The following is a 71,399-nucleotide window of genomic DNA, read 5'->3' on the forward strand; positions in this document are numbered from 1 at the left end:
GAAAAAGTCTACTCATCTTTCGAAGTTCAGATCAAATGTCAACTCTCAGATACTTTCTTTCATGCCACATCCCATCTGGGAGAAGAAATTCCTTCTTTAGTCCTTTATGCATGTGCTGTTACAGCATTTAGCACATTGCATTCCAATTGCTTGACTATCAAACAACAGATTAGCAAAGTGGTTACAAGTATAAACTTTGGTTTACCCCAATCTCTGTATACTTTAGTTTCTTCATCGATAAAGTGGAAATAAAGTAGTACCAACAATCTGAATTTATAGCGAGGACCCAGTATATGTAAGACTCTTAGAAGTGTCTGGTATGTAGTAGCCACTTGAAAAAAAGAGAAGGCAGGTATTTCCATTCTTCGTGGTATTGTTGCTATCTGATGCCTGTCTTGTGGAAAGATGAAATGTTTCTGGAGGACAGGGAGGTTACCATATGCCACTTTACATCCCCTCTAATATTATGTGGAACAGAGCAGGGATCTATAGGTATTTATTGGAGTGTTCATTACCTTATATTTGTTGAGTGCTCTCTAATCATAGATACATCTATTCATTCAAAGGTTGGCAACAATATTGCCCATTTCAACCTCATTACAACCTAGTGAGGTCTTATTACTCCCATTTTAAAGATGAGAGGAGTGAGAAGCAGACATTAAGTGAATTGTCCAGTGTCCACACAGCTGGCAAGTAGCGGTCTCTAACTCCAAGGTCAGTGTGAAGAAAGGGCAGGGATGCCAGGAGTTCAGGAAAGCTTTCTTTTCTGATCTAGGCACCGCCCTTCCTCCCTCCACTTTTTTCTTCTTACCTTCCAGAACATGGGCGTTCTGGACTGCTAAGGCTGCACGCAAAGGGAGGTCCCCGTTCACACTGCAGAACTGACTCAGGAAAAGGTGTAAGCAGCAGAGGGCCATCAGTATAGGATATCCTCAGCCGTGACCGTGGCCTCTTCAATTTTGGTCTTAATCTCCGGGAGCGGAATTTGACTGATTGCCACCACTACCAAGTTGGCAGCGTGGGCAGAGGCACTGGCCACGCAGATCCAAAAGCACTCTTCATATTGTTCCTCCACCACCACGAAGCGGAACAGCTTCTCCTGGAAGTTGGCGATGCGCTCAGTCAGGTCGTGAAATTTCACGGCGGCCATGAAGCTGGTGATGGCCAAGGCCACGACTCCACCTGCAACCCAAACATCACCCTCATTCGGTGCGCAACTCGGTACAACTGTACTGACCATAGGTGACATTTCTGTAGCACAGGCAACACACTTGCTTTGGGTTGAAAAAATATTTAGGGGGACACAATGGTTTTTTTATTTTCTTAAGTAAACTCTACCCCCAAGGTGAGACTCTAACTCAAGACTCCAACGTGAAGAGTCACACACACACATACTCTATTGACTGAGCCAGCTAGGTGCTGGGGGTGACACACATTTTAATGTGCTTTTATTTAAAAAAAATTTTTTTTAAAGATTTTATTTATTTGAGAGAGTGAGCAAGAGAGAGAGCACAAGCAGGGGGTAGAGGGAGAAGTAGGCTCCCCATTGAACTGGGAGCCTGATGTGGGGCTCGATACCAGGACAGATGCCTAACTGACCGAGCCACCCAGGTAACCTGAAGGTTGTGAGGTTTATTTATTTTTTTTATCCTTTAAAGATTTTATTTATTTATTCATGAGAGACACAGAGAAGCAGAGACATAGGCAGAGGGAGAAGTAGGCTCCCCAGGGAGTCTGATGTGGGACTCGATCCCAGGATCCAGGGATCAACCTGAGCCGAAGGCAGATGCTCAATTGGTGAGCCACCCAGGCGTCCCAGGTTGTGAGGTTTAAATGAAAAGAAGCCGATCAAAGAGGCCAGGTGCCTCATCTCCTGTTATTTGGAAGGTTCCCTCCCACCCTCACAGCAGTGCTCTACCTCTTCCCCTCCTCCCACAGTGCCCTCTCTTCCTCCCTCCACCCCCCTTCTCTTTTCTTCTCATACCCCACTTCTCCTCTTTGCTCTAAGTCCTCATCCACTCACTCATGCCACCAATTTGGCTCTTTAATGTGACAGAAATTCTGCAACTTTCAGCAAAGAGGACACTCATATCCATGAGGAAGTTTGTAGACTAGGGAAGGCTGCGGTAGGCACCTACCTACTTGGAACTCAGTCTAGTGGTGGCAGTAGATGTGGATTTCTCTCCCTGTGGGCCTTCCTTACCTGCAAGGACATTCCATAGGCAGATGCCCCCGGGGCCGTTGACTGCCCTATATGGAACCTGGATCATGTTGAGAATGGCAAAGCCCATGCTGACCAGAGCCAGGGCCAAGGCCAAGAAGAGGAGCAGCAGAATTGTCACGTGGAGGCCTCCATTGAGTTCCTTCACCAGGTGGGGGAAGACTGGGGGAGAGAAGACACAGCCAAGATTTCAGTGTCAGAGCTGAACTCAAGTTCCTACAGTCCAGGCTTGCTTACCACAGAGGCTTTAATAGAGGGGAATGAGGGCAAGGCAGCAAGGGCTGGGTTCTCAAAAAGGAGGAGACTTACTGAGATGAATTCATGCACCCCAGATTTGCCACTGGTCAGCTGGCCAACAATCCTCTCTTTCTTGCAGTGGATGCAAAATCTAAATGTATCCCAGCTGGCAATTTAAGTTGCATTGACTTCAAAGCCCTAGGATCTGGTGTGAGCTAATAGACGCCAGCCCCAGATAGTGTCTCTTTAGCAAAGGAGGTTGGCAAGAGAGTCAGCCAAGGAGGGCTGATTGAAAAGCTTTGATCTGGGTCAGAGAGTTGCCTTCATTAAATCAGAGAGGTAGAAGAGGTTTCAGGTACATCTGCGAAGAGTGTAGAAGGGTGAAGCAGAGTGAAGCCTAGACCTGGCATTTAAAGATCTGAATTCAAATCCGTTTTGCTCATTTGCCGTAAGTATAAAATTAGATCCTTTAAATCCTGCCTCCCCTATCCATCTTTCCAGATTATTGAGTGAATCAAGTGAAGTGCATAGAAATAATAATTGCACTTAGTGAGTATTAATAGGAAGCTAGGAGCATCATCTTGGATCCCTCAAAATGACTTGGCAAGGTAGTCATTTTTCCTCTTGTATGAAGGACACTCATGTATGTAGTAGTCTATTATAATATCAATTTTCCATATTTATGTGGCAGATAATTTAGTGACTTATTAATTTGTATCTGTTTTCTCTATATTGGCCACCACATAGTAGCTATGAACAGTAAATGATACAGTATGGCAGATATTGCCTGGGAAAGACTGAACTCTCAAAAAGGCAGCTGTGGCTGTTGCTGTTCTATTGTTTCTCTCTAACTTAGGAAAAGTGAGTGATTCCTCAGAGTCTCAGTTTTCTCATCAGTATAATGGAGTAGAAATAGCTGTGTATGTACCGAGGGAATCAACATTTACTGAGCAGTCACATAAAGAGCCAAATGCTTTACATCATTATTTTACTCACTGCTTGTGACAAGGATATAAGGTAGATTTTATTTTTATTTTTTTAAAGGTTTTATTTATTTATTCATGAGAGACACACAGAGAGAGGCAGAGACATAGGCAGAGGTAGAAGCAGGCTCCATGCGGGGAGCCTGATGCAGGACTCGATCCCAGGACCCCGGGATCACAACCTGAGCCAAAGGCAGACACTCAACCACTGACCAACCCAGGTGCCCCTGGGTAAATTTTATTAAACCCATTTCTGCCTAGGCTTGGACATTATGTCCCTTATCTTTGGGCAAGGTGACTCTGAATTCTATATAGGATTATAGTCCCAGATGCCACATGATACATGGAGTTTAGATCACTGTTTTCAGTAGTTACACATGAATTAAATTGACAGAAGCTAAAGAACACCCAAGCATTATCCCCCTCCTCTGCAGCTAATCCAGGGTTTCTACTGAGCACCTCGTGGTCAAATCAGGGTCCATCTTGTGAGTCTGAACTCCCTGCTTCATCATTTGGTGTCATCATTTGATGATCAGCCCCTCCTTGTCCCCACTGGGGAGCTGGGACTCAAAGTTTTCCTGGTTCCCCTTATTCCCCTAGTTCTTTGCTGGCTCAACTGCCTCCCTGTATTCACAGAAGATTGGTGTCTCTCCCAAGCTTGAGATTTAGAATATTTGTTCTTCTCCCTTTAAAACCCTTTCCAAAAAAAAAAAAAAAACCTTTCCACTGAAGTTTCCAGATGCCTCACATTTACATCCTAGTTCTAATCTAACTTTCTTTCTAGTTCTGTATTTCCATGTGTATTAATCTGCAGGTGGTTATCTTGTTAGCGTCAGAAACTTTACCTGAAGCTTCTTCCCAAGGGATTTTTATTTGCAAGGCTTCTCTCCTTTCCTGATGTGCCCTCGTTTTTTGTTTTTGTTTTTTTTTTTCTTTTCAAACCTTCAGCCCTGTCCAAGAGAACGTTGTGATAGGTGCAAGTCTGTCCCTGACCTGCAGTGGCGCAAAATCGGCCAACACAGGAGGAGCCTGGCCCAGCTCCAGTGAAAGTCTTCAAAGAAAATCACAGCCAAGGTGTTGCTGCAAATGGAAGTTTATATAACCTCCCTTGGGACACCCAGAGGCAGCCGGGAACAAAACTGTCTTGAACATTGCCCTCCTCAGAGCTGATATTCAAACATCCTTTATGATTCTCACACGGTTCTGGTGCTTCAGAGAGCAGATCGGGTTAGATGAACCCTGGGTGCTGTCTCTGTACATCCCTCTGGGAAGGAAGCAGAGGAGGGAATGGGACATTTATGGAGTTCCTCCAGTGGGCAAAGTGCTCAATTGCTCTGGCTTCTGACGAAGGTGGTTTACTTTCTGTGAGCTGGGATGGAAGGGGTTTAATTGGCTGCTGCCGAGGAAGGGCTCAGTCTTTATCTCCTCTCCTTGGGCCATCTTCTACTGCAAAGCTGGTGTCTGCTTCATCTCCTTCTCCAGAAACAGTGCTTATGCTTAGGGATTCCTGAATTATGCTAAACCTACTAGCTGCCACCTCACAGTTTCTAATACCAGTTGAATTGTGCCCTGGCTACCATTCCCCACAAAAAAAAGATGGGTTGAAGTCCCAATCTTCAGTACTTCAGAATATGACCTTATTTGGAAATAGGGTCTTTACAGAGCTAGTCAAGTTAAGATGAGGTTGTTAAGATGGGCTCAAATCCAATGTGGTTTGGTGTCTTTATAAAAGGGGAAATTTGCACACAGAAACCTACAAAGGGAAGACCATGTGAAGAGACACAGGGAGGATGCCTTGGGAGACAGTGCCACAAGCCAAGGAATGCCCCTGGGATACCAGAAGCTGGAAGAAGCTAGGAAGGCTCCTTTCCCCACAGGTTTCAGAGGGCGCATGGCTCTGTTGACTTGCTGATTTCTTGAGTTCTAGCCTACAGAACTGTGGGAATAAATTTCTATTGTTTAAGTCACCCAATTTATGGTAGTACTTTGTTATGGGAGCTCTAGGGAACTAATACACCCTCCATTTGTTGGGGTGACCACTTAGTCATTTTTTTTTTTAAGATTTTATTTATTTATTCATGACACACAGAGAGGCAGAGACATAGGCAGAGGGAAACACAGGCTCCCCTTAGGGAGCCTTATGTGGGACTCGATCCCAGGACCCTGGAATCATGCCCTGAGTTGAAGGCAGACATTCAACCACTGAACCACCTGGGCATCCCCACTTAGTCATTTTTAATGGGATCTGTCCACCCTGGATCCTTCCACCCCTGAGAATCCCCATTCATCTACCACCTCCCTTTGCTGAATTCTGGAAAAACAATAAGGATGACTAGGATGATGCCTTGCTTTGGGAAAGTTGCCAGTCACAAATTCCAGAAGGAGCAACATGATGAAAAGTAGAACTTTGGGGTCAGGCTAACCTGGGTTGGGGTCTGGCTCCAGCATTCAAGGCTCTGTGACCTTCAGCAAGTTGTTTAACCTCTCTGAGCCTTAGTTTTCTCCTAATTGGCAGAACTGTGGAGGATTAGTGTAGCACAGATCACAAGTTTGGTATCTTGCATGGGAACATTCAGTATAAATTAATTTAAAAGCACTTTATTGTTACTCATTCAACCAATGTTCTTGAGAGCCAGTGTTCTGATGCACTCTTTTGGGGGCTTGAGATCATCAATGAATAAAACAAGATCCTTGCCCTTGTGGCACTACATACTAAAGGAGTGGAGACAGATAATAAATAATAAACATACCAGAAAAATTATCTAGAATGTAAGAAGGCAGTTGTCATGGTAACATGATATATCATGATATATAATTACCAAGGGCTATTTTTATTATATCCCCTAAGTACTATCTTACTCATTAAAGTCTCTGGAATCATGCTGCTATTGACTGTCACTCCCTTGTTCAAGCTTTGGAACTTCCTTCATAAGGTTCTTTAATCTCAATTAACTATATTTAAAAATTGAGCCTTTTCTCCCCCAATTGTATTTGTGTGTGTATAGTTTTAAAAGAATCCCAAACTTCAGAAAATTGTAAGAATGGTACAAAGGAATTTGTTTTTTTCTTCTGAACTGTTTGCAGGTAAATTTCCCCTGCACCCCTGAGTATTTTAGGGTCTATTTCATTCAAAAAGAGATTCTCTTGGGGCACCTGGGTGGCTCAGTGGTTGAAGGTCTGCCTTTGGCTCAGGTCGTGATCCCAGGATCCTGGGATCAAGTCCCCTGCATCAGGCTCCCTGCGTGGTGCCTCCTTCTCCCTCTGCCTATGTCTCTGCCTCTCTCTGTGTGTCTCTCATGAATAAATAAATAAAATCTTTAAAAAAAAAAAAGAGATGGATTCTTTTACAGAACCACAATACCAAAATCAGTGAGTTAATGCTGGTACATGACTTCCACTTAGTCCCACACCCTATTCAAGTTCCACCAACTGTCTCACCAAGTGATGTCTTTTATAGCAAAAAGACCCAATTCAGAACCACCTACTGTGTATAGTTGCTATGGTCTCCTTTTGATGTCTTTTATTTTTACTTCTTCATGTGTGTGTTTTTTCTGTTTTGTGTGTGTGTGTGTGTGATTGAGTAATGTTTTTAACAGCTATCTTTCCAATATCTCTGGTCCAATTTCATTGTTGGGTAAATATAAATATTCCCAGAGCTTTTTGCCCCTGATTATCCATAACAAATATACATTTCCTTCACATATATAAGGGATGCCAATTCCTATTATTATATTTATCAATGGCTTTAGCTTTGTCTTTATGCATTTAATAAGATACTTAACCCCAAGGAAGATTCTAAAAACTATGATTCTGAAATATAGAAACCGATTGAGTAAAATTCCTTGTCCCCTTGCATCGCATTATGTTGATTAATAATGGTTGTGGAGGACACTGTTCTCACGAGCAATTTAATGGATTCTAAAGATTTGCAGAATATTGCCTTTTTTGCTTTGTTTTTAATTCTCAGAAGATCCCTTATAAGCTGGGCTTGGATTTCTGCTCTGTTTACACCCAGAGCAGCTCTGACGTAAGACTGGATGTCAGCCACTGACCGTGCCTGCTCATGTTAACGGAGAGCTTCCAGTACCTTGCCCTAGGTCTTCCCTCCAGGATCACCCAACTTGGGCTTTTTCTTTCTTTTTCTTTCTTTTCTTTTTCTTTTTCTTTCTTTTCTTTTTCTTTCTTTTCTCCTTCCTTCCTTCCTTCCTTCCTTCCTTCCTTCCTTCCTTCCTTCCTTCCTTCCTTCCTTCCTTTTTCCTTTCCTTTCCTTTCCTTTCCTTTTCTTTCCTTTCCTTTCCTTTCTTTTTTTTTTTTTCCAATTTGGTCTTTCAAACAAAGTAGGCTTACTGCAGAGTCCAGCATACAGCAGCCCCTTTGCCTGTTCTGAGACTCTGGAGCTTTTATATAAATAGAAGTGGAAGCGTGCTGGGCTGGCTGAGAATGCCCCCGACACGTGGCATGGGTCTGAAGTCTGCTGTTTCCGGGCTGGGGGACCTCAGGCAAGTTATATAACCACTCCAAGTCTCAGTGTAGTCCTCTGCAAAATGGGAATGTTAAGAATTCCTTCTTCATAAATTTGTTATAAGGCTTAAAAGAGAGAAGCCATGTAAACCATTTAGCAGAATGTCTGATACATGTAAGTGCTCAATATTTTAATAGTTATTTCAAAGAGAGGTAAACTACAGAAGTATACAAATCCCTATTTTTTATGTCTCTATAAACTTCTGCAGAAAAAAAAAGTTCTTGATGCTGAATAGGAATGTCATCATGCCTGAGATTGAGGCAGAAGTCAAATCCCATAGTTAGGCATAAGCACCCTTGTAAATTAAAAAAAAAAAAAAAGGAAAGAAAAAAAGGAAAGAAAGAAAGAGAAAGAGGAAGGAAGGAAGGAAGGAAGGAAGGAAGGAAGGAAGGAAGGAAGGAAGGAAGGAAAGTGTTCTACAGCAGCTTGCATGCCCTGAGTATACTCACTCGTGAACTGGGACTGGCGGCCCCCAAGCCCGCACTGTCGCACTTTACATCCTCGGAAGAGCCCATAGTAAATATCCCCAATGAACTTGACCAGCTCTGGATCGGTGGCGTTGACCAGGTCCACTCCAGTCTGACAAAGGATTTTCCCACTCAGCCAGTGGGGCACTGTCAGGGCGACGATGATCAGGATAAAGGAGGAGAAGCTGAGTAAAGATGCCAGCCCATACCACGCCTTTTTGAACCATCCAGGCATCCTAGTGGGTGCAGGTCATCCCACAGGTTTCCAGGCAGCAGCGAGAGTCGCTGACATTCTCTGGACACTCTGCAATTGCCTGGTCCAGGGTCAGCTCTTCCAAACACACCATTTCGGGATCTCGAGTGCACCTCCTGGTCCCCCCTCAGTGCCTGCCTCCACAGCCCATGTTTACTACAAGCACATCCGGAAGTCTCTACCTAGACCGCCTTCACCTGACTCAAGTGTAGAGGAGTGAGTTACCCAAGGAAGTAATCCTATAGCTCCCACTAGGCTACAGTTTCAGCAGAGGGTTTAATTGTTCCACGTTTCAGGTATTTAAATAACCCTGGCGTGGACCTCTTGATGGCCAGGAAGTCATTAGCAGGCAAAACTAGGTGGATCTGACTATAAAGAGACACTAACTACTCTCAAAAAAATGCATACAATAGAAGGAAAAGGAGCATGTGATGATTAGCACTAGAATGCTGCCTGCAATGCGTGGTGTCAAATGTCTAGCTCCTGGCTGCGTGCCTGGGCATTTCTTTCTCTAAAATGTCACTGCTGTCAGAACCAGAACTGTTATTAATACCATGCTATGACCTCTGTTCTCAAGGCTTTTAATTGAAATGTGTAAACAAGGCTATATGATGCTTGGATTTATCACTGGGTGAATCTGCCACGGGTAAAACTGCAGCAGGCATCAGTCTGTGGCTGCTGGAGCAGCCTGGACCCCAACACTCAACACTCCTCTTCTCCAGCAGTATCCTCCCCCATCACCAACTTTGTGTCATCTGAAGTGGGAAAGAAAAACATTTCTCTATTGTGTTAGCAGATAGTCCTACCATGGGGGGGGGGGGGGGCAGGACGGGGGGGGGGGGCTTTACTTCTAATACAGAAGATTTGTTTCTTTTTCTTTTAATCTGTAGCTACTAAGAATGAAATCTTCCCTACTTTCTGCCCCCCCTCCACTTTCTATCTTATACTGTGGCTTTTCGATTTTGACTTTTAATCTATTATGTCAAGTTAATGTCATGTGAGACCGGTAACAGCAACTCTCAATAGTTTTGGGGAGTCAAATTCGGGAGAAGTGGCACAGTGAAAGTTTTATTTGGTCACAGAGGTCTGGAGGTCACATGGGTCTGGGTTCAGGAATTTCCACTGTTAGCCAGCAAGAGTTCCAGAATCCTCACTTGGAGAGCAGCAAGGAGCCTGAGGAACATGTCAGTTTCCTTCCCTATAGTGGGGTTCACTTCTGTGGTCTCTCCACAATGAAAATAAACGAGAGTGTCTCTGAAGCTTGTGTAGAGCTTTCCTTAGTACAAAGAGCTTTTGCCATATGTTTGCTCTCCCCTGATGCAGCAGAAACCCTTTCTGGTAGGCAAGAGACATACTATTCTTTTTTTTTTTTTAATTTTTATTTATTTATGATAGTCACAGAGAGAGAGAGAGAGAGAGGCAGAGACACAGGCAGAGGGAGAAGCAGGCTCCATGCAACGGGAGCCTGACGTGGGATTCGATCCCGGGTCTCCAGAATCGTGCCCTGGGCCAAAGGCAGGCGCTAAACCACTGCGCCACCCAGGGATCCCGGGACATACTATTCTAATGACCTCTCTCATGAGAACTCTGGATGTCAGGGCTGAGGCTGGAGTTCAGGTCTTTGAAATACAACAGCTCATCTTCATCACAGTATCCTGAAATAGCAAATGTTTTTCTGGAGGTGAATGGATACAAAAGGCTGAGAAGAAGGGTTTCATGTTAATACATGACCAATAATGTTATTTATTCTTATAGTAATGAAAGTCTGCTTTGGATCTGTGTAATACCTTTGCATTGTATTTCTGCCTCAGATGATGGACCTATGTCAACTTTTGGTATTTTAGAGATTGAGCAACTATTTTTAGAATAATTACTTTAGAAAAATATGGGAAACAGATGATTCCCAACAAGCTCTGGCAATGCTGAATGGAAGTGTGGTTAAGTAGGGCTCTGTTAAAGATCTGGGTTAAAATTCCTATTTCTCTGGGCAAGTGCTTGAGACTCTCATGCTCAGTTTCCTAATCTGTCATGGGATTGATGGCATCCAGAGGGCACCAAATAAATGGTGTTAACCTTCTCATCGGGTCTTCTAGCAATTCTGTTCCTGATAATGAAGCTTCTGATAATAGATGGTGTTGTGGGCTGCATCCTGTTCCCTAAGAACATATTTTTGTGTGCCTTATCTGGCACAAGTGTATTGAGCAAACATCTGTGTGTCTGCTTTGTACAACACTGTATGGTGGGAGGGTGACACAAAACATGTATAATATTGCCAAAACAGTGATACAAAAATTGTAGCATACTATACTTTAAATGTTTAACACTTCACAAATCAGTGCTTTTGAAACAACAACAATAAGACCACGAAAATTATTACAAGAGTTCTAAAAAATTTGACTACACGTGGGACAGCAGGCCTTTGGTCTGGTAGAGACAGTTTAAGATGCAGGTCCTATAATAGTGTCCTTGGACCTCTGTGACTGTATATAAGACTCCATTTGACAAGAATGTTGAAGGCCCACAGTTAAGCCCCACCAAATGGTACCAACTGCCCCCACTAAAACAGCCTGGCATTTTCTTTCTCCCAAACTCACAATCTCTAAGAAGTGCAGTGATGTAACAGAAGTAGTGGCAAAAATAATAGTATTAATAATGCTCAATCGGCATTTATTGAACTCCTACTACTAGCCACACACTGTTTTTAGTATCATTTTGAAAAATCCTTTCCAAAATCCTAGGAGGACAGACCATTAGCGTTCCCATTTTACCGAGAGGCGACTGTGGCACAGAGCCGCCGAGTAAGTTGCGTAGGGACACACAGCTATTAGACAGGGAGTCGAGCTTCAGAGCTTGCACTCTTATTTATTTATTTAATTTATTTTTTAAAAAAATATTTTATTCATTTATTCATGAGAGACACACACAGAGACAGGCATAGACATAGGCAGGGGGAGAAGCAGGCTCCTCTCAGGGAGAGGATCCCCCGATGGGGGATTTGATCCCAGCACCCCGCCCTCTGCCCCGGGATCACGCCCAGAGCTAAAGGCCGACGCTCAACCGCTGAGCCACCCAGGCGTCCCTTGCACTCTTATTTGAAGGTAAAATATATGCGTGGTTTGTGCCGTCGGCCCGACGGACTCTCGGCATCGTGAGCGCACACCTGCTCTCCACCCTCCCCGGGGGCCCTTAGCTCCGCGCCCTGCAAGCCCCAGGTGCCGGGCACCCACAGGCGGGCGGCGGGGCTCGTCCGGCGGGACCGCGCGCTAGGCGGCAGCCGCGGGCCCCGCGCAGGCTTGGCGGCCGCGCGATCCCTCTTGGCCGGTGGGCGGGGCCGGGGCGGGGCCGGGCGATCCGGGGCGGGGCCGGGGCGGGGCCGGGCGACCCCGGGCGCCGCGCTCCGGCTCCGGGCGTTGGGCCTTCGGCGAGCCGGGCGGGAGCAGCGGGATGGCGGCGGCGGCGGGCGAGGCGCGCCGGGTGCTGGTGTACGGCGGCAGGGGCGCGCTGGGCTCCCGATGCGTGCAGGCGTTCCGGGCCCGCAGCTGGGTAATTGGGCCGGGTCTCCCGCGGCTGGGGCGAGCGGCACGTTGGTGTTGGGTGGCAGGTGTGCGCGCTGGTGATCGGGGAGCATCGGGGCCTGCCCGGGCAGCCCGCGAGGGCGCTGGACCGCGCTGGGGCCCGTGTGCGCACCGGCCCGAGTGCTTGCGCGTGCATCGCAGGTGTGCCTGGCTGCTGGCTGGCTCCGCGTGTGTGCCCACGCTGCGCCCGCGGTGCCCGGCCCTTGCTGTGCAAGGAGGCGGGGGATGGGGCTGCTCGCTCGGGCTCGGCCAGGCCCCGAGAGAATTCCAGAGCGCGATGGAGAGGAGCGGGCTTGAGAGTCGGGGAGAGACAACGAGGCGGCGGCTCTGGGATCTCACTGCCAGGCGCGGGCCGCTGTTGCGTCACGCCCTCGAATCTCACTTTCCTCATCCGTAAAATGGAGGTAACGTTAGTGTTTACCCCTTAGGGCATTGTGCGCCTTGAATGAGATCACTGGTGTGGTTGTAAAGCACCTGACTCGTGGTAAAAACTCTTTAAATGTCAGCCATGAGTATTACCATAACTACCCGGTTCCTGCGGTCCACTCTGGACCTGGTATTTTGAAGGCGGAGCCCCGCAAATGCTGGTGGCTTCTTGTTTTGCGAAGACTGTTTCGACTACTTTGCATCGTCAGGTGTTGCTCCCCGTAGGGTGCAAGTAGGGGTGGCGCTGACCTCTGGCCCGAGACCCTCTCTGCGATCCTGGTGGAGACTCCGCCCTGTCTCTCCTCGCCGCAGCTGTCACTTGCACAAAATGTGCTGGAGATCTGGGGAGCTTTGCCTCGGGGGTTTAGTTAGTAGCGGCAGGAACCAGGGAGACAGGGTCCCAGGGTTTCCTTCCAGCTCAGAACCTGATATAGGACTTCTAAGGGATTCTCAGCACACCACCGCCTTCCTGCTCTCAACAGGCGCCTTCCAGGGTCTGAGGGGTGACAGTGGGGAACTTGTAAGGAGTGTTGGCCAGGGGCGAGGCACCGTGTTCCTACATACTCTTAATTTCATTTACTCTTCTCCAAATTTGGATATAGCAGATCCTGTTGGTATCCATGTGTTACAGATATGAGGGCTGTGAGTTCCCCTGGTGGGGGCACTTGGTAAAATCTGGCAAGCTGATTTACCTCTGACTGTCTCCCCTCCCTACCCCTTCATTTCTAGCAGCTCTGGGAGGGGCTACAACCTGGTGTATGTGTCTGTGTCCCCTGTGGCTGGTGACATGGAAGTAGTGAGTGTTCTTGAATGGAATCTGTGTTCTTCAAAGCTTGTGGTAGAGATACTTATCTCCAGGGCCTGTGGACCTTGGGGCCCTGGGAACTTTCTGAGAAAGAATTGGGTGTCACTTGTGCTTGGAGCTTTTTCAGTTAATTTTCACACTAGCCTTGTTAATTGTTAACCCCCATGAGAAAGCCACAATACTGCAGGATGAGGACCCAGAGCCATCCCTCTGTGCTCTGGGGCAGGGGTCTGAAAACTAGTCCTCCAAAGGCTGAACCTGGCCTGCCAGTACAGCTCAAGAACTAAGAATGGTTTCACATTTTTAAATGGGAGAAAAAAAAAAAAAAAAAGAATACTATTTTGTGATATGTGAAAATTACACGAAATTCACATTTCTGGAGTTTTATTGGAATATAGCCACACCCATTCATGTATCTGTATTGTCTGTGGTTGCTCTGGGGTTCCAATAGCAGATCTGAGTTTTTGCAACACAGACCGTAAAGCTAGCAGAATATTTGGCCCTTTACACCAAAGATTTTTGCAGACCCCTGGTCTAAGGGTCTCTAGAAGTGCAGGGTTTGTCTTCAGAGGTGAGAGTGGAGGAGGAAGGTGAGGTGTTTGGAGGCAGATGAGATGGGCTGGGCTGGGGCTGGGTAAGGGGTAGGCCGGCTGAAGCCAGATGTCCCTGTAAGGATCCCAAGAGGTCAGTAGTGAGATCCTTTCTCTAGCGGGTTTTCTTTTAAGCTTCTTATCTGTCTCCACTGCCCCCATTTCTGGATGTGGATCTTTAATGGAATGACAACTTATTGTCTCTTGACCAAAGCTGTTTTCTCTTTCACGCCAGTGGGTTGCCAGCATTGATGTGGTGGAGAATGAAGAGGCCAGTGCTAGCGTGGTGGTTAAAATGACAGACTCATTTACCGAGCAGGCTGACCAGGTAATTCCAGAAAGAGACCCCCCCACACACACCCAAGCACTGTAGTAGGGAGACCCTAGGAGGGGAGTGGTTTCCACTGGTGGTGTGTTCTTTTTTTTTCCAACTAGTATTTTCTGTGAAAGCCATTTGTGCTCATGGAGGGAAATTTGGAAAAAGTAAAAAAACAAAACAAAAAAGAAGATAAATTACTTGTAATCCATTTCTAGATAGCTCAATGTTCACGTTTTGGCCCATTTTCTTGTCTTTTCTATGCATGCTATATGTTTTTAGTTTTATAAGTTGAGATAATCTTGTATTTTATATTTTATGGTCAGCTTTTTTTAACTTAATTTAAATACTGCAGACCACTTAAAAAAACTCCTGTGTGTCAGCGTGTGATTTTTAATTTCCTTAGTTTCCACTTCCTGCACATGTGTTTTGCAGTTTTTCTTTTTTACCATTATCAAGAATCCTGTGGTGAACATCTTTGTTTCCATCTCTGATTATTTAGGATGCATTCTAAAAAGTGGAGCTTCCTGGTTCAAAGCATGGATACTAACAAAACAGGTTATTTTTAATTATCAAATGATATGCTAATTGTAAAACGAGAAGTCAAATAAATATTAAGTAAACTGTGAAATACCCCGTTTCTCCCCATGATAGTGTCACTGTTGATGGGCGTCTTGGTATAAATATCAGGGATGCTCTTAAGTGGGCTGATCTTTCTGGAAGAGCCATTCCCACAAGCTGGTTGGGGGACTGTACTCTGGTTCTCTTGCCAGCACTGCAGCCCGCATTTCCAAGGAAATCTCCACATCATGCTTTATGCCATGTGCCATACTTTTGTAAACACTCAATGAAGCAGGTGAGCAGGTGGTGATAGTCCCATTTTATGGCTTGGGAGACCGAGTTTCAGACACTTAAGTGACATGGCCAGCAGGCTAGCGGGTGGTGGAGTAGGGAGCATGGATTTTCTAATAAGAGATTTCCTGGGGTGCCTGGGTGGCTTAGCCGGTTGACCATCCCTCCAACTCTTGATTTCGGCTCAGGTCACGATCTCAGGGTCTTGGGATTGAGCCCTTCGTTAGACTCCATGCTCAGCTTGGATCCTCAAGGAAATCTGCTTGAGTATTCTCTCTCCCTCTCTAAAATAAATTTAAGAATCTTTAAGAGAAAAAAAAGTCAAAAGAAATTTATTAACAACTTTCATAAGCTCAGGGTCTGCTCTTTGTTTAGTTATGCTTTCTCTAATAATCTGAACACTGTTGGGACTCTGATGTTTGATGGTCCTTAGCGGAGTTTTAACAAATATTTCAGATTTTAAAAATGATGCATGTATGATGTAGAAAATTCAGTAAAGCAAAAAGAAGGGGGGGAATCATTTTTAGTCCCACTATGTAAGTAATGTTTTGTATTTCCTTCCAATCCATTTCTCCAAACGTATACATGTGTTCAGTCTAAAAATTAAAAAAACAAAAACAACCCAAACTGAGCATACTGTCCTGCTCATTTGCTCTTTCTAAAGCATCAGTCTGACAGAGGTTAGTATATATAAAGCCAGCTGACTTCTCCTAGAATATAGATTTTTGTTCTTTTTTTGACATGATCCTGGTGTTTTCTATACCTGTTGATTACCTTTTGGCCTTAATGATAAAACCCAACCTGTTGTTAAGTGTCAGGCACCTGTTCTGAGTGCTTTATTCACATTGATTTGCTTAATCTCTGTAACATTCACAGACCAAAGTTTCTGATTGATTTCTCTTTCAGAAATGGGGAATTTGAAGCAGGGAAAGGCTCTGGTATTTGTTCAAGGTCAAACAGGTGGGAGGTGTCAGAGCTGGGATTTGAACCTAGGCAATGGGGTTTGATATCTGCCCTCTTGGCAGCATGGGCTGCCTCCTAGCAACATGGCTCCATGTGAACAAAGCAATAATAGCTAAAATAAATGCAAGGAAGCACCCAGGCTTGGGTATTTGCAGCCCTTCTGGATGTGGTTCTCTGTAGTGTTTCTGTGTTTACTGTCTCTTCGATTCCTGTTAATTGTAAGTTTCTGATGTCACATGCATTTTTGAAATTGTCCTCATCTGAGACTTGACTTGATAGTGCATTTTATTTTAAAAGATTATTTATTTATTTATTCATGAGAGACAGAGACATAGGCAGAGGGAGAAGCAGGCTCCATGCAGGGACCCTGATGTGGGACTCCATCCCAAACTCATATCATGCCCTGAGCCAAAGACAAATGCCCAACCGCTGAGCCACCCAGGCGTCCCTTGATAGGCATCTCTCCATCTTTGTCTTTATAATGCACTTAGTTATTACAAGCTCAGATTTTTAAAACCTTTTACGCTCCCTAACCCCCCACTCACCCAACTAAGAGTTTCTGGACAAACCATGACATCTTTTTGTTTTTAAGGCTTCAGAAAAGGAAATTCAATCCTAACACATGGAAAATTGACCCCCAAGGCAGGAAATTCACTAGAGAGAGTGAGGAGATAAGATGTGAGAAAGACATTAAATCTTTTTTTTGGAGGGAAGAGGGAGAGAGAGAATCTTAGGCAGCCTCCACCCCCAGCATGGAGCCCTTAATGGGGCTTGATCTCAGGACTTTGAGATCACGTCTTGATTGAAACCCCCCCCCCCCCCCCGCCGACCTGAAAGTCATTCATTAAGTCTAATGAAAAACTACTATTAGAAAACTATTGGGCAGAGAACAAAATTGGAGGAGGAGGAATTTAAAAATGCATAAATGTGAAAAAAAAAAAGTCAAACAGGTGCGTTGTTTCTGCAAGCTCTGTACTTCCCTGAAAAGTAGAACATGCACAGGGTTGTGTGTGCATACGGACGTTGGGAGAGATCCAACTTCCAGCAGCTGTGATCTGGCCTCTTGGTAACAGGACTTGGTTTAAGAACAAGAGATGGGGGCAGCCTGGCAACCAGGGTAATAGGAGAAAGGTCAACAAATGTAAGGCAGGGTTAGATGGGATGATCATGAGTAGAGGCCATGGGGAATTCCAGAATTTCTTACAAGGAAAGATGTAGGTATAGGGTGTAGGGAGAGGAAGGAAAGATTGGTTTCCATTGCCAGAGCATTCTCTTTGAGAGAGTGATTGGGGGCCTCAGAAATTGCTGGAGAAGGCAAGAGGACAGATCATGTTGTCGCTGGCAAAGATACACGGTCCCAGGTTAAGTCACCTCAGCCATGCTGGAGAAATGTGAAAGGGCCGTGGTCGGTGGCCAGAATTGCCTGTCTTGCCAGATTTTTGTTTTAATAAATTATAACAGAAGGACATGTATATATTTTCAATACTTTAAAAATTTCAGACAGAAGTAAAGAGATAAATGAACACCCGGCACTTAGTATTTACTAACATTTTACCATGGACTGTGTTTTTTTTAATTGAAGTATAGTTGACTTTTTTTATTGGTCTTAAAAATATTTCTCATTGGCATTTTGATTTGGGGTTGCAAGTGATTTGGGGTTGCAAGTGGGATTTTTGTATTGAGGGGACAAGAGAATTGATTATCTCACGTTATGATTCTGTGATGCCTGAAGAAAGTCTGGAAAGAAATATACCAGCAGGTTAGCTTTGGGTATCGATGCTCTGTGAATTTTTTAAAGCCTTCTCCTACTTTTCTTTATTCATTTTTTTAATTAAGGATTTTATTTATTTATTTGACAGAGAAGGAGACAACACAGGTGGGGGAAGAGGTAGTGGGAGAGGGAGAAGCAGGCTCACTGAACAGGGAGTAGGTAGGATGTGGGGCTTGATCCCAGGGCCCTTTGATCGATCATGACCTGATCCAAAGGCAGACCTCCAACTGACTGAGCCATCCAGGCAGCCCCATCTTTATTAGTTGTTTTATTCCAGGCACACTTATGTCTCACCCTTTTAGAATGTTCACAAGAAGACACTAGACTGCTTTATAAAAATCACATTGAAATGTAGTTGGGGTTCACCATCTGACATGCTTATTAGAGATTGGTCCTGCATCTACATTTTCAAAGTGTTATTCACCTGTTTAGGTTTACCTGATGGTTTATGCACCTTTCCCCCCCTTTCGTTTAAGGTGACTGCTGAGGTCGGAAAGCTCTTGGGTGAAGAGAAGGTGGATGCGATCCTTTGTGTGGCCGGAGGCTGGGCTGGGGGCAACGCCAAATCCAAGTGTGAGTCCTTTTTTGCATTAACCATTCATTCTTGTCTGCTCTTTGTCCAGCTGGCACAGATTGGGGCCATCCTATTTGCCAGGGCTGATGTTTTTCTATATTTCTCCCAGAATCTTTGCAGTAGCTCTGTGACGTAGGGATTAACCTCCCATGGGACAGATGAAGGAAAAGCTTCCCATAAATGGGGTTAGGGGAGGGGGGATGTTGAGTTTGAAGTTTAAAATAGAAGCAGAGGGTGTAGCTCAATCAGTTGAGCATTTGCCTTGGGCTCAGGTCCTGATCCAGGGGCCCTGGGATCGAATCTTGTGTCGGGCTTCCTGCTTTTTGGGGAGCCTGCTTATCCCTCTCCCTCTGCCTCTCTCCGTCTCTCATGAATAAATAAATTTAAAAATCTTAAAAAAACAAAACAAAACATAGAAGCAGAATGAAATTATCATTGTTTCTACCCTAAGCTTTCAGGGCCTACAAGGACTCAACATTGAATATGTATTAACGCTGAGTACATTTTTCAACTTCTTACGAAAATTTCCAAATACACAGAGAAGTTGGAAGAACAGTTCCTTGAATACCACGTGCCCTCTATCTAGATTCAGTAATTACCATTTGCCGTCCTTGCACATTCTTGCCTCCTGGTGTGGGTGTATCCTGCATGTGTGATTTTTTATTAAGCATTTGAAAGTATGTTGACATTTGCCCATCCTTCGACATGTATCTTCAGGGAGCAAACCCATTCTCCTATGTTCTAATAATACCATTTCCATACCTAAGAAAGTTAATAATAATTCTATAAGACTAATAATATTCAGCCTGGATTCAAATTCCTCAGTGTGTTCCAAATCTTGTATCATTATTTGTTTGTTTGTTTTTACCCCATCTAAATATTCCAGTCAGGGTTTGTGCATTGCATTCTGTTGTTATTTTTAGTCTGTTAATTTAGATTTTATTTTCCTGTGATCAACTTGGTGAGTTTGGGCCATTTTTGCCATAGAATGTCCCAGAGGCCCCCGTCAAAGCTGTTTTAAAAAGGAATTGATTTGGGGGCATCTCTGTGGTTCAGAGGTTGAGTGTCTGCCTTTGGCTCAAGTCATGATCCCAGGGTCCCAGGCTCCCTGCAAGGAGTCTGCTTCTCCCTCTGCCTGTGTCTCTGCCTCTCTCTCTCTGTCTCTCATGAATAAATAAATAAAATCTTAAAAAAAAAAAAAATAAAGGAATCGATTTTCTGTGAAATCAGTTAAATGTAAAATTGGTATTTTGTGGGGTGATCAGGTTGGTGAAACATGCTTGATGGCCTTTTGTGTGTTTTGGGAACAAGATACTTTTTTGTCTAGTCCTTTATAGCCAAGAAATGCAGTCAGCATCTTGGTTATCACCTCCTGAAGACCCCTCCTCCTGTATCAGGAGGGCTTTCTTTCTAGATTATGGGTGTCTTGCCTGGCTGGTGATGTGATATACGTTACCACTTAATCCCTGCTACGTCTCAGGCAAGGCCAGAGGGTTAAAATAAGTGTGAAATGGTTGTTATATCAGTTTTCTTTTAAAGAGCCTTTAAAGCCAGTATTAAACTTCCAGCCATAAAAAATGTGGCTCTATAAAAAATCCTCTTGATGCCCATGCAGTACTCAGCTGTCAGATTTTTATCACAGGTAAAACCTGACTTAGACCTACGGCTTCTTATTACACATCTAATGCCTTTCATCGTCCCCTTCCTTTAAGATGTTCTATAGGGTAGAATGATTTTTGAGGTGAAGCCAGTCCAGCATATTCGTTAACAGTCCTCATTGACTGGCTAAAATTTTACCAGCGGACAGATGAGGGAGCTGAGACGTGGGTAATCACACAGTCTGGGTTTGAACCTAAGTTTCTGACCACAGGCCCTGTTCTGTCTGGACTGGACCTTGCAGTCAGGGACCGGGAGAGCAGGAGAGGCTCTCTGCACTTCCTTGTTAGATGCCGTGAGCAGAGCTCACCTTCCACTTTCTTCACTGCGAATGCTGAGCTCATGTGTTGTTCTTTCTTTGCTCAGCTCTCTTTAAAAACTGTGACCTGATGTGGAAGCAGAGCATGTGGACATCAACCATCTCCAGCCACTTGGCCACCAAGCACCTCAAGGAAGGAGGCATCCTAACCTTGGCTGGTGCCAAGGCTGCCCTGGATGGGACTCCTGGTAAGCCTTCATTTCCTGGTCTGTGAAATGGGAGCGAGTGCTCGCTTCGGCAGCACATGTACTAAAATTGTGAAATGGGAGCGCTTACTCTTGCCCACTGGGTTGCTGGGCACTCTGCTGAGGTGAGGGGCCTGGGAGCCTTTTACCCTCCAAGATGCTTCACAGATAGGTGGAGTTTGCTTCCTTCAGGCCTGGATCTCTTTAGGGGAAGGACTCTTGACCCTTCTGCTTGCATTGTCTTCCTGTTGGTGGTGGATACAGGGTCCTGTAATCTGGCATGCCCACCCGCTTCATTTATCTGGGATCCACCCAGGGAGTGGTGCTGAGCTAGATTTTAATCAGTTAATAAACAAGTTTTATCATCATCATATCACACTGTGTCCGTAGGTCCCTGGGAAGCAGCCCAGCCTCTGAAAACGGTGGAGGCCGTTAGAGTAAGAGAAGCTAGCTGCGAATTCCTCACTTGAGCTGGGTGGCTTCAAACAGATTATTTGATATCTTTGACCAAATCCTGCTGTAGTTTCTTTAATTGTCAAGTGAGAGTAACGCCTCCCCAAAGTGTAGCTATGAGGCATTTGAGGCATGGATGTGTATGCAGTGCCCAGTATGCCCCGAGCCTTCTTACAGCCACTCTTTTCCTTTCGTGTATATTTTCATTTAATCCCAAGGTGGTCGGTAATTACCTTTTTCGTTCACAGGGAAGCTAACTAACTAGAACTTAGAGAGGTGAAGTGACTGATTGTTATATAAGTGACCTGCAAATTTACTTTGAACCAAAACCCTGATCATTTCTAAATGGTGTGCTTGTTCTCCAGTATCACATGGATGGATGCTTTCCTTTTATATTTTTACACCCAGTGTGACAATGGACCATGCCCCTGGTGGGGCTTTAAATAGCAATTTATTTCCTCACAGTTCCTGGAGGCTGGAAAGTCTAAGATGAAGGTGCTGGCAGGGTTGGTGTCTTCTGAGGCCTGTCTCCTTGGCTTGCAGGCTGCGTCTTCTCCCCGGGTCCCCTCTTTGTATGTCTGTGTCCTGACCTCCTCTTGTAAGGAGACCCATCAGATTGCATTAGAGCCGCCACAAAAGACCTCATTTTAGCTTTATGACACCTTTAAAGACCTTGTCTCCAAATACAACCACTTTCTGAGGTGCTGCAGGTTAGGACTTCAACACATGATTTTTGGATATATAATTCAACCCATAACACTCCCTTTGGGATAAGGCTAATGAAACTTGAGTGGTATGGGGCTTACAGCACAGGGGGGCAGAAAGTGTCTACCTCTACTATCTAGGCAAGCTCATCTCTTGAGAAAAGGAGAGGAGGGTTTTTTTTTGGGGGGGGTAGCCTTTTTAGTAAGTGGTAGAGAACTTGAATGCCTTTTTCAATTTTAATCTAAGTCACTGAAGTGTGAGGCTCTTACAAATTAACGATTTCTTGTCACTCATTTTTATTCGATGTCTTGGAGCATATGATCTTACAAGTCCACAGCGCTTGCAGTAATTAATGCTGTGTAAATGTTAGATGTTAGTTTGGTGGAGATTGGATTTTTCTTAAAGGTGACATACAGCAGGGGCACTGGAAAGTGAGTCGAGATATGAGTGAATAGCTTGACATTTAAAAAAGAAAACCCGGGATCCCTGGGTGGCTCAGCGGTTTAGCACCTGCCTTTGGCCCGGGGCAGGATCCTGGAGTCCCGGGACCGAGTCCCATGTCTGGCTATCACGTCGGGCTCCCAGCATGGAGCCTGCTTCTCCCTCCTCCTGTGTCTCTGCCTCTCTCTCTCTCTCTCTCTCTGTCTATCATAAATAAATAAATATTAAAAATAAATAAATAAAATAAATAAATAAATAAAATAAAATAAAAAAGAAAACCCTACGACCAAACGACTAATTTTTCTAAAAGACCGAACAGTCTCTTTATGTTGGTTTTTAAATATCTTTTTTATTTATTTATAGTTTCAGATACTGGTTAAGACTGCAGGTTCTGGAACCGCACCGGTTGGTCTTTGGTTGTGGTTTGGCCACTTACTATGCAACATTTGGCAAGTTACTTAACCTCTCTGGGCCTCAGTTTTATCATCTATAAAATGGGGGTAAAATACCTCCTCTATATGGTGATTGTGACTTATAAATGTCTTAATGGACATAAATGGCTCAGAAAGATATTATAGGGGCAGTAGTCAATGTGAAAATTATTTATTACTATTTATTATTATTATTTCTTATTACTTATTCCAGACTGACTTTAAAAGCCCAGCGATTTCTGCTTCATATATCAATAAGCTTATTCATTTTTAAGTTCTTAGTTAGGTGTTGTTAAATTTATTTGAGTCATGGAGTCTTTAAACTTTGATTTGGAACCCGGGGAAATCTGTGTATAATCTAAAAGTAAATGACAAACAGCCTTAGTGGTCCTTCAGATACAAGAAAGGTTGTTCAAAACTGGAAAGTTTTCTCTTAGAAAAGCGCTCAGAAAACCCCACTCTCCTACATCCCAGCTTGTATTTACAGACTATCTCCTGGTGGATAAACTATCAGAATGAGGGTGACCACTCTTTTACCACTTAGGGATCTGTGCTGTGTTTGGAAATCAGTCTTTAGGGACAGCACCAATCCTTTTAATAATTGGGAGGAAGGTATTTATCTTCTTCACGAATGCACGAATTTTTTTTTTTTTTTTTGCATCTTGCAAATGATCTCCTTACCCACATTGTATAGAATCCTGTGGAATTAAATCGTTAGGGTCTGGTAGCTTGTTGGTGGTTGCTTGTTTCTTTCTTCATTGTGTCATTTGAATGGAATGAGGAGGGGGCCCTGGATGTCTGTTGGGGCCTGGGGCTGCATGCATAAGATTCGTGTACTGGTTTATTTTAATTGTGCAGAGTTCGGGGCGCCTGGGTGGCTCAGTGGTTGAGTGTCTGCCTTTGGCTCAGGTCGTGATCCTGGGATCCTGGAATGGAGTCCTGCATAGGGCTCCCCACAGGGAGTCTGCTTCTCCCTCTGCCTGTGTTTCTGCCTCTCTCTCTCTCTCTTTCTCTCTCTCTGTCTTATGAATAAATAAATAAAATCTTAAAAAAATTAATCATGCAGAGTTCGTCAGGTCTTTGTGTCCCTGTTGGCTTCCTTCCCCCGATTAGACATAGAAGCCAGAGATGGTGAAATCTTCTCGTGCTTCTAAATAACTCTTTGAGACCTTGACCCTTTTTTGCAATCCAGGGTTGCTGTTGGAACGCTTAGTGATTGGTTCCTCAGCAGGGCTGTGATCCCCACCTCCCCTGGACATTGGGTGCCTCCTGGACTGTTATACTCTGAACAGCGTGAGTGCTAGCGTTTTCTAAGGAGGCTGCTGATCTGGAGGAGAGGCATTTACAGCGACTAAACCTTGCTTCTCTGTTGTTGGTTGATGAGAATCCACAGTTGGGTGCTATGGGGGAGAGAGACTGGGTTCATGCCACCCATCCGTGGGACAAATGGAAACCTGTCCTAGTAAAAGGCCTGCCTTGCTTCAGTCTGCAAACATTCACTGACCGGCGGCAGGAAAGGAAAGTTGTAGGTGGCATGTGTACTTAGGTGATAATTGTTCCACTTCTATATTTGGTAAACAGCGAGTGGGACTCCAGGGCACGTTACTTCTGTTCACTTGACAGGAAACGTTTATTGAGTGCCCACCCTGTGCTGAGCCCACAGGTAAGTACATTATCCCCATTTACCAGGTAGGGGTAACGGGGTTAGAAAGGTTTTGAGAACTTACCCGGATCTCTTCAGTGGTGAGTGGAAGAGCTGGGATTTAAACTCCGGCAGCCTGCACTCCAGATGACACTCCGTCGTGCCCACAAGCATTTTTCCATCCGAGGGAGTTGCATGACCTTTAACCTTGGTGCAAGTCTGTGTATGAGTCTGGGCACCTGACACACCCTGTCTGCACCTCAGCAGTACAAATAACATCAACTTTGTGGTTTTTATGATAAATGCTAAGTGCTGGGTGAATAACAAGTGCACTTGAGGGGATCCCTGGGTGGCTCAGTGGTTTGGCACCTGCCGTTGGTCCAGGGCATGATCCTGAAGTCCTGGGATCAAATCCCACGTCGGGCTCCCTGCATGGAGCCTGCTTCTCCCTCTGCCTGTGTCTCTGCCTCTTTCTCTCTCTCTGTGTTTCTCATGAATAAATAAAATCTTAAAAAAAAAGTGCACTTGAATATTAGGTTCCTTTCACTTTTCTCTGCAGGTGTCCATCCTTCTCTTCCTCCCCAACTGGCATGGTATTCTGCAGACACACTCGTGGTGGCCACTGGTCACTGACCTGTCTTCCCCCCCTTCCACAGGGATGATCGGCTACGGCATGGCCAAGGGTGCTGTTCATCAGCTCTGCCAGAGCCTCGCCGGGAAGAACAGCGGCATGCCTTCTGGCTCTGCGGCCATCGCCGTACTCCCGTAAGTGGTGGGGGCTCCCCGTCCGCTACCCACCTCTGCCCACTGCCAGGAGTCCACATGTGAGCAGCTTTCCACCAGGGACTTGGCTTCTAAAATTTGCTAGAGGCCCTGAAGATACTTCTTCGGATGTTGGGAGTATCCCGGGCTGTCCACAGTAGCTGATTGGCTGATGGGTGGGTCTGTCTGTCTGTCTTTACTCTGTCTTTCTGTTTGTTTTTTTTTCTTTCCTCCATCATCCCTCTGCCTCTCCTTATTAAAAGTAATCTACACGTTTTATTTTAATATTTGTAGTTCTTTCAAGTCATTATAAGGCCAGTGGAAGAGAGATTGTATTTAGTGTTTGTGTTTGTTATTGTGTGTGTGGTGGGGGACATGTCTGAGGGACAATACGGGACACTGGGAGATGATCTTGTGACCAGGAGGAAGGTCCTCGCTAGCCAGCTGTCCCAGGCAAGGCAGCTGCTTTGGACATAGGGTTCCTTTCTGCTGGAATGATTCTAGCACCAACTGGCTTGCCTCTTACCTGCAGTTCTTTTTTTTTTTTTTTTTTCCCCCCAAGATTTTATTTATTTATTCATGAGAGACACAGAGAGAGAGGCAGAGACACAGGCAGAGGGAGAAGCAGGCTCCCTGTGGGAAGCCCAATGCAGGACTCAATCCTGGGACCCGGGATCACTCCTGGGCCGAAGGCAGACGCTCAGCTGCTGAGCCTCCCGGGCGTCCCTTGCCTGCAGTTCTATAAAGTACATGTTGGGACTGCGAGGGCCCTGGGCTTTCTGGGTCCCTTTCATTTGTGAGCTTCTGTGACCTGCTCTGCCAGCTACTTTGAATTATTCCTCAGGCCTCACTGTTCTTGGGAAGAGTCCTACCTGCCTGAATCCTGTCTTTTCATAAGATTTTGTAGAAAACATGTTTGCCGCAAAAATGAAGGATGAAACAGTCTTTTTCCCCTTATTTAAAGGAATATTATTCTTATTAGCCTTAAAAAGCCCTGAGAAGAGTCTGCTGCATTTTAGGGAGTGAATAAAGATGTAAACAGCGAAGCAGTTTACTTAATAAAGACTATAGGTAAGAACAGGCTGTGTTTAAAGAGGCTCTTTCGTTTGGTTCTGTCTGCCTGAGGGGTGAGTCCCAAAGCCCCTCACTGAATGATGCTTGGACGTGGTCTCTGTAATGTGGGGCTTCCGGGCTCCTCTCCGATTGTCCTTGTGTGGTCTCCCCATGTAAACACGGCCACCTTGGTGCCAGAGACTCAGGGCACGTTTTCCTGGCCGCGGAGGTCGGGGCAGCAGTGGGGAGGCACACATGACAGGGCTGTGTCTGTGCACCGCAGGGTTACCCTGGACACCCCGATGAACAGGAAATCCATGCCCGAGGCCGACTTCAGTTCCTGGACCCCCTTGGAGTTCCTGGTTGAGTGAGTATTGACATGCCATAATGTGGGCAGCTTCCTGCCTGGGTTCCTGCCTTTTACAGACCAGGGGCCATGCCAGGTTCTCTCCTCTAACCAGTCCAGGTGGCTCTGGGAGGTTACCAGGCCCCTGAGGGTGTGTCACACACATATCAGTGTGGATCTCAGGGAGCTGGGGTGAGAGTGCTGATGTGAATCTCGAGCTGACCAGCCTGAGTGCATTGTCGACTGCTCCAGGCCCCAGTTTTCCTGTCCATATAATGGGTCCGTAGTAATTATTAAGGGGACTACATGTGGTAGCGCTTGGCATAGTGTCTGACCCACACAGTGGGTGCTTGGTAAGCCTCCACTCCTGTTAATGGCATCGTCTCTGCTACTGAGGAGCAGTGAGCACTGTGGGAGTAAGATGCTGATCTAGATGCATAACTGGGCTCTCGGGCCTAAATTAGTGCAGAGCCACAGACCTACAAAAATTATCTTCTTTCCCGAAATCACATTTCCATGTTTGTGAAGATGGGTGGCATTTGAAGATCAGGAAAGAGTGAATTCCTCATTTCTTTCATGTGTGTGTGTGCCTAGATCTCAATTCCCCAAACCCTCTGTGCAGTAAGCACGTATTCTCCAAGCACCCACTGTGGGCCAGGTGCTGTGCTGGGCCCTGGGTGGGGACGTAAATAAGGTGCAGTCCCTGCCCTCACCGAGCTGGGGACAACCTTACCCTGCAGTGCCAGCATGTGAGCCCTTCGATAGCTGTTATGCAAGATGTTTGCAAAGTTTGAGATGTGCTTCTGGCCTGAGGTTACATCCCATTTTAATTAAATTGAGGGATATCAGGGACTTTTATTTGATGTTTGGAGCTAGTTTTATGTAGGCCTTGTTATATGCCAGGTACCACTTTAAGCACTTAAAACTATTATTTAATGTTCACAGCAAGTCAGTGGGGGAAGTTTGAGGACTTGGAGGCGTGGGGGCAGGGGAGGTAAGTATCGTGCCTCAGATCACGTAGCAGAGCCCAGATCTGAGCTGGGCAGTGTGGCTACAGAGCTTGTGGTCTCAACAAGGCCCACAGTTCTTTCTGCCAGCCACAGTTTGAATTGTGTTTTGCATTTAAAAACATGTTTTTTTTTTTTTTTTTTTTTTTAAAGCCAGCACTTCCAGCAACATCTCTGACCTAGACGCTAGATGGAACATCTGGGGTCAGGTGTCTGAATTAGTGCCACGCCATAGGTCCACAGAGGGTGGCTGGGGCAGCCATCCTTTGTTCCAGAAATCATGACCCCATTTGTGAGATTTGAAAACACACAGGGGACACCTGGGTGGCCTAGTGGTTGAGTGTCTGCCTTTGGCTAAGGGTGTGATCCTGGAGTCCTAGGATCAAGTCCCACACTGGGCTCCCCACGTGGAGCCTGCTTCTCCCTCTGCCCATGTCTCTGCCTCTGTGTGTGTGTGTCTCATGAATAAATAAATAAAACCTTAAAAAAAAAAAAGAAAAAGGAAATGTATAAAGCTTATCTTCTTTGTTCTAGAACCTTCCATGACTGGATCACAGGGAAGAACCGGCCGAGTTCAGGAAGCCTAATCCAGGTGGTAACCACGGAGGGGAAGACGGAGCTTACCCCCGCATATTTTTAAGCTTCATCTCAGTGCCTGTTAGGGACCTGCCAGAAGAGTCGTTTATCTCAGTGTGACTGTGTCTGGTCCTGTGTTTCCTGTAATCTTGTTTGTGGTACGAGATAGTGAATCCTGTTTTTCCTCTCTCCTCATGTGCATTTGTTCTCCTCGGACAGTGTAAAATGTTTATGGTAAATAAAAATGTGTGAGGGTGGAGGCCCGCGGAGAGCACCATTGGTCTGTGTTAGCTGTGTAAGTTTGGGAGGTCTTGAATGGGCCCCTCTTGTATCTGTCATCTCGAATTGCATTTGAGACAGGGATTCTCTGTTCCTGACAGTGCCTGTTGTCTAATTCAGAGATTTGTTGATGATTGGGGATGTCTGGGGGTCTGAGTTATTGAATGTTATGTTTATGTCACGGACCTAGTTTTTGGAGCCTCGAATGGAACTGCCTTAAAAGTGGTATTTTGTGGTATAAGCAAAATCCTGTGGACTCCGTGAAGATATCTTTTCCTGTGCAGTTGCCAAAAGTGCAACAGAACTACTTGTGATTACTTAGTTTATCTTCCTAATAAACACACTTAATTTATTGTGTTGTCTTCTTTAATCAACTGTATCTTAAACATAGTCATAGATTAATGTACCACAGTCACGGGAAGGGGGCAGACTCAAAGCCGGAGATACGATTTTTTTTTTTAAGATTTTATTTTTGATGAGAGACACAGAGAGGCAGAGACATAGGCAGAGGGAGAAGCAGGCTCCCTGCAAGGAGCCCCATGCGGGACCTGGTCCCAGGACCCTGGGATCACGACCTGAGCTGAAGGCAGACACTCCAATCACTGAGCCACCTAGGTGCCCCTAAAACAATTTTTTTTATGTTTTTTTATTTTTTATTTTTTTATTTATTCATAGAGACGCAGAGAGAGAGAGGCAGAGACACAGGCAGAGGGAGAAGCAGGCACCATGCAGAGAGAGCCTGATGCGGGACTCGATCCAGGGTCTCCAGGATCACGCCCTGGGCTGCAGGCGGCACTAAACCGCTGCGCCACCAGGGCTGTCCCTAAAACAATTTTTATAGAGGTAAAATTCAAATAACAAAATGAAGCATTTATAAGTGAAAAATTCAATAGCATTTACTGTGTTCACAGTGCTCTTTCACCACCACGGTGCTGTCTAGTTCTTTTTTTTTTTTTTTTTTTTTTTAAGATTTTTTTATTCATGAGAGTCAGAGAGAGAGAGAGGCAGAGACACAGGCAGAGGGAGAAGCATGCTCCCAATGCGGGACTTGATCCCGGGACTCCAGGGTCACGCCCTGGGCCGAAGGCAGGCACCAAACCGCTGAGCCCCCAGGGATCCCCATGTCTAGTTCTAAAGTACACTCATCATCATTGCTTCTCGGCCTTTTGGCTAAGATCAAGTGTAAAATACACTCATCACGCAAAATTAAACCCCAGACCCACTCAACAGTTAGTCCCCGTTCCCCACGCCCCCAGGCCCTGGCAACTGCTAATCCCCTTTCAATCTCCATGAAATGACCTATTCTGAATAAATCATGTAAATGGAATCTGGCAACCTGCAGATTTTGGTGCGTGACTTCTCTTACTCAGCGTGTTTTCCAGGCTCAGCCATGTAGCCGATGTCAGTGATGTAGGAATGAGTTAGGGGCAGATAGGGCTAGGCAGGGAAAGATAAGGGAAAGGCCCAGAGTCCGGCTCCCAGAAATTTCTGGGCTCCCATAAACCCCAAGGACACCGAAAGGCCCAGAGTCAGGCCTACCCATCCCAAGAAACTACATTAGACAGGAAAAACAGGAAAATAATAAACCTGGCTCCCTAGCTCCAAAATGTTAGGGAATATCTCCCTTTGATGGTTACTAAGTAATCAGAGAAACTCACCAGACCACAAAGAAATAAGTCATTAAGGTGTTATCAATAGTCCCTGCTCAAACCAAGACTGCGCAAGAATCTTAAGGCCATGGGCTCCCTAGGCTCTCAATAAAGGGTCAGCCAAAAAGCCCTCCATGGCAACCCTGTGGGGTCCCTCTCACTTCTGAGAGCTTTCTCTGTATCTCTGCTTAATAAGCTTCTATCGCTTTGTTCACTCTCTTGTCTTCGAGACAAGAACCAAGCTCTCCAGTAGCATCGGGACTTTGCTCTCTCTTGTGGCCACACAGTATTCCATTGTTTGCGTCTATGACAAGTAGCTCATCCACTGGTGCGTCGGTAGATCTTTAGATGGGTTCTGCCGTGAATAGTGCGGCTGTGAGCATTCAGGTGCTACTGGTTTCCGCTTCTTGCGGATAGAGTGGGATTGCTCGGGATTGCTTGGTCATTTGGCAATTTTGCGTTTCACTGGGGAGACTTTCCTGATCCTTACGCTCTACTTTGTAGGGGCCAAGGGCAGGCCATCCCGAGATGGGCCGCTTCAGCATGAGGAATACTGTGAGCTGAAGGCAGTGAAGACCCCGGGAGCTCAAAAGAAACATGCCCCTCCCTCAATTATGTAGGAAAATCTACATTGGGGGCCTTTCCCAGAATTAGGGTGATTAGCAGAGATGAACTTTATCTGAGTGACCGTCTGTAGGACAGGACAAACAGCTAATTACCAAACATCTGCTCTTCTACCGCCTGTGAATGACGCACCTTCCCTTCCAAGACCCGGACCCCTGCCTTCGGGAGGGAAATAGTTCGGGATGACCTAGTACCTCATTTTGCCTGTCTTCGGAATTTCCATGTCTTTGTGGATTCCCCACACGTATATTATTACATTTGATACTTTTCATGTGTCTCATGTCAATTTGCTTCTTAGTCCACCTTGAAGGACCTTTGAAGTGGGGGGGGGGGGGGCAGGAGACTCTGGTTCCTTGACACTGCCAAAGGGATATTATCCAAGTTTTACAGGAAAGTGGGGGCTTAGGAAGGTAGAACTGATTTGTTCAAAGTCACCCAGTGTTATGGTCTGGGTGTGTCCTTCCCATCTGACTTCCAAATTTATATGTCTTTTTTTTTTAAAGATTATTTATTTATTTATTCACGAAAGACACAGAGGAGAGAGAGAGGCAGAGACACATGCAGGGGAGAAGCAGGCTCCATGCAGGGAGCCCGACGCGGGACTCGATCCTGGGACTCCAGGATCACGCCCGGGGCCAAAGGCAGGCACCAAACCACTAAGCCACCCAGGGATTCCCCAAAATTTATATGTTGAAATCCCAAAGCCCAATGTGATAGTATTAGGAGGTGGACCTTTGGAGGGGGGTGGGGGAGGTGGGGGGTGTGCACTGACCCTTATGTATAAGATTAGCGTAGTGCCCTTATAAAAGTGGCTCCTGTGAGCTCCCTAGCCCCTCCGGCACTGAGATCCAAGTCTGTGACCTGGAAGAGGGCCCTTACCCCCAACCATGTTGGCACCCTGATCTCAGACTTCCAGCCTCCAGAACTGTGAGCAATAAATTTCAGCTTACAAGCCACCCAGTCTTTGGTGTTTTGTTGTGGTGCCTGAATGAGGACACCCAGGCAGAGGGCAGTAGAGCTGGAACTGCCTCACAAGTGTGCCTGTTGACAGCACACATATCATAGGGCATTGCATGTCTGTTCTGGTGATACCTAAGACAGATGGTTTCCGTTCTTCAGGTGAAGAAACAGTCCTGTATGTTAAGTGGCTTTCTAGTGGTATAGTTAGTTTCAGGAGAGCTGATTTCATTCCACTTGGCAACTAGACCTTATGATTGATTATTTAGCATGTTTCTTTTGCTTTCCTTAGTGATGTGCAAAGAGGATAAAAGGAGCAAGGGGGTGAGGGGATGTGTTCTCTCATGCATTAGCTACTCATTCAAGTATTTTTTTTTTTTAAAGATCTTATTTATTCATGAGAGGCAGAGACAGACAGGAAGAAGCAGGCTCCCTGTAGGGGAGGGATTTTTTTTTTTTTTTTGTGGAGAAAAACTTTTTATACATACTTAATGGATAGGAAAACAAAGTGTTCAGAAATGTTTAAATTACCAAGAATTAATTCTCCTAACTCTCCAGAAAAAGCCCTTTATAACAATTTGATAGGGCCGCCTGGGTGGCTCAGTCAGTCGGGCACCTGACTCTTGGTTTCTGCTTGGGTTGTGGGATCAAGCCCCATGTCAAGGCTCCATGCTCAATGGGGGAGTCTGGTTCCCCTCTCCCTCTACCTCTGCCCTTCTGCAGCTCTAAAATAAATAAATCTTTTTAAACATTAAAAAAAAAACTTGATATATCTTTCCAGATATGACCCATACAAATGCACATGCACACATAGGGAAGGGGACTCGGTTCCAGAACCCCAGCATCATGACCTGAGCCAAAGGCAGACGTTCAACCACTGAGCCACCCAGGTGTCCCTAAACAAGTAATTTTTGAGTGCCTACTATGTAGTAGGCTCTGATCTGTGACACACAGGTACTAAGTAGACAAAGACCTCTGCCCACATTGTTTCATTCTATACATTAAACAGTGTACTAGGGGATCCCTGGGTGGCGCAGCGGTTTGGCGCCTGCCTCTGGCCCAGGGCGTGATCCTGGAGACCCGGGATCGAATCCCACATCGGGCTCCTGGTGCATGGAGCCTGCTTCTCCCTCTGCCTGCGTCTCTGCCTCTCTCTCTCTCTCTCTCTCTGTGTGTGACTATCATAAATAAATTTAAAAAAAAAAAAAAAAAAAACAGTGTACTAGAACTTGAATATGTTTAGAGCATGTGAAAAAGGTAGAGCCTGCTAAAAAAAAGAGCAAGGTTAGAGGGTAAAGGAATGTTGGGGCGGGAGGGGCTTACAGTTTCAGGTAGGGTGGTTGTTACGGACTGGATGTGTGTCCTCCCCAAAATTCCTGTGTTGGAGCCCTAACCCCTCAATGTGGCTGTAATTGGAGATGGCCTCTAAAGACGTAATTCAGGTTAACCGAGATAACAAAGCGGGGGGGGGGGGGGGGGGGGGGGGGGGGTGCCCAGATCCCATATGATCAGTGTCCTTAGGAGAAGAGACACCAGAGAGCTCTCTCTCTTGAAGAAAGGCCATGTTAAGCATTTGGGAAGAAGGCTTGCCATAAGACACAATCAAATTGACATGAGACAGATTAAAAAGAGAAAATCAAATTTAAGGGGCGTAAATCAGAGAATCTACACAGGCAGCACATTCTAAAGGCAAGGAGACAGCAGGAAACTTAACTGAGCTTAGGGGAGGGATGGGGCCTGAGGGTACAGAGGGCAGAAGCTCATTGGCAGAGAGGTAGGGGGAGATCTTTGGAAAAACAAGGTTGCCCTATTATGCAGATAAGTTCCTTAAGTAGAGGGGAATCTCGGTTATAGGCTAAATTTCCAATGTAAATTTAGACAGTTGTAGGGGAGGCAGAGCTTTTCCTGAATCTGCTGGGTTTTGATTACTTGTAACTCAAAATAATCTTCATGCCAAAGCGCAGACTTGGGGCAATCTGCCTTGTGTCCCTACAGTCGACACAGCAAGAAGGTGGCTGTCTGCGAGCTAGAAAGAGTCCTGAGCAGAATCCTAATCAGCTGGCATCTTGATCTTGGACTTCAAGACTTCTGAAAGTAAGCTGTTTGGGCCACCTGGTCAGTGGTATTTTGTTACAGCCGCCGGAGTTGAGTAAGGCAGAGAGTGAGCAAGGACCTCATGTTAGGAGGTGACATTTAAGCAAGTCTTAAAGGAGGTGCAGAAGCTAGCCACTCTTTGGTGGCGGAGTGGAGTGGTGGGGGTCAGCCATAGATGAGATCAGAGACAGTGACTATGTGGGGCCCAGGTTCCCAAATCTTCTCGGTTCATGGTGCCCTTTTTGTCTTAGTAATTTTTCATGATGCCTTACATCAAAGGAAATACTGAACAAGGTCTTATGAGTTGTTAGATTCTAACAATTCAATAGTCAAGTCTGACAGATGTTGCTGTGTTAAGCTCAGAAATGGAAGCCATCCTCTGTGCCCCTGTGAACATACGGTGCTGTCCTGGGGTGCCTCGGTGGACAGTTTGAAACTGGCAAATGTAGAGTGGTCCATTTTAAGGACTTTGGCTTGGACTTTTGGCAGCCACGGCTTTGACTTTGAGCTAAGGAGTGACAAGGTACATTTTAAAAGATTGCCTTGACTGTTTGTTGATAATCTTGAAGCTAATTGCAACAATCCAGGCAAGAGATGATATAGCAACTAGGTGGGGAGTGATGGGTGTGGTGAGAAGACAGTTACATTATAGCATGTATTTTAAAGATTTAATGTGAGGGTGAGAGAGAAAGAGAGAAGAGTCAGTGATGACTCCCAAGGTCTTTGACGGTGAGCAGAAGAGGATATCGAGTTGTTTATAAATGTGGGGGAGGAGGCTGCGGATAGGGCAAGCTGTGCTGGGGATATTGGGAGTGTAGTTTGGACAAACAGATTTGCTCTATGAATATCCTGGTGCACGTATTGGTGGGTAGATGTATCTTGAGTCTGGAGTTTAAGAGAGAGAGAGATCTGGAGGTTGTGGGCATAGAGTTGGCATTTGATGCTATAGATTAGATGGATAAGATCCCCCAGGGAGTATGTCAGTCATGATCTAGGAGCTAAGAACCACACAACGATGTGAAGAGGGCAAGTTTAAGATAAAGAATGATTGAATAGCAAAGGATTAAGTATTAAGGGCTAAAGAGAACTTCGAACCTTGCACTAGGGGAGGAGTACTCAAAGAAGGACAAATTTTGAAGGCAGACCCCTCTCCAAGGCTGACATCTAGACCTCTTTGGAAAAGGTTTGGTTGGGCCCATTGGATGGCACAGAAGTTTGCTGGGTTTCCTGGCCAGTGCTGGCCTGTGATCACTGGGGAAGCAGGAAAGGTCCTGCCAAGGTACAGGTAGACTGAAGTTGGGAAGCACTCCCACTGGGATAGCTTTGAAATTCACTGGAGGTTCTGCTCTTTGGGAGTTGCTGAAACTCAACGGGAAGCCATCCATGAGAGTGTGGCTGGATGTCCCTTGCATGTGCAAGGTAGTCATGAGGCAGGAGCAATACAGAAATGAGCCAAAACCGGGAAGAGAAGCTGCTTCCTCTTGAGGGTCCCTCTAGCACTCTCTATTGGCAAACTTCACATCATGTCAACTGTGCAGGAGTAATGCTTCCAAGGTTCATCTCCATTAGAGCAGAATAGGCAATGAAATGTGACTTTGGAACAGAGACAATACACCGGTAACTGGCTGCTATGGACTAGATATTTGTGTCTCCCCCCAAATTCGTATTTTGAGACTTACCCTTGCCTACCTCTCCTCCCTTTCCCCCTCACAATGTGATGATGTTAGGAAGTAAGGCCTTTGGGAGATAATTAGGATGAGATGAGGTCATCAGAGAGTAGGGCCTGCACAATTAGTGCCCTTAGAGTCATGAAAGAGCTGGCTTCTCTGTTCTGCTTGCTGCAGATGTGAGGATAAAAGCATTCTGAGTGCAGAAGTCAAGGTTCTGCACTCAAAAGTGGGCTCTCACCAAAACCTGAGCATACTGGCACCCCAGTCTCAGACTTCCAACCTCCACAACTGTGAGAAATACATTGCTGTTGTTTATAAGCCAGTCAGTCCGTGCTGGTTTGATACAGCAGCCCAAACTATGACACTAGCAATCCATTAAGTGCGTGCAGAGTAGTGAAGACCAAGGACCGATCGCTCTAAAACTGAGAGGTTGAGAAGAGGAACTCAACCAGGGACACTGAGAAGGAACAACCGACAAGGTAGGAGGAAAACTAAGAATGTGGTGTCCCTAGGAATAAAGTGAAGAAAGCATATTGAGAAGGATAGTGCTGTCAAGCACTGTTGAGAAGGCAGGTAAGATGAAGGACTTTGTTGCTGGCGGCCACCCATAATGATGCTGGCCAGTTTCAGGAGAGCAGTGGGGGCAAGAGAGCAGGGGAGGAGAGGAGTTGGGGTGCAGACAGCTTTGACTCAATGTACATACTTTGTTGGAGTCTTCTAAACTTTGTTCCTGATCAGAATCTAGAAAAATCTAGCAGGCTTTGAGGTCTGCTTGTTCTCAGACATAGACTCTGTTGCTGACATCTTTTCCCAGGGGGCTGATCTGATATATAAAATTTGCAGCCTGGCTTCTTGAATTTTCAGGTTTCCTTAACCTGAGTTCGCTGAAAAGTGCTTGTCCCCAGTGCTCATTTCCTGCCATGCTCCCGACTGAAGCTTCTCCTCCCTCCAGATGGGGTCTCAGCAGCTTGGAGGTCAGCCAGTCCATTCCCAAGGTGTACACAGCTTCTGGTAGTAGTCAGAGCTGCATGTCACAGGGCTGCCGAGCACTGGGAAGGAGCCCCTTGCAGTCTGTTCATTACATAGATGTGGCTTTTCTTGGGAACTTACAGCTAGAATGTGACCAGAAGAATGCCCAGAAGCTGTAGAGAGTTAATGATTAAGTATAAGGACTCTGGATTCAGAATGCCTGCATTTGAACAGGGTGCTTCCTTTTACTTGCTGTAGAAACCTTGAGCATATCCTTTAATCTCTCTCGGTGTCTCAACTGAATGAGAAATGGGAGCATACTGCATCACTGGCCATCAGGGAAATACAAATCAAAACCACGATGAGATACCACCTCACACCAGTGAGAATGGGGAAAATTAACAAGGCAGGAAACAACAAATGTTGGAGAGGATGTGGAGAAAAGGGAACCCTCATACACTGTTGGTGGGAATGTGAACTGGTGCAGCCACTCTGGAAAACTGTGTGGAGGTTCCTCAAACAGTTAAAAATATACCTGCCCTACGACCCAGCAATTGCACTATTGGGGATTTACCCCAAAGATACAAATGCAATGAAACGCCGGGACACCTGCACCCCGATGTTTCTAGCAGCAATGGCCACGATAGCCAAACTGTGGAAGGAGCCTCGGTGTCCAACGAAAGATGAGTGGATAAAGAAGATGTGGTTTATGTATACAATGGAATATTACTCAGCTATTAGAAATGACAAATACCCACCATTTGCTTCAACGTGGATGGAACTGGAGGGTATTATGCTGAGTGAAGTAAGCCAGTCGGAGAAGGACAAACATTATATGTTCTCATTCATTTGGGGAATATAAATAATAGTGAAAGGGAATATAAGGGAAGGGGGAAGAAATGTGTGGGAAATATCAGAAAGGGAGACAGAACGTAAAGACTGTTAACTCTGGGAAACGAACTAGGGGTGGTGGAAGGGGAGGAGGGCGGGGGGTGGGAGTGAATGGGTGACGGGCACTGGGGGTTATTCTGTATGTTAGTAAATTGAACACCAATAAAAAAAAAAAAAAAAAGAAATGGGAGCATAATGGCAACAATCTCCAAGGAGTAAGCAGATTAATTCATGCAAAGGGACTGAGCAAAGTGCTCAGGAAATATTAGTTAAGCAGCACCTGGGTAGCTCAGTTGGTTGGGCATCTGCCTTCGACTCAGACTCAGGTCGTGATCCTGGGGTTCTAGGATTGAGTCCTTCATTAGGCTCCCTGCTGAGTGGGGAGCCTGCTTCTCCTTCTCCCTCCACTCCTCCCCCTGCTCATGTGCTCTTTCTCTCTCTCTCAAATAAATAAAATCTTAAAAAAAGAAAGTTTTAGTTAAATAAACTAGTTTCTGATTTATGTTGAAATATGATGGAAAACAGTCATGTTAGTTTTTAAGAGCTACATCATTTAGTAGTTCAATCAGCTATTAAATACCTTCTCAGGGTCAGGTTAAAAACATGCACTTAATTGGCAAATATTTACTGACCCACTCTGATTTGCAAAATGCTGTGCATATTACAAAGGTGAATAAGAGAGATCTGCCTAAGAAGCACTTAAAGTCTTTTGGAGAGAGAAGTAGGAACACAAAGAGTTATCATTTATTGTTTATTGGGTGCCAGGAACTTGGAATATGTTCTCATTTGATTTTCAAAATAACCCTCGGTGTGTGTGTCGGTTTATGCGCTCCCCAGATACACTTGCACAGCTTTATGCCTAGAGCAGCCCTATATAACTTGTGGTTCCTCTAGTTCTGGGCCTAGCCCCTGCTGCTGTTGCTGCTGCTACCCTCTGTCTGCACCGTCTGCCAGAGATGCCATCTTGCACACTGGCTGGTGGGACCTACAGGGGCTGGACTTCCCCAGTGGTGACCTGGAAGGGCCAGGTGATCACTCTAAAGGGGACAAGTTGCCATCCTGTTGTGGGGTGGGGGAGGAGCTTGGAGGGAGCCTCTTGCTCCCTCAGCAGGACTTCTCTGAGATGCAATAATTCATTCAGCCCCAGATGAGCACTGGGTGTTATACTATATGTTGGTAAATAGAACCTAAATAAAAACAAATGTAATAAAATAAAATTTATTCAGCCCCTCTGTAGACATGTCTCAAGACCAAGCAGCCAGCTGCACTTGTTACCAAGCTGTGATCAGTCCAGGAATGCGCTGCCTGGGATTTGTTCCTTTTCTTTTCCTGCCTCACTGTCTTTCCTCTTCATTCCTGCTTCCTGAGATTGCATCCACCCCAAAAGAAAGTGCTAGCACATAAACTTTTATTCTTTAGGGAGCTCCCATTATTATGGGATTTTTACATATCTATCTATCCATCCATCCATGGACAAAAATGATATCAAACATGTTAATTCCTGCATCATTAATTACTGAAATCCTTGAAACAACTCAAGAGACCGACAGCAGAGTATTTGTTAATCACTACTGCTAACATTTATTGAGTGCTTTCTATACTGTGTAGGTACTGCTTAATAAGCATTAACCAATCTTTACAACTCTAATGAGAAACTCCTACCCTGATGTCCCTTTTACAGTGAGAAATGTGAGGCAGAAGGAGAACTACTTGCCCAAAGTCACTTAGGAGGCAGTGAGAGCCAGGATTTGAACAGGCATTCAGTCTATAGAGTTTGCTCTCAGCCACCCTACTATACCAGCCCACAAATAAGCCAGAGATTTAGCATCATTTAGTTGTGCTAATAACAGATGTAATTTATTATTATTGCTCTTATTAAAGATCACGTTTTCAAATAATGCTTAGTGATATGAGAAATTTTTAAAAAAGATTTTATTTATTCATGAGAGACACAGAGAGAGAGAGAGGCAGAGACACAGGCAGAGGGAGAAGCAGCCTCCATGCAGGGAGCCTGATATGGGACTCGGTCCTGGGACTCCAGGATCATGCCCTGGGTTGAAGACAGATGCTCAACCGCTGAGCCACTCAGGCGTGCCGATGTGAGAAATTTTTCATGGTATAATACCAAGCAAAAGGCAGGATGCATGATATATGTTATTATATAATACCACGTGACCCCAGCTAAACACATTGTGCCATATTTTGTCAATGTGAAGACACTCTGTGTACTTGTATATTTCACTGTTGCTGAAACCAGTAGCATCTTACAACTGATGATGTGTCATAGCTTAATTGGTAGTGTTCCTAATGCCCATAAAGTAATGGTGTCTCTTAAAACCAACAGTGTTTTAGATTCAGTAAAATATTGTATACAAGTAGGTGGGGAAAAGTGGGAGGAAATAGACCAAAAGGAGCAATAATGAGGGGTTTCTGGGTCATGAGTGATGACTTAAGTTTATACAAATGAGCTGAATCTTGACCACTGGACTCTGCCTCTGCCAGAGAAGGATGGTTGTTTCTTCTTGTTATCAGTTGGTTAATAATTTGTCCTCATTTATTTACTCTCTATCTTGCCTCCTGCATGATAACAAACAAAAGGCAGAGTCTGTTTACCGGGTAAACACTGCGTCCCACACTATTCAGTTAGGGAGTGATCTAGCTAAGTACATATAACGCCTGTGCGTGCTGGTTCCTTGACTGACTCAGGCTCTTCGCTCCTGGATCTGCGGGGATGATGACAATATATGGTGCCTACTACATGCCAGGCGCCATGCCCGTTCCTCATCTGTTTCAGCCTCAGAATAGCCCTATTAGTCACGATTGTTTTTCCATTTTACAGATTAGAAAACTGAGGCAAAGAGAGGGACAACCGCTTGTCCGGCCCACAGCTCTGGGTGATGGAACTGGGACTTGGGAGGACGATTCCACACTCTGAGCTCTCCATCAGCCTTTCAGTTTTGCCCTCAGTGGTATTGGTTGGACTGGGGGTCCCTCCAGGAGGTTAAGTGACTGACCTCAAGGATCACATTGAATTGCTGATCCAGGTAAACAAGAAGCTCATCCAAAGCTTGGGTGATGGAAAAAGTCAGGGAGTGGATGGGGCATGACATGCTCCCCTCCCGTCCTCTATGATCTCTGGCTTTCTCCCCGTCCCGTTTTTTTCTCTCTCTTTGCCTTGTCTCTGTGGTCCTCGCTTCCTGGAAAGTGATAAGATTTTTTTTTAAAGTAAGATCTAGGGGATCCCTGGGTGGCGCCGTGGTTTGGCGCCTGCCTTTGGCCCAGGGCACGATCCTGGAGACCCGGGATCGAATCCCCACGTCGGGCTCCCGGTGCATGGAGCCTGCTTCTCCCTCTGCCTATGTCTCTGCCTCTCTCTCTCTCTCTCTCTCTCTCTGTGACTATCATAAATAAATAAAAATTAACAAAAAAATTTAAAGTAAGCTCTACACCCAATGTGGGGCTTGAATTCACGAACCCCCAGATCAAGAGTCATAGGCTCTACTGCTAAACCAGCCAGGAGCCCCAGTGATAAGATTTTATACAGCATTTGTTGCCCTACAAAAAGGTATAGAGCTAAATTCTATATATATAAAAGGGAAAGCTCATCTTAAGCTCTTCACTGAATTCTAGCTAATTCTTAGCTAAAATAAAAACGTGGTTTAGGAAGTTTGCCTGTTCTTTTTTAAAAGATTTTATTTATTTGAGAGAGAGAGAGCAGAGTGAGAGACAGCACGAGGGGAAGGCAGAGGCAGAGGGAGAGGGAGAAGTAGACTCCCTTCTGAGCAGGGACCTGGTGGGGGGCTCCATCCCAGGACCTGGGATCATGACCTGAGCCCAAGGCAGATGCCCAGGTCCCCGGGCTTCCTGCTCTTTAGCGTCTTTGCAAGAATCTTCCCCTGTTATTTCATGCTCATTCCACAGAATCACTTCCAGGGGAAAGCTATTCCTAGCACCCCTACTGGCTCAAATTCCACATTAGGACTTTTCATAGTCCCTTCCAGAATTATAGTTTACTCTTGTTTGTGTGATGGTGATTAGTCTGTCCCCACCAGCCTTTAAGCTCCATGAGACAAGAACAGCAGTGAATGCCTGGTTTTTTTGTTTTGTTTTGTTTTAAGATTTATTTACTTTAGAAAGAATGAGAGGGAGAGAGAGCACGTGGGAGCAGGGGAGAGGGGCAGAGGGAGAGACAAAATCTCAAGCAGCCTCTCCCCTCGATCCCACAACCCTGAGATCATGACCTGAGCCAAAATCAAGTCGGATGCTTAACTGACTAGGCCACCCTGGTGCCTCACTTGTTTTTTAAACTCACCTTCATATCCTCAGCACACAGCATGGTGCCTGGTACCTAGGAAGGGCCATATATTTGTTGCATATGCAGAGTGCTCTGAAACAGAGGAGGAAATCACAGCCCTCCTTAGAGTGTACAGGTTGCTGTGAACCCCTGTGGGTGTCTGCTGTAATGGCCTGGCGGCTTTGATCCCCTGCTGTGATATTGTGATTTATAATAGAAATTCGTATTTGGTCTTAGTCCTGGTTTCTGGCACAGAGCTCCTAAACCCTTGGAATTTTTGAGGTGATAAGAGCAAGACAGGTGTGTTTTGTTACATTAATGAAGTGACTTTTGGACCACACCTGAGGTTGGGCACAGTTGCCAAGAGAACCAATCAAGTGATTGGAGGGTTGGAACTTTCAACGCCACTTCCAGCTGAAGCTCTGGAGAAGGGAGAAGGTCTGGAGGTTGAATCAACTGCAAGTGACCAATGATTTAATCAATCATATCTATATGGTGAAACCTCCACAAAACCCAAAAGGATGGGGTTTGGAGAGCTTCTGGGTTGGAGAACAGGTGGAGATGGGGGGAAGGTGGTTCCCTCCCCTCCAAGAGGACCTGGAAGCTCAGCTCGCCTTCCCCTATATCTTGCCCTCTGCTGGTCCTGAGTTATATTCTTTTATAGTAAACCAGTAATCTGGCAAGTAAAATGTGTCTTTGAGTTCTGTCTCTTGAGTCCTCAAGAGGGAGGCTTGGCAACTTCCAATCTAGGGCTGGTTGGTCAAGAAGCATAGGTGACAACTTGAGCTTGTTATTACCAATTGTCATGGGTAGTGCTGTGGGACTGAGCCCTTACCCTGTGGGATGTGGTGCTATCTCTGGTAGATAATGTCAGAATGAGTTGAATCGTAGGACATCCAGCTGGTGTCGGAGAATTGCTCGGTGTGGGGAAACACCCACATGGAATTAGTGTCAGAATCCTTACCTGCCAAGCTCTTCCTGCCATTCTCTAACTTAGTCTTGTGCCAAAGTGAGACAAAATGGCACCCAGAGTGGTACAGGAAGGCAGGTGCTTTTGGGCCGAGAGAGGATGACTGGGCTGCAGGCTCTCAGCTCTGTCATGGTCTCTTTCATATCATGTGAGGCAAGACTTAGGGGTGGTCTTTGTGCCTCTGGTTTTTAGGAAACAGTATGGACATGAGAATCAGTAAACTTGATACTGAATCCTTTTTATCCCTCACTCATGCTCCAGCCTAACATGCTTTCTTTCACCTGTTCCTATAACGGTCTAGCCATTCTTTTCTACTTCCAGGGAGCTCGAACAAGCCTCACTGGGATGTGTGGGCTACCAACAGTTAATAGTTTGATACTTCTTTGAATGGATATGAAAAAGTACTGTTGTGGAGAAACAGATTTTTGGTTAATAAAAATTTCATGGCAAATGCTTTTTTCTTTCTTTTATTTATTTTTTAAGATTTTATTTATTTATTCATGAGAGACCCAGAGAAAGAGGCAGAGACACAGGCAGAGGGAGAAGCAGGCTCCCTGTGGGGAGCCCGAGGCAGACTCAATCCCAAGACCCCAGTATCAGGACCTGAGCTAAAGGCAGATGCTCAACCACTGAACCACCCAGGAATCCCTCTTTCTTTTCTTTCTTTTTTTTTTTTAACTGATTTATTTCTGCGAGCAGTAACCGACCCAACATTTTGAAAATACTGTGGCAACATCATTCTTGTTGGTAGTATTTATTCTGGCTTCCCTATCTGATCTTCCAGATCAGATTTCTTGGGAGGGCCTTGAAAGGGCTTGTGGTTTAGGTGGTCAAAGGCTGCGACACAGCAGAGAGGCAAACATAATCTGATTCAGCATTTCAGCCCACGGTGATGGGCTTTAGCTGCCTGTGACTGCAGGTGCAGAGAAAGAAAACTCAGATGAGAGGAGTTCTAAAAATGTCCACTTGGCGGTGCTGTCAGCTTATTTAGGTACAAACTATTCTGGTACCGTTTCAGTGACTGTTCCAAATTGATGCCCCAGACAACTATCCACAAACGCAGATCCCACGATTACAACTACACAACTTGCAACTGGATGAATAAGTTCTGGGATCTAATGCACAGCAATAATGATTATAGTCAACAATGCTATATTATGTACTTCAAAGTTGCTAAGAGTAGATCTTCAATATTCTCACTACACACGCAAAAATGATAATTATGTGATATATTAGAGGTGTTATCAAAGATTGTAGTCATATTGCAATCTGTAAATGTATCAGGTCAACATGGCCACTTTGAAGTAACACAGTGTTATTTGTCAATTATATCTCAATAAAAACAAGAACCAAACAAGAAAGACAGCGTGTGGTGTGCTTATTCGACTGTTTCACCTTCAGGACTGTAAAATTCATGGATGAATATCAATGCTCCCAGAGATGCTGCTCAGTTGTCTTCTTTTTCCAACTTTTTTCTTCCAAAAAGGGATCATGTGGGGAGCTTATTAAAAATGTATTCTTAGGGATCCCTGGGTGGCGCAGCGGTTTGGCGCCTGCCTTTGGCCCAGGGCACGATCCTGGAGACCCGGGATGGAGTCCCACATCGGGCTCCCTGCATGGAGCCTGCTTCTTCCTCTGCCTGTGTCTCTGCCTCTCTCTGTGTGTCTCTCATGAATAAATAAATAAAATCTTTAAAAAAAATGTATTCCTAGAACCCTCCCCAGTTCTGCATCAGTAGTTGTGGGATAGAGTCATGTCTTAATTGTCTATTGTTTTATAACAAATCACCCTCAACTCAGTGGCTTAAAAGAACAGTGTTTATTATCCTACATAGTCTTTGTGGGTCAGGAATTTGGGGGTGGCTAATTTGGGGGCTCTGGCTTAGGGTCTCCCACAAGATTACAGTCAGATGTCACCTGGAGCTATGTTCATCTGAAGGCTTGATTGGGCTGGTACATCCACTTCCCAGGGACCTGGGAAGTTGCTTCCAGGAAGAGTCCAGGACAGGAAAGGTGTACTCGACTGGCTCAGATATCTATTCAGCCACAGGTGCTGTCTGGGACTGGCAGAGTTTTAGATGCTGCTTCTTTTGTTGGGTGCATCCCTGCTGGGGTCCTCTGACCACAACCTCTGACCAGCAACCCTGAACATAGCCTTCTCCTCCAGCAGGTATAACCCTTTGCCCCTTCTATGGGGCCTCTAGGTTTCCAGGTTTTCCTTCTGTGCTGGTCACTTTGTTCTTCCAGGTCATTCTCTTGGGCAGTGGACCTTTCAAGATTGTTTGAGATGGGCTCCTTCCCACATGGCCCACATCTGGCTTGCTGAAAAACATGAGCTTTTGCCTCTGTGAGTGAAAGAAAGGAGAAATGCCATAGCTCTCCAAAGCTCCCCTAAGACCTTGTCTCTCCCTTTATATCTCTTTGTTGTAGGCTGGAGGTGGGTGTTCAAGGACCCTGGTAATGGATTCTTAGTTTCCTCATGGGCCCTGCACAAATGATCTCACACTCCGCTGGGGACTTGGTACCTATCCTGTTCTTGGCCTGTGGGCATCCCTAGAAACTCTGACACATAATATCCTTTCGACATCCTGTTCTATCTCTCCATACTCCAACAATCAGGCTTCATCAACCAGATTCCCCTTCCAAGGAACCTCTTGGCCCTCTGCTCTTGGGTGTCCCTGTGGTGACTTGAATGTAGCAAATCAGAGGTCAGCATCCATCCCTGTCTCAGCTTGGGCTGCTATGCTAAAATACCACAACCTGGGTGGCTTATAAACAACAGAAATTTATTGCTCACAGTTCTAGAGGCTGTTAGTCTAAGATCAGGGAGCCAGCATGGCCAGGGGAGGGCCCAGTTCTGAATTTCAGACTTCTTATTGTATCGCCCCCTGGTAGGAGGGGCTGGGAGCTCTCTGGAGTCTCTTCTAGAAGAGCACTAATCCCCTTCACCAAGGCTTGGTGCTGTGCTAGGTGTCCCTCTTCTCTTCCTGTGATATTCTGTGCCTTCACTGGACCCCTCTTATGCCCAGCTTGCAGCCTGTCTGCCTGTATTTTATTTCAACTGTTGCTGGGGCCACCAGCTTTGAGCAGGTTCAAGATTCGCTCTTCCCTAGCATATCTTGCTGCCTATTTCACTTTCTGCCCTGGCCTTGCCTGACCTGGAGGTTCCAGATACCTTCAGGAAAGTGCCAGGTATTTGCATAGGCACAAACCCTGGAGGGCGGGAGTGAACATGGAATGAGTAACTCTTGAGCCAGGCCAGGGAGTGGGGGTGGGGGGTGCGGGTGGGCGTGGTGGTGCAGGAGCTGGTAGACTGATGTCTTCTCTTCTGTCCTTCAGGCACTCAGCATGGGGTACATTCCTTGAGGCGCCTTCCAGAGTCCCAGGGGGGTGCACCCCAGTGGCCCCACATGATCCAGCTTGATAAAGCACTGTGTACTGGCTTTCTTTTCTGCCTGGTTCTCTCTTCCTAAGCCCCCAGTCCTCCATCCCTGTTCCCTAGGAACCACTTCCCAAAATAAATGAATGCCTATGGTCCCTCATCTTAGCTTTGTTTTTTTGGGGAAACTCAAACTATCTTTAACTCTGCCACTGCCTTTGCCAAATTAAAAGTATGATAATTATCGGTCTATATTTCTTTCTTTACCAGCTGACTACAAGATCTTTAAAGACTGTGCCTTATTTTGTCATTCACGTAGTTCATAATAAATGCTTGTTCAATGAATGGTTCAGAGGTAGAAAGACTACGATGAGTTTACAAACAGCACCTAAAGGGTATTGGGGTGAATTATGATTGTAAGATGCCTTCCAGGCTTTAGCTTATCTAACTCTAGAGCAATTTAGGAGGCAGATGTTATTACCCCGATTTTACAGATGAAGAACACATTTAGAGAGGTCAAGTGACTTGCCCAGACACACAGCTAGGGAGAAAAGAAGTGAGGATTTGAACTCTGGTCTGATTCCCAGATTGGCCTCTTATCACTATTACCGGGAAGCTAGGGAAGCTTGTTGTTCTTGGAGCACAGAGTGCCAGCGAGGGAGTCTGCGGAGAGGAGGTTGTCTTTGCCAGGGGCTGGATCATGAGGGAGCTTCGCCCTAGTGGTTTTTATCTTGCAGACAAAGGAGAACCTCCCAAGGCCTTCAAACCTTTTCTCTTTGTGAGCCTCTCCAGGTTTCTTTGCCTTTTAGAAAATACAAGCGGTTTGGAAAACATCCACAAGGGGGCAGGCGTTGGCCATAGATGAAGAAGCAAGAAAACCTGGCGCTTGAAACTGGTTCAATTTTCTTTTCCTCGTGGGGCCTCTGCTCAGCTCTTGGAGTAGCTCTAAGATCGATAAGTAACCTCCAGCACCGGAGGCTTGCTGCTGTTCCTTCTGATTTTTTTCTCCCTCCCGGCCTTCCTCTCTCTTTCCCTCCCACCCTTTCTCCCCAGCACTCCTTTTGTTTACTCTCTTCACTGAAGTGGAGAGTCGGGCTAAAAAAGTGGTGGAGTCTTCCTAAACATCACCACACTTGCAACATCTTAAAGCCCAGTCCGCGTACAAACAAATGATAGTACACACACACACACACACACAAACACACACACACACGCACACACACACACACACACACACACATCCCAACAAGAGCTTGTCAGGAGTCCCTGTAAAGGTTTCATCACCTCTACATAGGAAATGGTTATTGATTCCAATTCATCCCTAACTAACATTTACTGAACATACCGTGGGTGTCAGGCTCAGTGCTGGCAGACCAAGTATATGCTATTCCGCTGAATTTTCACACAGATACTTTGAAGTCCATAGGATTTTCCATATTTATAAATGAGGCACTTGAGTCTCAGAGAGGTGAAGAGCATACCACTGGCAGGTCATAGAGCCATAATTTAAACCAGATTTTGGACTTCCACTCCACTGATCCTGCCATTAAACCACACTGGATTGGTTGATTTATCACCATCTCTATGTGAGTGTGATTCGAGGTGCCCAATGTGGGGATGGGGGAGATGCTAACCAGCTATCCTTGGTGCATAGATGAAGATGAGGGATGGGGGACAGGGACTGTTGTTGCTCTAAACGTCAGTTTTCTAACTCTGAGCAGAGGCTGGAGGCCTCAGGGAAGAGGAGTAGAGTTAGGGGTCATGGAATGGAAGTATTTCACTAACTCAAGTGGTCTGTGATCCCTTGCTCAGCCAAGGACTATCCTGGATATTCCTAGTGGCCAGCACAGGGCTAGGATCCAAAACACTAAGGTTCCACTGAATCCCTTGTACAGAGGGAAGACTAAAGACTAGACCTGAAGTGACCAGTCTATGGCCAATCAGTGGAAGAGCCAAGCGTGGAACCCTGGTTTTTCATCTTGGGGGTTTTGAGTATTTCCTCCCACCAGTTTTCTAAAGTGTATATTGCTGTTCCATTGGGGTAGGTGTATAAGGAGATGGAGGGTGAAATGGGACATGGGTGAGTGTTTTTCACTTGATAATCATGTATTTATTTTATTGTGTATTAGAAGATACCTGATAAGCACTTCAAAGCCATTGATTCCATGGATACTATTGTTAGAATGAGGCTAAATTAGTAAGTAAAAAATAGATTTAAACATTACATAAAGAATTAATCAGAATGGCCAACAATATTGAAAGAGAACAACAAAGTTGGAGGATTGATGCTACCTGGCTTTAAGACTTACTATAAAGCTAGAATAATCAAGACAGGGTGGCATTGGTGAGAGAATAGACAAATAGACCAATAGAACAGAATAGAGAGCCCAAAATAGACCCAATAAATACAGTCAACTGGTCTTTGATAAAGGAGCAAAGGCAATACAGTGAAGCCAAGATAGTCTTTTTACCAAATGGTGCTGGGACAACAGGACATCCAAATGTGAAAAAACTGATTTAGACATAGGCTTTCCATCCTTCAGAAAAATTAACTCAAAATGGATCATAGACCCAAGTGTAAAATAAAAAACTATTAAAATTTTAGAACATAACATAACGTAGGAGAAAACCTAGGAAAACTTGGTACGATCATGACTTTTTAGATATAAACACCAAAGGCATGATCCTTAAAAGAAACAATTAATAAGCCAGGACTTCATGAAAATTTTAAAAATTCTGTGCTGGGAATAGCAATATCAAATGATTTGGAAAAAAAGCTGCAGAATGGGAGAAAATAGTGGCAAAAGACACATTTGATAAAGAACTCTTATCCAAAATATACAAAGAACTCTTAAAACTCAACAATAAGAGAACAAACAACTCAATTAAAAAATGGACCGAAGGTTTCAACAGATACTTCATCAAAGAATATATACAAATGGAAAATAAGCATATGAAAAGATGCTCCCTATCACACGCCATCAGGGAATTGCAAGCTAAAACAATGATGAGATACCACTGTATACCCCTTAGAATGGCCAAAACCTGGAGCCCTGACAACACTAAATACTGGTGGAGGCAGCAGGAACTCTCCTTTATTGCTAGTAGGAATGCAAAATGGTGGAGCCACTTTGGAAGACAATTTGACAGTTTTGAACAAAACTAAATTACACTTACCATACAATCCAGCAGTTGTACATCTTGGTATTTACCCAAAGGAGTTGGAAACTTATGTCTACACAAAAACCTGCACCTGGATGTTTATAGCAGCTTTATTCATAATTGACAAATCATGGAAGTAAACAGGATGTCCTTTAGCAGTGGAATGGATAAACTGTGGTCCATACAGATAGTGGAATACTATTCAGCATTAAAAAGTAATGAGCTATCAAGTCATAAAAAGAGATGCAGGAAACTTAAAGTGTATTATGAAGTAAAAGAATTCAATCTTAAAAAAAAAAAAGAATTCAATCTTAGAGGGCTCCATACCGTATGATTCCAACTATGTGACATTCTAAAAATGGCAAAACTACGGAGACAGTACAAAGATCAGTGGTTGCTGGTGGGAGGGGAAGGGAAGAGATTAATAGGCAGAGCACAGAGAATTTTTTAGGGCAGTGAAAATACTCTGTATGATATAATCATGGATACATGTCATTATACATTTGTCCAAACCCATAGAAAATAGAACAGCAAGAGTGAACCCTAAGCTGAACTATGGGCTTTGGGCGATTATGATGTGTCACTGGAGGCTCATCCTTGGTGAGAAATGTACCATTCTGGTGAGTGATGTTGATAATGGGGGAGATTATGCATGTGTGGGGGCAGGGGGTATATAGCAAATCTCTGTATCTTCCTCTTAATTATGTTGTATACTTAAAACTGCTCTAAAAAATACATAAAGAAAACATTACATAAAATATTAGTTTCCTATTGCTGTAACAAATTACCACAAAGGTAGTGGTTTAAAATGACCCACGTTTATTGTCTTACAGTTCTGGAGATCAGAGGTCCTAAAGTCAAGGTGTCAACAGGGCTACATTCCTTTTGGAGGCTCTAGGGAAAAACCTGCTCTAGAGTCCAAATTATCAATTATTACTTGCATGGATCCTGTCCTTGGTGATGCATCCAAAAAGGCATCACCACATGCGAGGTCCTCCAATATTGTCTTATGTTATCTGCTAGTGATTCTATAGTTTTACACTTTACATTTAGGCCTGTGATCCATTTGAATTTGTTTTATGAAGAGTGTGATTTGTTTCCTCACCTTTTCCAGATTCTAGAGGTGCCTTCCTTCCTGGAGGCCTTTTCCTTGCTTCCCATCTCCTTCTTCTGACTTCAACCCTCTTTCCACCCTTTTGCCATTATGTGGGAGCTGTCTGGATAACGTAGGACAATATCCCCATTTTGAGATCCTTAATTTAATCACACCTGCAAAATCCGTTTTGCCATGTAAGGTGACATATTCTTAGGTTCTGGAGATTAGGATGTCAGCATATTTGGAGGGGCCTTATTCCGTCAGATAGTAGACGGACGTGGTCTGAATATATGGTGCAAACCATGAAGATCTTATTTGAATGACTGAAAATGAGGAAATACCATCTTACACCCCAGGTGTCTCCTGAGAGGATATTTATGGATGTGAATCCCAAGTTCCTTAGGGATTTGTGTAGTTGAAGGGTTAAGTAGGGCAAAACATTACTATTTGCGGGTGTTAATTGCCTGTTAATGAGGACAACTATGTCAGGAGAAAGGGCTTCAGAGGGCAGGTAGACCTGGAGTTAAATCTGGGAGTCAGGGCTGGGCAGAGCTGATTTGTTCCACATAAAAGCATGAGAAGAATCTGAGGCAAGGGCGATGGTTGGCCTTGTTGGGGTGGCATGGGGCTGAGGGACACCTAAAGAACAGGATGCTGATATTTAATCTAGGTTTGCTTTCATTCTTGCCATGTAACTTCTTCTTGTGTCATGCTTGTGGAGTGTAAAAATGCTGTGCACGCACATGTGCATGTGCTAGTGCATGCATGCAACACTTGAAAAAACTTTAGCTCCCACTGGCCAAAATTTTTACCCCCACCCTTCCTCTTCTAGTTAAGAGAAAGGCTGATTTCACAGCTTGGTCTTGAGGGATGGGTTGTGCTAGGCCCAGGCAGAGGCAACCATGAGAGCAAAACATTTGCAAACTTTGGCCTTGTGTATCATCTCAGTTAACTCTCACCAGAAACTCTGAGACCCAGAGAAGTTATGCAACGACCTCAGGTAGGTCAGCCCAGCCAGGAGTTTAGTCATTTCTGTGTGACTCCACACCCAATTCTGGACTTTGTGGGCATGGGCAAACATGCCTGGTCACTGGATTTTGGAGACAGAGTGGTCTTAATGCTAGAGTTCACATTTCACCTTGAACTCAATGTCACATCAACTAGATCCTCTAGTATCAACTTCAATGACTATTAATTCCCCCCAAATTAAAAAATGTGTGGGGAGCTATATTTATAGGTGGGGTATGCTATAATATATTAGATGTGAATCTGTACTGTTGCCCGAAATATGTTCCTTAAAACATCATTGTCTCAGAATGGTAATAGGTGTCCATGAAAAAAAGGGTTTCACAAGTAAGGAAAATATTGAAAATCTATCTATCTATCTATCTATCTATCTATCTATCTATCTATCTTCCTTTTGTCTGTCATTTATGCAGTCCTTGCAGAAGGTCTCAAAGCCTCTAATGTTTACATTGGGAATCTCCAAAAAGGAGATGTAGTACACAGCATTTCCTTGGGATCATTATGGAGAAATGTGCTCCTGGCACAAAGAAAGTACTCTATAAATGTGTGTGGCATGAATGAATGAATGAGTGAATGTTATAGGTGATATACCATAGGAGTTCCGCGCAGGGAAAGAAGACTCCTTGGATCAATTATACAGCTCAAGACTATGACCCAATGGAAAATATTTATGAAACATTTATTAGGCTAATAGCTACCATTTACTGAGTACCTATTATGTACTAGGCATGATGATGCTTTCTTCTATTATCTTTTTAGTTAAAATGGGATCTAGAGGTATGTCCAGTTATTTGGAAGGGCTTTTGTTGTCTCTACAGAAGTAATCTTTACAAAGCAACTGTGGTAGTCTGACAAAGACTTAACCTAACCTGCCATCATAATAGGAAGAATTAAAGACCAGCTGACCCTTTAAGTCACATGAAATACTAGCAATTAATGGCAGAGTGTTATGCATAATTAGACACCACTAGTGTGCAGCTCCTTTTTAAATGCAGCATTTATATTGGATGCCAATCTTTCCTTTAGTCAGGGAACCATCCTTGTACTGTACATTGTTAAGTGAAAGCAAGAGCTAGGTTAAATTCTAATTAAATGTTGCCATTGTTATTTGAAAAATAACAGCTTAGTGTTGGTGTCAAATGGACTTTTATTAGCAGATGGAATGAAGCATTTTGTCATTCGAGGGCTGTCTAACACATGTGAATGACACTGCCTGGGAAGCCTTCCTTGCCTTTAGTTAAGGTTGAGACAAAGAGAATTGGATGTAAGGATGTAAATGAGGGTGTCATTTAGCACAAGGAAAGGATTATGTTGTATCTGGTTTTCTTTGAGCTTCCATCGATGCTTTGTAAGCAGGCTGGACATTTTCCTGTGCAGTAAATTCCAAATATAACTCATGTTCCTGGTTGACAGTTCAATGGACAAGCTCTTCTCTCCTCCTGTTGACAACTTCTCTAAACTGGCTATTTGAGCAGGATAGCCGTGCTTTTCCCCGGGGCAGAAGGATAAAATATGAAAGAGAACTCTGAGTTTTAAGAGAACATGTAGTTATCAAGAGGACAGGCTAATTAAGTGTTGTTTTAGGACAGGGAGGAAACACAAGGCAGAGGTTCACGTAGATACAGCTCTTAGGGAGGTGGCATAATGGCAGAATTGAACGTCAGAGATTTACTTAACTAATTACTGGCTCAGTCCTCCTGTGTGCCAGCAGTGTGAGCGCCCTGGTAATACAGGACAGTTACTGCTTCTGAGGCTGTTAGATTTTAGGAGTGGGAAGACTTGTAGTTGAATGTGGCTGTAAGATGGATGGCCGAGTCCAAATGCCAGATCTTTCCGTTTCTATCCATGTGACCCTGGACACATTACTTCACTACTGTGAGTCTCCATTTCCTCACCTGTGAAATGGGAGCACTGACATGTACCTCATAGGTTCGCTTGAGGATGAAATCATGGACTATATGAAAAGGTCTGCTTGGTTCTAGATAGTTGCCTGCATATGCATAACTAGCCCTCAGCAACCTGCTGGTTTCCTTTCTCCTAATGCCCCCACCCCTTGGATGTAGAATGACTTCAATTGAACCAGCATAAAGAGGGTTACATAAAAAGAAATAGTTCACACTCATCCTAGACAACGATAATGAATGAGAGAGCAACTTGATCAAGGTTATCTTTTTCTTTTTTCACTGAGATTGAGTCTGAACGAATCTGGCTAGATGTCATTCCATGTTTGGGAATGATCTCAGGACAACGGTGTTATCTTCTTTTACTATCAGCTTTAACTCACATCATTAGCTCTTTTATTCCACAGACATCCACTGACCATGTGGGTAGTGTGGGTGAGTGATGGGTGGTCTTGACAGATGAATGAGAAGAGCTAGTGCTCTGAAGTCATGTTACTTAGTGGCTATGTGCTTAGGAAAGTTGTTTAACATCTGTAATATATGGAGACTAAGTTCTACCTCAGAAGGTTGTCAGACACTTAAATGAGACAATATATTGTAGTGGTTAAATGAAATTATATGTCATATAATTCATCTATATATAATACATCTGCAAAATATAAATGGGTTGGTACTGAAATTTACATTAATATTATTATCTTAAAGATCATAAGTTCCTTACTCTTCAGATTTGTGTCTTATTAGAAGAGCAATGTAGTATCATGCTAGTAGTATCACGGTTAAGTGTGTGAGCTCTGGACTCAATTTTGGAGTTTAAACCTTAGCTTTGCTACTTAGCAGCAGGTATTCTTTTTTTTTTTTTTTTTTTTAGGAGCAGGTATTCTTGAACAAAGTATTGTCTCTGAAACTCAGTATTCTGAACTTGAAAATTAGGATAATAATGCCACCTGACAAAGTGCTATGAAAATTCAGTAATATATACAATCCCTGCTTAACGATGAGGGACAAGCTAGCTGGTAACAGACTAACCCTTCCAAGGACAAAAATTTACAGGTTGGAAAAATAACAAAGACAGCTAGTTGAAGACATTAGAGAACAATTAAGGCAGCAGTGAATTTTGGTAATCTCCTATTTCCTCATTCTGATAGTGGTTACTTAGATGGGTTTACCTTGTGCAGATTCATTGAGTGGCACTCTCATGAGCTTTTCTGTATATAGGCTATTGTTCAATAAGAAAGTTTATTTTAAAAAATGGGATAGGTTTTCAGAAGCACTGATTATAGCACTAGAATGAAGTATGTGCATCCATAGATATTATCTGGTATGTATGTATGTATATATTTACCCAGGCCTCACCCTGTACCCTACACATAGGAGATGCTCAGCAGATCTCTGTAGAATCTAATTGAACTGAATGCTCTTTTTTTTTTTCCTGGTGCCTCTTGAAAATATATTTTCTCTCCTTTGTTTTTCCTTTCCAAAACTCAATTACATATCAATTTCTTTCTCTATTGTTTATGGCAAGTTGATCATTTTGGCAGAAACTTTAATTGCACCAGTTGTTCATGGGAAGCATCAGTGACATACTAAGTTTGATGACAAAGAGATGTAATCACCCCAATACTGTGATTGAACTGTCTGCCAAGCTTGAGGCTGAGCTTCAAACACATCCTGAGCACATGATGAACCCATGTGGGTGTCCTGATAACAACTCACCACCATGTTAGTGGCTTCTGCAAGCAGTGTGCTGTTCATACCCAAGTCAAGGACAGCAGATTTCTGTAAAGCAGAGAGATTCCTGAGTAGGTAGCCATTTTCCATATTTATGGTTAAATAAAGAAAAGAAAATGTTAATATAGTAAAGAAAGCTCAACTTTTGACTTAAAATGAAGGCACTTCTGTATTTTTTACTCCTTGAACTAAATAAAGAGCTGAATTGGGAAGAGCCTTATGTGAACTGAGACTTTGGAGGTGTTCTGGATAAAATGTCTGAAAGCAGGGAGGCTTCCTTGCCCAATGGAAAGAGGGGTCAGAGAGCCTAGTTGTCACTCTGAATCCCTCTATTCACCTTTTCCTATCCCTTTCCAGATACTTTCCTTCTGAACAGTTCCAGTTCCCCCTTATAAGTAAGTTATAGACGTACATAGGAATGTATGTAGGTAGAACCAAGAGAATTGGATGTCAACTTTAGAAAGAGGTCAAAATAAGAAGAATTGGGGGCCTTAGCAGATTCTTGGTTTTGTCTCTCATTTCTTCTTCCTTCACCCTCCGTCCATCACTCAGCAAATTTAAGGTCTATAGGTTGGAGCAGAACACTTGAGGGTGAAGGTCAGTTTTAGAACTCGGTTAACTCCTGCTTTTGTCTTGTTTATCCCCCGCCCTGTGCCCCCTCTCCAGCACATTCCTTACATCTGTATTGGTTTACTTAGTGATGCATTTAAAAGATATTCTTTAAAAATTTCATTTAGAGGGTGCCTGGGCTGACTCAGTCAGTTCAGTGTCTGCCTTCAGCTCAGGTCATGATCCAGCCCTGCATCAGGTTCTCCGCTCAGCAGTGAGTCTGCTTCTCCCTCTCCCTCTGTGATCTCTCTTACACACTCTCCCAAAAAAGTAAATAAAATCTTTAAAAATGTTTTCATTTAGTATTTTAGTGGTTTTTCATTGGATACGTGTCTAAAACACCTGATCCGCCATCCTGTCAGAAATAAAATTTCATCAATGTATTATCCAAGAAAAGGTAGTTCTCATTAGCTCCAGCTTTTGAAATATTATTTCCTTGTTGCTACATTATAGTCTCCTATGTAGATCATGTCATTTATTTGTTCTCTAAATATCTCCTGAGAGGGACTCTTGAGTGGCTCAGTGGTTTAGCGCCTGCCTTCGGCCCAGGGTGTGATCCTGGAGTCCTGGGATCGAGTCCTGCATCAGGCTCCCTGAATGGAGCCTGTTTCTCCCTCTGCCTATGTCTCTGCTTCTCTCTCTCTGTGTCTCTCATGAACAAATAAATAAAATCTTAAAAAATAATAACAAATAAAATAAATACTTCCTGAGAGACTACTTACTGTGTGCCAAGCATTGCTTTGGATGCTGAAGTTACAGTGAACAAAACAGAGCTATGTGTAAAAAAAAAAAAAAAAAAAAAAGAAGTGATCCAAAGGGGCACTTGCACCCCAATGATTCTAGCAGTAATGTTCACAATAGCCAAACTATGGAAAGAGCCCAGATGTCCATCAACAGATGAATGGATAAAAAAGAAGTGATATATATATATATATATATATATATATATATATATAGGAATGCTACTCAGCACCAAAGAAATGAAATTTAGCCATTTGCAACAACATGTATGGAACTAGAGGATATTATGCTAAGCAAAATAGGTCAATCAGAGAAAGACAGTTATCATATGATCTCACTCATATGTGGAATTTAAGAAACAAAACAGAGGATCACAGGAAAAGATAGGAAAAATAAAAGAAGATGAAATCAGAGAGGGGGACAAACCATTAGAGACTCTTAATTATAGGAAACAAACTGAGGGTTGTTGAGGGTGGGAGTGGGGTGATGGGGTAACTGGGTGATGGGCATTAAAGAGGACATGTGATATGCTGAGCAGTGGGTGTTATATAAGACTAATGAATCACTGACCTCTGCCTCTGAAACCAATAATTCATTATATGTTAATGAATTGAATTTAAATAAAAAAATAAAAAAATACACAGTGGCAGTGACCTAATTTTGTGTTTAATGGCTCCTGAAAATGTGTGTAAAATCAAATGTTAGAAAGTCTAAACAGGCTTATCTAGTATAAATTGGAGTGTTCTCAAAATATTATAAAGGAATGCCTGGGTGGCTCAGCAGTTAGGTGCCTGCCTTCAGCTCAGGTCGTGATCCTGGGATCCAGGATCGAGTCCCGTATCAGGCTCCCTGTGAGAAGCCTGCTTCTCCCTCTGCTTATGTTTCTGCCTCTCTCTCTCTCAGTCTGTGTCTCTCATGAATAAATAAATAAATCTTAAAGAAAAAAGAAAATATTATAAAACTTCTATTTACATCTTGCCTTTTAGTTGCAATTTTGCTGATACATTTCTAACATGTCAGGATGCTTCTAAATTTGTTTTTGTTTTTGCTCTTTCATAATTAAACACACACTTGATCATGTTAGGCCTCACGAGTACCTGTTGAAGCTAAAGATTTGTCACTTTGGACACATATAATGATCTCTATCTCCACCTCAGTTCTATTAGGTTTATGACATTTACATTTCTATCAGAAAATTAACATTTTAGTTTTTTTCAGTTTTTCACTTATTACATAAGATGAGGATCCAATGTTCTCCACCTTCACCAGACAAGATAACAGCTGATCTTTATAAACTGCTTTGGGCACTGTGATAAATGAACATTATCTTATTTAATCCTGGGATAGGAGTGCATCTGTGGACCATTTTATAGAACTGCATTCTGCTCAATGATTTATTAGAGAGAAAGATAAATTGATGCATTAGAAAGATCATCATGGCATAATGAATAGTACACAAAAGAAATGATTAGCATTCTTTCAAATTTCAACTTATTCAAATTGAGCTGTAGTTATTTCAATGAGTGAACATCTCTTGATTATACTTTTCAAGCAATACAAATTCTAAGAAAGGCTGTAAATCAATAAACTTAAAAGTTCTAATTGATTTGGAGTGAATGTGTGGGACTTTCTTATCATGAACTGGACAGGTGTGGGTTAAGATCCCCACTTTCCCTCTATTACTAGCCACGACCTTGAACATTGTACTTAACTCTTTGAACCTCAGTTTATTTGGCTGTAAATGGGGGCTGTCACAATAACCTCAGAAGATCATGAAAAGGATAAAATAATTGATTTGTAAAGTGCATATAGCTTGAAACTTGGATCGTAGTTGTTCAAAAAATACTTGGGTTGCCATTTTCTGCAGTCACGTATATTATAGGTATTCAAGGGATATTTGTTGGAGGTGTTGAGGTATGATATTAATAATCAAAATGGGATATAGGATTAAAATAAAATTAGTTATTGAAGTTGGAAAGAAGGTTAAAACCTTTCAAACTTTACTCATTCTTTCTTTCTTCATATGGAACTCTTTAAGGCTGGACACCTCAGAATGGCTAACTATTTGCCTAATTGTTTTGTTTTTTTAAGATTTTATTTATGAGAGAGAGAGAGAGAGAGAGAGAGAGAGAGACAGGCCAAGGGAGAAGCAGGCTCCACACGGAACTGGTGTGGGACTCGATCCCGATCCCGGGTCTCCAGGATCACTCCCTGAGCCGAAGGCAGGTGCCAAACCGCTGAACCACCCAGGGATCCCCTATTTGCCTAATTGTTTTGTTTCTTTCCCAGCTAACCCTGGTGGAATAACTCTATGACATAAAAATGCCCTCAGGCAAATAAGATTGTAGATGAGAAAGTAGGGAGTATGCATTTCCTCCTGCTCTCTGCAGGTGGAAGTTCTACTTCACGGGATGCTGAGGAGACCTTTCCTGGCTTAGTCTTCCTTGGTTAGTCTTTTTAGGACAGAAGGCAAGGGCGGGAGAAGTGAGCTGCCTCTTCTCATCTACCTTCCCCCTGTCAGATGCATGTAGAGGGTCACAGTAGTGCTTTACAAGGGGACTGGGCTTGATGGGAAAGACATTTGCCTATTTTTAACTTATAAAGTCCTTAGGAAAGGCTCGGAAGTAGAGATCACCAAAGCTCCCTGATACCTGGTTTTCTTCTTTCTGGGTCCACAGAGGACTACACTTCCCAGCCCCCTTGCCTGTTGGGGGGGCCATATGTCTGCTTTTGGTCAAAGGGCTGTGGCTGATGCAATATGTGTCACTTCTGAGCCAAAGCATCGGACATGCAGACATAAGATCTCCACGCTCCTCTTCTTCACTTTGTCTTGAGATGTCAGAGGCGCTGAGACTCAACCTACGTCTGAATTACTGCATTACCGAATTAATTACTGCAACTACTGAATTACTGCACTGGTCACAGTTGCCCTGGAGTCCACTGCCCCACAGAGGACTTTGCAAAAGTGAGGACTACACTATTTCGGCATTAAGGCGCTGAAATTCAGGGACTATTTGTTACTGCCTCGTAATGTAGTTGATTCTGACCAATAGACTCTTTAGGAAGGTTTGAAATGGGGAGCATTCCATGCTACCAACAAACTATCTTAAAATTCTGCCAGACAAATATTCCTCCTGTCTTACATTATGGAGGACCAAGGCCTGAGGTGGGAGGTGAGAGGAAGGGAAGCGATGAATCAAGATAAGCTGCAACAGAATTACTGTGCAAGATAACACCCGGTTATTTCTTTCTGGGTTTTGAATTAGCCTGTAAACTTTCTGCACTCTGAAATTCTCAAATAAATTCCGTACTGTTTGACTATGTGAAAGGAATCCTTTGGAAGACTAGTTGTTTTCAAAATGCCTTGAAGATTGCTCACAGCAGAAAGCAGCTAAGTGCCTGCTGTGGCTGAGCTCCTTTGCAAGCTGAGGTTGGTAATCGTGAGACTTCAAGCTACCGTAATTCTTCCTTTACTTGAAGTGAACAAATTCGGGTCAACATGTAGGGAGAGGGGGCTAACCACATCAAGGCATGTGTTTGGCTCTGGGATGCAAAGATGCATACTCTCTCCCCTCAAGGAGCTCCCAGTCTAGTGGGAGAGAAAGATGCAGACATAATTTGCTACAAAACAAGTTAGCCCGAGGAAGTGCTTCAGTAGAGGCATAAACAGCAACAACAAAAGCCAGAGTTCAGAGAGATTCACTGACTTGGGGAGCCTGGAAGATTATATGTTCGAGCTTGTACTTGAAGGATGAGAAAGACCTTGACGGTTTTCTGTGAGATGCAAAAAACAGCCAGTGTTGTATTTCTACCCTTTAGGATTTTACTTCTAAAACGGTAGAAACTCTAGTTCAGGAGATAGAACTTGGGTATTTTAAAAGCCCATATAACCAGAGATCTGGGCTAATGGGAAAATAGTCATAATATTGTCACTGAATGCAAGAACTTGTTGATATATTTTGCTAAATTGCCCTTATTAATGATTCATCAAATCTTTTTTGCTTCCTGCTCTAAAAAAATCTCGTTACAGAAATCAACCCACACATAGACACACCCAGTTCTTGGCCTTTGGCAATCTTCCTAAGCAGAGTGTATTTTCCGGATGTAGTTGTTGACATGCAAATTTTGGAATGTGGCAACAAAGAATACATTAGAGGGGGATAGGAGACTCCGAACAAATCTTCCATAATATAAAAAGATCAGTGGTTTCTTAACATGTGGTTTCCAGAATATCATTTTTTAAATGTAAATAGAAGTAATATTTTTTAAAAAGGTGTATGTGGTACATTTTCAATCAGTATGCTAGCTACCAATTTATTACCTTTCAGCCCCAAATTCACCCTTCATTACCAGCTCCATCACGGTCTTCTTTATAGTGAACATGGTATCGAACTTTGTCAGTGGAGAGCCCTGGAGAGACATTGCAGGAAGAAAGGGATGGTCTTCAGGTTCCAGACTCCTGTGTCCCTTTATTTTTGCTTCTAAAAGCACCTTTGTCTGCATGCCCAGAGCACCCAGTTCCTTGGCAAGCTCAGTCACTGCCCAGGCTGGTGACTGTGGAGGCCGAGAAAATTAAGGCCATTCCACTTTAAGTTCAGCGTTAGCACAAGTACAGCCATCCCAGGCCCCTGTGAATAAGAGCTGAACTTGACCTTACTTCAGTTACAGGAAGAAAACAGCATACAGCTTAACGTCCTAGAAAGCCCCATATTAGAATAAAAACAGAGCCCAAGCCAAGGGTAGGAAGCCCCTATTAGAATAAGAACAGAGCTCAATGCCCTTGAAGGCCCCATATCAGAATGTAAACAGAACTTGAGGAATTGCTCCCCCCCTTCTGGAGGTCCCCTAGACCAGCCCTTAAAACTAAGCTGAAACCCACCTCGGGGTCCAAGTCCCTGCTCTGCTGTGTCCCGTACACTTGGACCCAAGCTCGAGCTTGTAAATAGACCCTCGTGTGTTTGCATCGGTGTCGGCTCCTTGGTGGTTTCTCGGATTCGCAATCTTGGGCACAACAGTGACCATCTCACATAGTCCCCCAGGTGTGGACACTGTGTTCTCAGGCTTTGTGCTCCCTGCAAAATTTTGTTGCCCACCCCTCTGTGCCCTGGACAGAAGTTTCCTACTTACCAGCAGATTGCAGACCAGCTCTAGCTCAACAAACTTCTTGGCCATCCAGTGGGCTGCAGCCAAACAGTTCCTCTAAATTCTAGCCTTGGGGAGGGAGTAAGGCTCTCTCTTCCAGGATTTTGTCATTCCCTGGAAATTTTCTTGGCTCTAGGGCATTGTTTAGAATTCTCTTTACATCTTTATAGTTCCATTGTTATATAGACAAATTCTTTATAGTTAGAGCATTAGCCCTGTTCAAGTTTCTGTGTGGCCTCTGTGTTCATGGCTGTGATAGTATAGCAACGGTTCTCAAACTTTTATTCTTAGGACCCCTTTACACTCTTAAAATTACTGAAGACCCTGAAGAGCTTCTGGTCATGTAGGTTATATCTAATATAATATATCCAATAACATCATATTAGAAATAAATCTGACAAAATTTGAACCCATTTATTAATTCCTTTAAAATGATAAATATGAAAAAAAAGAATAAAAACGAACAAACAAAAATGATAAACATGTTAAATCACATTGAAAAAACATCTTTTTTTTTTTTTTTTTTTTTAAGATTCTTATTTATTCATGAGAGACCCAGAAAGAGAGAGTCAGAGACACAGGCAGAGGGAGAGGCAGGCTCCATGCAGGGAGCCCGCTGTGGGACTTGATTCCGGGACTCCAGGATCACGCCCTGGGCCAAAGGCAGGCGCTAAACCGCTGAGCAATCCAGGGATCCCCAAAAAGATATCTTTCAAAACAAAAAAGCATTGGTAGGAGGGGTAGTATTGTTTTACATTTTTGCAAGTGTCTTTCATGTCTGCCTTAACGAAGACAGCTGGATTGTCATAACTGTTTCTCCAATCTGTTGTGATTTATTGTTTAACCTGAAATTTATGAAGAAAATCTGGCTTCTCACAGGTATATAGTTGGAAAGGGTGGAGTATTTAAGCAGCTTTTTTAGATGATTGTGAATGGTCTTCTTTGATGCCACATCCAAACTCAATAAATGGTATTTTTCAAGAGGTTGGTTGTGACGTGGAATCTGAAATTAAAATTCATTGATTTATCTTGTACTTTGAGAGTCTATACAGTATCAAAACACCACATTCATTAATATCACCACTGATCTCATCAGAAAAATATCTCTAAGTATTAGAATCTGTCAGGCTCATAGTGATAGATAGAAGTTAAACACAATTCTAATACTCAGTTGAAAACTTGAAGTTGATCACTAGCAAGAGAATGCTTGCCAAATAACAAAGTTTAAATAACCATAATTTGTCTGTTACTCATCCTTTCTAATAAAAAAAATTTTTTAGGGACACTTGTGTGGCTCAGTGGTTGAGCGTCTGTCTGCCTTTGTCTCAGGTCGTGATCTCAGGGTTCCGGGATCGAGTCCTGCATCGGGCTCCTTGCATGGAGTCTGCTTCTCCCTCTGCCTGTGTCTCTGCCTCTCATGAATAAATAAATAAAATATTTTAAAAAATTAAAAAAAATTTTTTTTTAAAATTTTTATTTATTTATGATAGTCACAAAGAGAGAGAGAGAGGCAGAGACATAGGCAGAGGGAGAAGCAGGCTCCATGCACCTGAAGCCCGACGTGGGATTCGATCCCGGGTCTCCAGGATTGCGCCCTGGGCCAAAGGCAGGCGCTAAACCGCTGTGCCACCCAGGGATCCCCCCCCCAAAATTTTTTTAAACGACAAAATGGCTAATTCAGCTTGCAACTCAGACAATTACAAATGTATTTCTCCAAGACAAACCATAGTATTTAGGGATGCTGCAACAGAGTTATGCCTACTTTCCATTTCATTACAAAGAATATTAAGAAGATGTGTGTTCAAGGCTGAGATTTAATGAAATTAGTCCTTTGTTTCTCTTCTATTGAGTGATGAAATGAAACTTGTATTTTTTTTTAAACGCCTAGCACATGGGGTGAAGAATATAATGACTTCTAATACAGTGTGGTCTTACTAATATAATATATCTAAGGACCAGCAGTTTTACCCACCGTTACTTTTCCAGCATTAATGTAGGTGTCTGCATGTTGAAAAGGCAAATAACTAGTATCATTAAGAAGATCATTTTGACTTCCTAGATGCCCTGAAAGGCACTGAGGATCCACAGGAGCCAAGGACCACACTTTGAGAACCACTAGGATAGTTATGCTGTGATAACAAATGACTACAGATCTTTAGGAACATAACCCATAAGGGTTTATTATTTCTTGCTCATATTACATGTCCTTATAGAATGATTAGCAGTTTAAGTCATCTTTACTCCAGCACCCAGGATTGGTAGCAGTCTGCTTCTGGAATATTGATGATTGTCATGGTAGAGGGAAGACACAAGGGGACACCCATGAGCTGGCTGTTTAAGGTTCCATCCAGACGTGACTATAGGAGTGATACATATCACTTCCACCCTCATTTCATTGGCCATAGTACCTAGCCATATGGCTACACTTGAGTTCATCAGCATGGAGACATATATTCTTCCTTCAGCTAGGGGAGCTGGATGCATGGCAAACAGTTGTACAATTTATTATAGTAGTCATAGAAAAGTAAAAGATATTTCATAATATGCTCCTTTCCTGGAGATTCACAATAAATAAAGGCATAATAAAGACATGTAGAAATTCTGCAGAAAAGAAATACTGCATTTGGTTTAATTGAGAGTAGGGCTACAGAGAGAATATTTTACAATTATGGTCTTATGCTCATTTTCCCCTCACTGCTTCACATTTTGCTGAGCCAGGGCTGAGAAAATGCCAGCCTGGACCAGTTCCTTCCCCCAGGCTCAACAACAGGTTAAAGAACACTGGGTCATTGTTCAGTGACTGACCGACTGAGGCTCACTCTAAGACTTTCTTGATCTTTTTCTTCTCATTAAGTCTTTAATTTTAATTCCAGTATAACTAACGTATAGTGTTATATTAGTTTCAGGGGTATAATATAGTGACTCAACAATTCTATACAGTACTCAGTGCTCATTGTGATAAGTGCACTCTTGATTGCCATCACCTATTTCACCCATATCCCATCCACTTCCCCTCTGGTAACCATCAGTTTGTTCTCTGTAGTTAAGAGTCTGTTTCTTGTTTTTTTTTCTCTCTCTCTTTTCCTTTGTTTATTTTGTTTCTCAAATTCCACATATGAGTGAAATCATATGGTATTTGTCTTTCTCTGGCTTACTTATTTCACTTAGCATGATACTCTGTAGCTCCATCCCTGTTGTTGCAAATGGCAAGATTTCATTTTTTATGGCTCAGTAATATTCCATTTTATATATATATATATATATATACACACAGTATATATAATATAAAGAGGATGTGAGATATATATGTAAATATATATATACATGTTACACATATATATACATTTTTATGGACATCTATTTATCCATTCATCTATTGGTGGACACATGGGCTGCTTCCATAATTTGGCTATTGTAAATGATGCTGCAATAAATATAGGGGGTACACGTATCTCTTTGAATTAGTGTTTTTGTATTTTTTGGATAAATACCCAGTAATGTGATTACTGGATCATAGGGTCATCTATTTTTAACTTTTTTTTTTTGTATTAACTTTTTAAGGGAACTCCATTCTGTTTTCTACAGCAGCTGCATCAGTTTGCATTTCCAGCAACAGTGTATAAGGGTTCCGTTTTCTCTGCATCCTTGCCAACACTTGTTGTTTCTTGTATTTTTGATTTTAGCCATTCAGACAGATGTGAGGTGATATCTCAGAGTTTTGATTTGTGTTTCCTTGGTAATGAGTGATGTTGAACATCTTTCACGTGTCTGTTGGCCATCTGAGTGTTTTGTTTGGAGAAATGTCTGTTCATGTCTTCTGCCCATTTTTTAATTGGATTATTTGCTTTTTGGATATTGAATTGTCTAAGTTCTTATGTATTTTGGATACTAACCCTTTACTGGATATGTCATCTGCAAATATCTTCTCCCATTCTGTAGATTGTCTTTTAGTTTTGTTGATTGTTTCCTTTGGTGTGCAGAAGCTTTTTATTTTGATGTAGTCCCAATAGTTCATTTTTGCTTTTATTTTCCTTGCCTCGAGGCACATATCTAGAAAAATGTTGCTATGGCCAATGTCAGGGAAACTACTGCCTGTGCCCTCTTCTAGGATTTTTATAGTTTCAATTCTCATACTTAGATATTTAATCCATCTTGAGTTTATTTTTGTATATAGTGTAAGGAAGTGGTCTACTTTCATTCTTTTGCATATAACTGTCCAGTTTTCCCAACACCATTTGTTGAAGAGACATTTCCCCATTGTATATTTCCTCCTTTGTTGAAGATTAATGACCATATAATTGTGGATTTATTTCTGGGTTTTCTTTTCTTTTCTTTTTAAGATTTTATTTATTTATTCATGAGAGACACAGAGAGGGGTAGAGACACAGGCAGAGAGAGAAGCAGACTCCATGCAGGGAGCCCAATGTGGGACTTGATCTGGGGACCCCAGGGTCATGCCCTGGGCCGAAGGCATACGCTCAATCACTGAGCCACCCAGGCATCCCTATTTCTGGGTTTTCTATTCTGTTCCATTGATCTATGTCTTTATTTATGTGCCAGTACCATACTGTTCTGATTATTACAGATTTGTAAAATAACTAGAATTGTGATACCTCCAGCTTTGTTTTTCTTTTTTTAAGATTGCTTTGGATACTGGGGGTCTTTTATGGTTCCATAAAATTTTGGGATTGTTTGTTCCAGCTCTGTGAAAAATGCTGTTGGTATTTTGATAGAGATTGCATTAGACATTAGATTGCTTTGGGTAGTATAGACATTTTAACAGTATTTGTTCTTCCAACAGATGATCATGGAATGTCTTTCCATTTCTTTGTGTTTTAAGATTCCCCTTATTATCACTCACAACTGTGCTCACTGACAGGGACTGTGGATGGGACTACTTGTTTAGCCAAAGGCAGTTATTGGAACCACTAATGAGATTTGCCACCACTACAGTTTGGAGCACTCTACTGGTAGAGTGAAATCTGAGCAGGTGAATAACAAACCTATTTCAGAAAGTTGGAGGAGCCATTAGGCACCATAGTTTCATGGCCTGCAGGGGATCACCATCTACTGGGGCCCAGAAGTCATCATAATTGTCTTTGGTTACTTGTGGCCCTCTTACAAGGCCCTAATATTCAGATAACTCATTACTTTAGTTTGGACTCCTTTGATCATGATACATCTTGGTTACTGCTTATAGCCCAATCAAACCCTCCCTTCCCTCTAAATCTAAATTATATCCTACCCCTCATGCTGGTTGTTCCTTCCTCATAGTGCTTTGCACCTTTTCTGCACAGCATTTATCACACTTTGTTGTAATGACTTCTCTATTTGTTTATTTCCTGTATGTGTTTCCACCTAAACTATAAGCTCCATGATGGTAGAAATCATCACTAGCTTCCTCATCACCATGCAAAACTTGGTATGTGGCATGTGGCATGTGGCCTGTGGTAGATTATCAATAAATACTCCCTGAATGGGTATGTGAATAAAGAATTGGAAGACTATTCCGGAAATAAGATTTTTGGGGGTAGATTTCCATGGTATTTATTGTTTGTACCACTTAAGTAGTGCTTATAATTGGAAGTGCCAATATCACCTTGATAAGTGGACAATAAATGCTAGAAAACAAAACTCTGACATTTGAAGACAATTGGGAATATTTGATAGCATAACTTGGTAAGTAATAATAGATTTGTTTTTCCCCTCCAAAATGGTAGAACACTTGAGAATGGTTTAGATTTTTTTTTTTTTATAATCAAAACCCGTTATTGACCGACACCTTGGTATCACACCTGGGAGAAAGAGGTTGTTGCATCAGTAAGTTTTGCAGAGTATAATTGGACAAATATGAGCTTCCTTAAGTTTCACCACTGTATGAATTTATGTGATATGAGGTTAGAAGTAAAAATAATGCCAGCTTAGAAATACAGATGATAAAGCCTGTGAGCAATGGCAGATGGGGAAGCAGAGAACTCCTCTCAGTTGGCCAGTGAAATGTGGTACATGGTAGCCATTCTTCCAATGTAGCCTTACATATGAGTAAACATGGGGGTTAAAAAAGGGTCCTTGACAAATGTTGAACAAGAAACACAAACAGTCGAATCAGGACAGGGGTATTTCTTTCCTTTAGATTCAGTAGTTCCCTAATGAGAATTTAATTAAAACCAGAATTGTACCATAGTTAAATCTTTGTATTTAGGTCATTTGGCTGTCCACAAATAAGCTCAAGAAAACTATATACTAAGCTGAGTGTAATTATCATTTCATAGTTGAGTTTAATTTTACTCAACTACTCTACTGTTCTTCAAAATGTATATGTTGAAAAAGAGCCAGGATGTTTAAAGAAAAGGAAGGGAATTGTGTTGACCTATCATTTGTGTTCAAGATTTCAAGTGGGCAGAATGGGTAAGTGCACTCCTTACAAAAGTGCCCTGTTCATGTTTGGATGTACAAAGGCATTATGTGATCTTGTATGAATTTTTTCACATCTCCAGATCTTACTGATAATCCTTTAAATTCCTTGAAATCTAAGGATATTGTCTCATTCTGTTTTGCTTTTCTGCATAGCATCCAGGATCGTTGCTTGGGCTTAATAGGTGCTAAATAAATATTTGATATTTGTTGACCAACTGATTATCTCTTTGGCCCTTTGAACTATTCAAGCTCTTAAGATGGGCTCTATGAAAGACACTGTGTGAATAGTCAGGTAACTTACCAAATGCCATTTTCATTCTTGCCTTGAATCTTGCTCATGCTGCTCTCTCTTCTCTTCCCTCCTCTGGTTTATCACTTTTCAATATCTGGTTCAGGTTTTGTCTTCTCCATGGAGCCTTTACTGATTGCTGCCATCTATGGTGATCTCTCATACTGCTAAACACCTCATCTGCATTAGTCTTTTTTTTTTTTTTTTTCAGAGTCAGGGAGGTCAGAGGGAGAGGGAGAGAGAGAATCCTAAGCAGGCTCTACCCCCCAGTGAGGACCCTGACGTGGGGCTTGACCTCATAACCCTGAGATCATACCTGAGCCAAAATCAAGAGTTGAATGCTTAACCAACTGAGCCATCCAGGCGCCCCTGCATTAGTTGTTTCTAATAAAATAGCTTATGACTTTTAGTGCAAAATTATCAACTTAAATTGTGAATGGCTTCTTGGTTTGACTTGTTTTCCTAAGTGTATAATAATCTTTATGAAGAGGGACCAAGTCTTTTCCAAAAATTTCAGCAAAAGATCTTCAGTTAACAGCACAAGTCAGGACAAGAGAGTTATCATGCTGAGTGATATTTAGGTTTAACCAGGGGCTAAAGTCAAGTCTATTCACTATATATGCTTCTCTCTTTCAACTACAGGATCAATGATAAAAATTAAAAATACAAGACTACAAAACCCATTTCTTTTTATTTTAATTAACTATTAATAATATTTTATTAAAAATGAAGAAACCAGGGAAAATGCTAAGCCACATGGCAAAGACAATAGGCACAAACTTGGGCTGCCTCATATAATCAGGAACATATGATTACCATAGCAGTGAGCCAATCTCTTAGCCTGGCCTATCAGAGCACAGCAACCTCCTGGTAACAGTGATTGGTTCAAAGTTGAAGACTTTTGTTGAACTTAGAAGAGTCAACTGCAGATCTTTTGCTGAAATTTTTAGAAAAGACTTGCTTCCTTTCCACTAGCAGTTACTAAGTCAGACCTGTTGTAGTCGTCTTGTAACCACATAGGAAGAACCTGAGTATGAAACCAACATGGAGAGAGGCAGAGCCAACTGATTCCTGAGGACATCAGTTGAGTACTAGTATCTAACTATGCCCCAGATGGATAATACTTGGTCCCTCTTCATAAAGATTATTATATACTTAGGAACACAAGTCAATTTATGAAGTCAAGCCCCACGTCAGGGTTCTCACTGGGGGTAGAGCTTGCTTAGGATTCTCTCTCTCCCTCTCCTTCTGACTTCCCTGACTCAAAAAAACAAAACAAACAAACAAACAAACAAACAAACACTAATGCTGTTGAAGTGTTTAGCAATATGAGAGATCACCATAGATGGCAGCAATCAGAAAAGGCTCCATGGAGAAGAAAAAACATGGTTAAATCTGAATGTCACTCAATCATGATAACTCTCTTGTCTTGACTTTTTTTCTGACATGAAATAACTCACATCTCCCCTTTAAAGACAGCAAGCTGGCTGGTTGGAGAAGAGTAGCCAGGATTTGCTAACTCTTTAGGTCATGGGTGATGTTGGGGTGCTGTCCCTACTGGCTACAGAAGTGACTGTGGCTTGTGCCAGGCATCCAGCTGGTGGAATCAACAGAAATATGGAATCTATAGATAAGATGTATGTGAGGTATGCAGAGGGAATTAGTGTTTGGCACAGAGAGTAATCTGCATTCTCTGGCTACAGTGGTTTTGTCTATAATTGTATGGTGAAATCTTCAGCTATTTATTTGATTGCTAGGTAATATTTTTCCATTTTGCAATGATATTTATGTTATTTTGACATCAATGAGCTAAAAAGGGAACTTTTAATGAAAAATTAGGGAATGAATTTTCATTTCTCAAGAGAGTTGATGATGAAAATTAACTTGTACAAAGATATTTGTTGACATTTATCATCCACTATGGGGGGCATAATATTATTACTGACCACATGAAACCAGAAGGCACAAATCTGCTGGAATATCAGAATCTACTTCAAATGTTGGCAGTTGTTTTAAGAAGATTGTGACTAATAATGATGAATTAATGTGCTCTGTGAAAGTAGGTGCTTTTGAGTTTCATTCTGTGAAGCATAACTCTTCATTCAGATTGACTACTGCTCATTTAAATTGATTTTACTCATTTTCTATACCAAGTCTTCCTGTGAAATATGAAAAGTAATATAACTGTTAATGTTTTGACTCCATTAAGAACTTTTAAAACAGTTAAATGCTCCATCGTGGGGCGCCCCCGGCACCAGGGCGTGATGGTGGGCATGGGCCAGAAGAACTCCTACGTGGGCGATGAGGCCCAGAGCAAGAGGGGCATCCTGACCCTGAAGTACCCCATTGAGCACGGCATCGTCACCAACTGGGACGACATGGAGAAGATCTGGCACCACACCTTCTACAACGAGCTGGGCGTGGCCCCCGAGGAGCACCCGGTGCTGCTGACCGAGGCCCCCCTGAACCCCAAGGCCAACCGTGAGAAGATGACCCAGATCATGTTCGAGACTTTCAACACCCCAGCCATGTACGTGGCCATCCAGGCTGTGCTGTCCCTGTACGCCTCTGGCCGCACCACTGGCATCGTGATGGACTCCAGTGACGGGGTCACCCACACGGTGCCCATCTATGAGGGGTACGCCCTCCCCCATGCCATCTTGCGTCTGGACCTGGCTGGCCGGGACCTGACCGACTACCTCATGAAGATCCTCACGGAGCGTGGCTACAGCTTCACCACCATCGCCGAGCGGGAAATCGTGCGTGACATCAAGGAGAAGCTGTGTTATGTGGCCCTGGACTTCGAGCAGGAGATGGCCACCGCGGCCTCCAGCTCCTCCCTGGAGAAGAGCTATGAGCTGCCCGATGGGCAGGTCATCACTATTGGCAACGAGCGGTTCCGCTGCCCAGAGGCTCTCTTCCAGCCTTCCTTCCTGGGCATGGAATCCTGCGGCATCCATGAAACTACCTTCAACTCCATCATGAAGTGTGACGTTGACATCCGCAAGGACCTCTATGCCAACACAGTGCTGTCTGGTGGAACCACCATGTACCCTGGCATCGCTGACAGGATGCAGAAGGAGATCACTGCCCTGGCACCCAGCACAATGAAGATCAAGATCATCGCACCCCCTGAGCGCAAGTACTCTGTGTGGATTGGGGGCTCCATCCTGGCCTCACTGTCCACCTTCCAGCAGATGTGGATCAGCAAGCAGGAGTACCACGAGTCCGGCCCCTCCATCGTCCACCGCAAATGCTTCTAGGCGGACTGTTACTTTAGTTGCGTTACACCCTTTCTTGACAAAACCTAACTTGGCGCAGAAACCGAGATGAGATTGGCATGGCTTTATTTGTTTTTGTTTTTTTTTTTTTAATTTTT

General features: G+C 43.6%; 2 protein-coding genes and 1 pseudogene across 3 annotated transcripts; 2 read left to right on the top strand and 1 right to left on the bottom strand.

Moving 5' to 3' along the window:
• Positions 1-480: 480 nt before the first annotated feature.
• Positions 481-9,142, bottom strand: CLRN2 (clarin 2). Its single transcript, XM_038532106.1, has 3 exons — positions 8,413-9,142; positions 2,204-2,383; positions 481-1,182 (listed from the first exon to the last, which is right to left on the bottom strand). The coding sequence occupies exons 1-3, from the start codon at positions 8,663-8,665 to the stop codon at positions 917-919; spliced, it is 699 nt and encodes a 232-aa protein (XP_038388034.1). The 5' UTR covers positions 8,666-9,142; the 3' UTR covers positions 481-916.
• Positions 9,143-12,097: 2,955 nt separating this feature from the next.
• Positions 12,098-28,763, top strand: QDPR (quinoid dihydropteridine reductase). Of its 2 annotated transcripts, XM_038533311.1 has the most exons (7): positions 12,102-12,226; positions 14,315-14,407; positions 18,458-18,554; positions 20,578-20,718; positions 25,044-25,152; positions 26,486-26,569; positions 28,090-28,763. In XM_038533311.1, the coding sequence occupies exons 1-7, from the start codon at positions 12,128-12,130 to the stop codon at positions 28,193-28,195; spliced, it is 729 nt and encodes a 242-aa protein (XP_038389239.1). In that variant the 5' UTR covers positions 12,102-12,127; the 3' UTR covers positions 28,196-28,763. The 2 variants fall into 2 exon arrangements, with proteins under 2 accessions (XP_038389240.1, XP_038389239.1); XM_038533312.1 differs by lacking the exon at positions 14,315-14,407 and having other exon boundaries at positions 12,098-12,226; positions 28,090-28,195.
• Positions 70,251-71,386, top strand: LOC610787 (actin, cytoplasmic 2 pseudogene; annotated as a pseudogene).

The sequence above is a fragment of the Canis lupus genome, chromosome 3, assembly GCF_011100685.1.
Source record: "Canis lupus familiaris isolate Mischka breed German Shepherd chromosome 3, alternate assembly UU_Cfam_GSD_1.0, whole genome shotgun sequence".
NCBI classification, from domain to species: Eukaryota; Metazoa; Chordata; class Mammalia; order Carnivora; family Canidae; genus Canis; species Canis lupus.

Coding starts and splice junctions, on each gene's coding strand:
- QDPR (XM_038533311.1), top strand. CDS start 12,128: ATGGCGGCGGCGGCGGGCGAGGCGCGCCGGGTGCTGGTGTACGGCGGC. Junction 14,408..18,457: donor TTACCGAGCAGGCTGACCAG/GTAATTCCAGAA, acceptor CTTTCGTTTAAG/GTGACTGCTGAGGTCGGAAA. Junction 18,555..20,577: donor GGGCAACGCCAAATCCAAGT/GTGAGTCCTTTT, acceptor TTCTTTGCTCAG/CTCTCTTTAAAAACTGTGAC.
- CLRN2 (XM_038532106.1), bottom strand. CDS start 8,665: ATGCCTGGATGGTTCAAAAAGGCGTGGTATGGGCTGGCATCTTTACTC. Junction 2,384..8,412: donor CCGCCAGTCCCAGTTCACGA/GTGAGTATACTC, acceptor TCTCTCCCCCAG/TCTTCCCCCACCTGGTGAAG. Junction 1,183..2,203: donor CCTATGGAATGTCCTTGCAG/GTAAGGAAGGCC, acceptor TTTGGGTTGCAG/GTGGAGTCGTGGCCTTGGCC.